Source organism: Seriola dumerili, unplaced genomic scaffold, assembly GCF_002260705.1.
Source record: "Seriola dumerili isolate Sdu_G_001 unplaced genomic scaffold, Sdu_1.0 BDQW01000138.1, whole genome shotgun sequence".
NCBI classification, from domain to species: Eukaryota; Metazoa; Chordata; class Actinopteri; order Carangiformes; family Carangidae; genus Seriola; species Seriola dumerili.
The window spans coordinates 17,925,991-17,997,226 of NW_019174393.1; the positions used below are offsets into that span (position 1 = coordinate 17,925,991).

Genomic DNA, 71,236 nt, shown 5'->3' on the forward strand with positions numbered 1-71,236 from the left:
GTTCCATTTTATCAACTATCAAGAGCCTTTTTGCCCTTTGGCCTAGTTAAATCCTCACTCTGCTTTCAGGAGTCATGTCGTGTCGTTTTCTGGTTTGAGGTGGTTTTTGCTGAGACAGGAATATGGCAGTGAGTCACTGGCTTGAGCAAGAACGTGTCATTACTCTACCTAGCAGAGGAGACAGGGCAGGTACTTGAAGAGAGAGAGAGAGGCCAGCGTCCTTGATAATCCACGGTGCAATTACACTGATCCATGCAAAGTCTCACGCACCTACAGATAACATCAGGCTGAAGAATTCAAATATCAAAAGTAGTGGAAAAGTACGCACTAAGAGGATCACACTGGGATTCCTCTTGTCATTCTTAATTTGCTGTAAATGTATACGGACAGAGAGCAGACTGTGGGTATACATTTTGGTCGCTATAAGCATAAACACCATTTACCTCCAGTGATCACTGTTTTAAACTTGGATTTGTGGGTGGAAACAAACACGGGATACAAGTCACACGTTCCCACCAAGAGAGCATCTGAGACAGCTCATGTTAGGGAAAAGTAGACATGACACTGCAATCACATGTGCACTCAAACAAAGACTGCATGATCTGAGAGTGAACCGCCTGCTCCACATTGCTGCAGCTGTACAGTAATTGACTGTAATAGTGTGGTGTAAATTTAGACTTTCTGTAGGTTAACAGGTTTTCAGGATCCGAAGGAACACTGCATTCTCAGGTCATATATTACAGGCTGCCAAAATAACTGCATTACATAACACATAATAGAGAAGCCATAAGAGAATGTATGCTGAGGGGATATATGGAAGAACATCAAGTTTTTGTGAGGAGCTGTTGGATGGTAGATCCCTCTCCTCTTTATGTATTTATGAGTGTAAAGCATTCACCTTTAAAGAATGAGGCTGACTTTATTCTATACTTTTCCTATTGTCAGCAGATTCCATGAAAAGACCAAAACCAGCAACGTGTTAGTTCATCAATTAATACTCACTGACCTCTGTACACTGTCTGTGGGACACAGCTCATTTGTTCCGACTGAAGACCTCTTTTATTAATCTTTACAAATGGGTCACAAACTGAGTAAATTATTAGTCATTCCTAGCTTAGCATTCCAGTTTCTTGTGTCTTAGAAAAGTAAGGATTACATGATATCCATGTGTGTTCCAGGCAAATGCTTGAGCTACCATGAAGGAACTACTCATTCACAAAAATGTCACTTTACCAAGTAACCATGATCAGTCCCATCATGGATGTGTCTGCCCCTTGACTGCAATATTTTTCATGCTGGCACTTGCACGAGTCCATTAGTCCATTATAGCCACCAATCAATACAGTCAGATGTGGACACCAAATAACTATCATGCAGCTGGCGCACCGATTGGCCAGAAGATACCACCATTCAACACTGATAGTCTACTATCAACGCACTCTGTCACGCACACAAAACATATTCATATTCTCTAACTTACTCTTTGTGGTGCTTGGCCATGTAAATGAATCAAAATGTAGCTGTGTGTTAAGGTTTTATGTTTACATGCAACTAATTGTAAATGTAAATCCACCCAGGATTACACTTTTAAAATTGTGAGGCAATGTTGGTAATTAACATATCTTGCAAGTTGGAAAAAAAACTGAACGTATCAGTAACGACTCATTTAATTCGTTTTTCCGAAATCCAAAATCCACTCATAGACAGCATGCTTGAAGTTTTTTTGGTTATGCCTGGGTTCTCACCATGTTGAGGTTGGGAGAAGATCATGGTCTTGTTTCACGAGCATCTAAATACAATGGAATGAATGTGCATATCTTTGTGAAATATTTAGTTCTAGAAAATGACTATACTTGCAGGGCTAGCAGCAGCTACAACAGCTCTGGGAGATTCTCTCTATTTTCCCTCTACTGGCCTCTTTACTTCTGTTTGATCATCATTACTCAACACTTTGTTCCATAAAAAGTTAATGAATAGGGAAACTAATGGGACAATGAGTTCAGATACTATTCAAAAGACGTACTTGTACCATAGAGGTTACATGAATGTAAGTGGCACAACATAGCTAGCAAGCTATGTTAGCTTCCTCCATTTTGGACTGTCCGGCTCTCTGTTCCCTCAAAGACCATCATTGTCAAGAAAAATATTTCTATTATTTTTTTTATTGTCAACAACTCCCATGAAAAGACCAAAAACATCTACGAAAATCAGTGTTTCTGATAGAAAATGCAGTGCAACTGTCGGCAGCTGTTGCAGCTTCAAGAGCACATTTTGTTATGAGTGAACATAATTCACGGGTTAATTGCAGCATCACATTCCATCAATTAAAACATTTTCTAAGATTGCCACTTGCACATGCATACATTGTGTGCTTGTGTGTCTGATACTGAAAGCTGAGTTAAAAAAAAAATGCAAATCATGTTAGACTCTATTAAAGTACAAGGGTAACTGATGCTAAAGTATCAATGTAATTACCATTTACATTTACATGTTACTGTGGGGCCACTTTTACTGGCTGTCCACATATATGTGCACATGTCCTCCAAATTTGGTTGAAAGTTCACGATGTTCTCAGGAGCTATGCAAATTTATAACAATTAGGACACAGTCACAAGACTTTATTGATCAATAATACATCAAATGCAAAGTAATTACTTAGTTACCTACTGAAGATGTAAATCATGTGATGTCTCTAAACTCCAAAGTTAAGTTACTTTTTGGCAGAGCAGGGGAAACTAATCTGTGGAAAACCCATCAGAGGGGCAGTGATGTCACACGATCTGCAGTCTCCATAAAGCAAAAGTGAACGTGACTGCACACCACGCTCCACACACACACACACACACAGCGTCTGCTCCTCCAGCCCCGTCAGCCAGCTGTGATCAGCGTACGTGCAGTCTTTCACATAGTCTCCTCACAGGGTGAGGCCCTGCTTAACACAAGACCTGGGTGACTTCACTCTCTGCTGGTCTCTACGGTGATGTGTGTAGCGTACATCACTGATGGCCTGGCATCAGTCACAAGCCATTAAGGACATGCAGAGTTACGGACCCACGATTGACACTTTGCGACTCTTCCCACCATCAAACTATCAAATTGATAGGAAACAGAGACAAAGGACCCCTCTTCCACAAACAGACCATGCTTTTAGCATGTCGGAACGACACAGAACCAGACCAAAGGTCAAAGGGTCAGCTCCAGAGGATCAACCAATGGACACCAGGCAACTGGAGAATATAGGCAAAATCTCCAGTTTGTAACAATAAGACTTTGTCTAATGATATTTGATTGTTTCCTGTATAGGACAAGTAACAACAAAAGGACTGATTAACACTAAGGTGTGAATCCTGGCCTGTCTGTGCCAATGCCTGAACACACACACCAACCTCCCTTCCTCTGCCCTCTCTAGATAAGAGTCATAAACTACAACCCACATCCCAGTCCTGGGTAGTGACCAGCAGAACTCTCTTCACAGACACAGATCTGAGGAAGAATGTAAAATTAAATATCTAACTGTCAACTGTCTAACTCATGAGATGTTCCTATGTAATAGTTTAACCCCAAACTTCTATCCCATAGAATGTTTGAAATGTAACATGTAGATTTTAAGACAATGTCCTTCATGAGACCATACTGTCAGCATCCTTCACCTGAGGTACACACACTACATGACATCCAGCATGTCCATATTATTATTATTACAGTCAAAGAACTGCTGTGTAATCCACATGTATAGACTATTAGCTTTGGAAATGTTTATATTATTGTTTGATCAGTTAACCACTTGTATCATGATTAATTCAGGTTTGAAGGAAGTAATATGAAATCAACACTCCTATTACTCCCTCTCTGCCATTATTAGCGCAATAGTTTTATATGTTATTTCACTTAATGTTTTTGTGGTCATGGTGGAAGATGGATGTGCGAGTTTATAAGTAAACTTAGATTAAATTATTCTAAAGTTCAGTGGAAAATTACTCTCTTCTCCAAGTGGAAACACAGGAGATGATATGTGGTGCCCATGAAACATGCGCCAGCCCCCCAGGGGATAAAACAGTCGTGAACAATTCACACATTGCCAAAAGCCAAAAGCCAAAAAAGGCCAAAGCCAATGCCTAAGCCAATGCAAAAGCCTAAACCGGTCAGATGTCAGTAAAGAAAAGTCAGAGAAACCCAGATGACAAGAAGATGCGAGGAGCGAGAAACGATGCAGAAACTAGAAGCTGAGATCTTTGCTCAAAGCTCAGAGTCCCGGCTCAAAGCCCGGCTCTGTAGCCATGTGAACTCTTAGCTCTAAGCTGCTCGCCACAAACTCATGGCTCTTAGTCATTTTTGCACTTTTCGCGTCTTTAATTTTCTTTGCCACAAGCTACAAGTAACATGATTTTTGTCTACATGCGCGATCTTTTATTTTTAATTAATTAATTTAAACTTTTAATCATCAAGTTTTCCTTTTTGAAGATTTTGACAACTTTAGAGTCATCTGGTCAACACCAGTCTCCTCTAAAGTTATCCAGCCAAAGTGAAGAGCATTAGAGTTTATTTCGCATCAACCCGCAAGAGACACCAGCAGATATCACCTCTGCACGACCGCCTGCAGAGAAGCCGAGCAGAACGGCCTCCAGGAGAATCCACCTAGATCCCGCGTCTCCAGGGTTACCACGGCAACCACAGCCACCTGGGTTCCAGCCGAAGGTCTTCAGCTACAGCGCAACTCACAGTAGGCCGGTTTTAACACTCTGCTCATGACTGGGTTGATGTCGAAATATAGCAATATTTAATCATCAAACCTAATTCGTAGATGTAGCATCATTAGCTGTATAGTGTATAGCCATAACATATTCTCTCCCACCATTGCCAACTCATCACACTGCTCATTTCCTTATTATTTTCATCTTTATGATTATTACACCTTGCATTCACTCTGTAGATAGTAGTTTAGTTAAATAAACTCCTTTATTTACACCCAGTTGTTGTCCTGTTGTATTCTTTTGACGTAGAGACTGGAGATCCATTGAATCGAGAAGTCATGGCTTCTGATATGAGATTGATAAATTTGGCAATGAAGTAATTCATTGTTGTCCTCCCAGAGGACTGGTGCCCCATTTCAACGAGAGTAAGTCCTAAAATATGGCGTTAACGCTAATTGTGTAAGATACAAATGTCATGTTATCATCATCAGCTGCACAAGTTCTAAGTACAAAGTTTCCAGAGTTTCATCAGATTCTTTTCTCTCTCTTTCATTTTTGAATTGATGTCGATTTTTTAACATCTAAATTCTCCATTATTCTCAGGGTGTTTTCCACACAACGTGATGTCACTGTTGCGTGTGCTTACAGGCACGGCAGTGCACATGTCTGACTGCGTGGGGTGCATATGATAACATTGAATCATCACATAGATGGAGCACTTTATTAAGCTCAAAGGGAAATTGTAGAATTACAGCAGCCATGTCACACGTGAGAATCTGAAAAGCATATGGATTCAATTATAAAAAAAAACATGACTACCAAACCATATTATATATATGAGCAACAATCATGTGTGCATACGGCTGTGGCAGAAACTCAAACTTCAACTTGATGCTGAAGAGACAAAAGCTCTTTTATTCTGAAAACAGATTTCATTAATTTTATATCTTTTCCAGATAAGTGCAGTGACTTCCTGGAGTTTTGCTTGGCAACATCACAATCGGCACAAGACTCCAGGAAGTCCCTGCACCCGGTCAAGAGACAGCCTGGTACATACCTCTCTGTAAAACCTCAAGTTTCTTTACACTTTTACACACAAGCAAAAATATAATGTGTAAAATAGTGAGCTTCATGGAGCGAGCTGATAGCCAACTGCTTGGGACGCAGTGAGGCCTGGTCTGACTCCCGGCCAGCCAGACTCTTTGCTGCATGTCATTCCCCCTCTCTGTGTCCCTCTGTTTCCTGTCGCTCTTCACTGTCCTGTCAAATAAAGGCATTAAACGCCCCACCCCCCAAAAAAGATTTTTTTTTTTTTGAATAGTGAGATTTAGAAGTGCTGGGAGGTGGATTGTGTCGCCTTTGGAAAGAGCCACACTAGCTGTTTCCCCCTATGCTACTTTATGCTAAGCAAAGCAACCCAGCTGCTGGTTGTAGCCTCATATTCTTCAGACGTGATAGTGGCATCGATCCTCTCATCTGACCCTTGGCAAGAGAACAAATAAGCATTTCCCCGAAAATGTCCAACTATTGCTTTAGAAGCAACGCAGCCTCATGTATTTGCCACAGTGAGCAGATCAGAGAGCGAGTTTTGAAAGCCTGCAGTGTCAGGAGATGGAGAATACAGCAAACATTGAGTCAGTGGTATTGATCAAAAGATGTGCTCAGTTTGAACTTTGAGACAGAAAAAACAACAATTAGCTAAACATCTTTCAGTTCCGGTGCAGATGTTTAGCTCGGTGCCTCATCAGTTTTCAGGCCCTGGCATCCTGCTGAAGTGGCGCGTCAGGGTCCAACAACTCCACAACAACTTGAACTTCACCTCTGACGTCATGATGACGTGAAACAGCAAACACACCTCCACCTCTGATGCACGCCAGCGCTAGCTCCCACTGTCCAGTAACGCTTTAACAGCTTCCAAGAGGAGGAAAGGGGAGTAATGCATAAACACACACACACACACACACACACACACACACACCTGTGACCTTAACCCTAGGTAACCCTTGATGGATGTTCAAAACAACGCTGTGCTTGAATAACATCATTCCTGAAATAAGAGAGGACATCAACTCCCTCAACTAATGAGCAAGTACAACTTTAATGTGTCTGACAAAAGTATTTTCCTCTTAAAATTCACATGTAATTTGTAGCTCCATGCACATGCCCACGTAATTTAGCATCTGTTATTAGGACTTATATTTATTGACAGGAGTTGTTGTCTTCTCAGGCAAGAAAGCAAAACAGTGAAATAAATCCCAGGCTGAGATTTAAGACCATTTAAGACCTGTGACGTCAGAGAGAAAGAATGTCTTTAACTGACAGAAGGTAAGAGGCTGAGACTCCCAGAGTGTTTGTTTGAGTATGAAAGGTATTTCCTTCTAATTAAAATTCAAACTAACTGTATTCAGCCACAGAATATCTCCATACGCCAGCAATAAGGTGTTTCTCTCATAATAAGACACAAGTCAGCAAGAGAAAAGTCCTGGACATGGATCTTATAGACCCCCAGAGTATATTTGATGATTTCCATCAATTCTGTGATTTTATTAAAAAAGAAAAGCAACTAAAAAAAAAAAGATATTACATAGATATTGTTATTTTCATTTTATCTTAAAGCAGCAAATAAAACAAACAGCAACAAAACGTAGAACACACAAAGTTGATTCAGGAGTCAATGTCATTCGATAACACTGAAGAATTGATCTCCATGGAAATGTGTGGACAAAAACAAAGTAAAATAACCAGTAAAATATAGAAATCAACCAATAAATTGTGAAATTATTAACATATATGTTTGTATTCATCCACACTGCATGTTGGTATTTTCATGATGTGTCACATTGCTATTTTTGGCCCCCAGGGAATACAAAATATAATGTGTAGTTTGCAATTATGTATTGGAAAAATCATTGATTGCAAATTAAGTAAAAAGTGAAATTATTTGGAAAGTGAACTGATTTTACAACTCCTGAACAATCAGAGAAGAAACCACAGTGGCTCCATTAAGGATCTTTACTTTTGCTCTGGCGCCTCCCAGTGGAGCTGGGCCAACACTGCACCAACCCTCAGAGAGCACATGTACTCCAGTGAGTCTGTCTAGTGATTCATGCATTTGAAGAGACCTACAGTCTACAAATGTAAAACTAACAAAGATTTAAGGTGAATTGAAGGTGAAGCTCCTGAAATGAAATTTACTGTACCTGAATGGTAAAAATGGCTGTTGCGCTCCAGAAAGTAGTATTGAGATATTTTAGAAACAATAATCAACAGAAGTTCTTAGTCTAATGCACAAGATGGACAGAGTTTTTTTTCCCACTATTAGAACAACGAGTCAATGACAGAATATCTCAGTTTTCAGAGTTTCTCAGTGAAGTCTAAAACACCTTTTTGCTGCTCACCCCGCCCACAGCAGCTCATCACTCCGCTGGTGTTCCGGTGCTCCTGCTGCTTCTCCTACCTGGCAGCGCACTGATCTGAATCCACCGCAGGTAACACTCTGACTCTGCGTGAAATAACCTGAACTATCACTTCAAGACTCCTTCTCTTGGCACCGTGAACGTCTGTAGAAAATGTCTCTGCAATAGACCGAGACCAAAGTTGTGACCAAACGCTGCCATCCAGAGAGCAGAAAAATATCAGTTAAACGCAGGTTTTTAACTTTGACATCTAAAAAGTAGGAAGGCAAAATGCTGTAATCTTATTTAATTCCTGGCACAACAATGTCCAGGAGCCTGTAGTTAGTCATTATAGTGATGTATCAGTAACATATTCTGTTTACCCCAAGATTCCAATGCCATGTCTGAAGTATGAATGAAAATAAAGACCAGAAAATGTGACAAAAAAAGAGTTTTTAAAATGTATTTCAAGTTAGCAAGGAAAGAGATTTTCTGCAGCTTATTACCACATTTTGCAAAGACAAAGATCTTTATTGTCGTTTTCACTTTGAACACATTCCTACTATTGATATTCTAATATGTTTACAGGTATCTGTCAACAACAGATAAGTCACATTTTACTTGCATTTAGCAACACGTAGAGCACCGACACCAACAACACTGCTTCTCATGCAGTGTTCAACCGACAACCTTTCACCCTCAAGAACATTCCTCAGCGTGACATCCCCTGTATGTTTCCTATTACCCCCCCTTCCCCCCAACTGTCTGAGTAAGTCTTCAGCTCTACATGCTGACAGCAGCTGACCTCAGCTTTCGCTATCAGGTCGTACCAAGGAGAATCTTTCGGAGGGGTCCGGGATGAACCACCTCTCCCACAGATCCAGGTGAACAGCAGGATAGTTCCAGGGTTTGAACGGTCCGTTCCAGTGCAGCAGCCGAGCCTCCTGGAGGAAGCTCTCTGAGTAGCGGGCGTCTGGACTCCAGCCTGGGAGAACAGGAGTGCTGTTTGAAATTGACTTGAGGGAAGAGCTACGATATTATAGTTTCCTCTATGTCTGTGTGTATCAGAAATAATGAGTGCGCTTGCCATTGATTGATTAATAAATGATTAATATTATCATTAATAAAGTATCTATCTATCTATCTATCTATCTATCTATCTATGGCACGTTTATATGGTAAATTACCTGCTTCTCTGTTGTAATATTTTGCTATTTATTATTTTTGTTAATCTTGTCTAGAATGTGTATTTATCAGTTTTCCATTGCTCTCCCCCGCAGACTCGACTGTTAGTCCAAGCTGATGCAAAAACAGCCCAAATCCTGGCACAGCGCATAAGTTTAAGGACTCTGCAGACTATTATTTGGGGGCTGACATATCAAATTATAATTGTTCCTGTGGTTTTCACTGTCGTCATATGGTTTTACCAAGGACGTCGAGTTGACAATAGTGCAGTCAGTCACCAGTGAGGGGAGCTCCTCCACTAAAAGCTACTGATTCAGTCTGAGACAACAGCCTGATTCAATACAGTCCACTGACTTTGTTTGATTTGTGTGGAAGATGAAAACAACAAATCAAACAGAAATAAATTTTAATACAATACAATCTTATTTATGTTTACTTCTTATGTAAACATTTGCTGTGTCGTAATTAAATGAAAAACATGTTCAATGACAGCTATTTAGCTTTAGTTTTTAACAATGCGGCCATGCATTATGACCTGTCATTATGAATTATTATTACACTTCTCATGGATGTGCACACTCACTAATACATATTGCATTAATTTACATTCAGTTTACTCTTACTGGTGTAAAATGTTTAGCATGAAGCAAGCTAAGATTCCTTATAAGTATTATAGCATTTTAAAATTAGAGGATATTTTCTTACTTGTTATTGAGAGGCCCATTTGAGGGAGTGTGCAGTAGTTTAGCTGCAGTTAGTTTAGGTCCGTTTTCACTGAGTTAGAGATATACTGACAAAACCTTCAATAAAATAGCACCAAATTCTCATAATAAGTAAATGTACAAAGGAAACACCTGTTTCGTTTTAACTAGTTTGCATCTCAGGTTCCACTGTGCCATTTAGGAACTCACGATGAAATTCATCAGTGTATGAAAAGTGAGGTCCTCACCGAGGTGTCTGACGTGCCACAGCGGGTCCAGCGTTGTGTATTTGTCGTGGAAAACTATCAGCATGGGTGGAGTGGCCACACCTCCTGCCATGGCACTGCTGTATATGTTCTGCCTGGTGGAGAGAGAGAGAGGGGGGGTGGGGGGGGGGGAGGAGGGGTCTGATCACACAGATGCTTCTACTTCTTTAGAAACGTAAGTTCTTAAAAATAAAAGCTGATATTTATACAACAGCTTCGATTCATAAAATGCAGTTGAAAGTGCCGGACATGGAAAACAGCTGGTTATGATAATAACTTTACTTAAACATCTTTGCATTGTTTTCAACAACCAGATGGAGGAAGTCCTGAGACATTCTTATCATCACAGACGCTCCTCGCAAACAGTTTATTGAGTGGTTCTTATTTTAAAACACAATAGGTTCTGGAAATTGTACTTATTTTTCGAATAAGAGTTATATTCCTTTGATATGTCTTTTGTCAAACAAATGACTGTCCAGCAACTAAGGGAGTAATTCTCCAAACCAGATCTTACCTGAAATTCTCTTCCATCCATCTCTCCAGCTGTTTGGTGATCTTCTGTTTCTTCCACTCGCTGAGATCTGCCACAAACACTCCAGGGTTGAAGGAGCAGTCCCTGGGGTTAATTCCCAGGTCTCTAACTTCCTGTTTCCTGTAGTCCAGGAAGCCCATGTAGGTTGTCTAGGGGACGAGCTCAGAGGACAGGACACCACATTTCAGAGTCTACAATCAGAGGTCACCTGAGAAAGGCGGCTCATAATACATTTCTCATGAATCCACTTCAGAGTTGAATGATTAAGTTTAAAGTTTAAAGTGTAATCAAAAAATACTTCACATGCACATGGACTGTACACATCTACTGACACTAGCTTAACGCAACAAGCAAACCAATTCACATTCAACTTCAGGATCCGGTGTTTCCTCCAGGTCTGATTTTCCAGGTTTGACATAATAACACAGAGTGATGCAAGAAATAAAAATCCACCTGCATGCCGATGCTGCGCACCATCTCGTGCGTGGAGGGCAGGTCGCAGTCGGTGGCGAACGCAGCAGCGTGTCCTGGCTTCAGTTTCATGTTGTACAGCTCCTCGATGTCTCCTTGAAAACATGACAACCTTTAGGTGAAGTATACACACATACTCTCCACCTGTCACCACACCATTATCTAACATGACTGACAAACTACACAACATTCACTAATAGTTTGAGAACAGACATTCATCCCTGAGCAATTAGACTGATTATTTTTAATGAATGATAATAATGTTTATGGATGTGGAAGTTCTTACTCCTGAAGTTACTCATAAAGTTGATGTAGGTCAGTGTTTACCGACCTTTTCCAACTCTTGAAAATGTTGGCGGCCCACATCCGGCCCACATCCAAGATTGCCTTTTATCTAGTTTTACGCTACATCCACTTTTCACACCTTGAGCATTTTCAACCACAGGCTATATTTTAACCTGATGAAGGATTTTAGTCATCGGACTATTGGACCTTGAGTTATCAGAGAAAAAAAAAGGCAGGCAAGTGTTAGACAGCTCAGCTCCCAGCAGCTGGAGACGTCCTGTCCTGGTTCAGCTGAAGAGCATCACTGATTTTTTTTAAAAAGTGAAACAGCTTTATTCATTAACGGTTTTAATCCCCTGGTACGTTTGTTATGAAGAGCAGGAGATCACTGGGGATTAATCGGCTACCGGGAAAAACCAGTTGAACGTCTGGTTCATAATTTATTAAAGAATCAAAGGTAAGCAGTCTCAGTTTCCAGGTAATGCTGGACATCATGTGTCCGCCGACAGGCTTCGGTGAATTACTGATTTTTTTTCGCATTTCGCCTTTATTCTGATAGCTACAATGAGAGAGACATGAGAGTCAGGCTGGTCTGAAACCCCGGCAGCTGCAGGTAGGACTAAGCCTTTGTGGTATGCTCTCTACCAGGTGAACAGCTGAGCCGCCAAGGCGCCATGAATCTCTGAGTTTTAAAGGTAAACTGTTTTCTGGGTGTTTGTACTGGTTTTAATCCCCTGGTGTGTTTGTTGTGGAGAGGACGACACCTCTGTGGATAATTCAGCTGCTGGTAAAAACCTGCTGAACGTCTGCTTCATAAGTTATCAGAGAAACAATCAAAGTTACAGAAAAAGTTACATACTGACATCTTTTATATTTTTATAAATTTTTTTTATAATTACATCATTTCACCAAAATTGTACTTGTTTGCAAATGATTGGGCCCCGGCTCACAAGTTGGGAACCACTGATGTAGTGTGTCCTGTTTTCATAATGACCTACAAACCTCTGCATGTATTACTTTCACATCTGGAACTAAATCTGCAGTTATTAGGCATAGTTACAGACAATCCTGAATTTTGCTCATTCAGCTGAACAAAGTAAGTTTATTAGACTTAAACCAGGCACTTTCACACTGTCCCTGTTAACCTGCCATCTATCTATCTATCTATCTATCTATCTATCTATCTATCTATCTATCTATCTATCTATCTATCTACCTCTTCAGATTTAACTAATTTAATCTTCTTTTCTACTGTTCCTAGTCTCAGAGTTACCAAACATGATTTCGTTGTATGTCTATAATGACAAATAAAGTGTCTTGTGTCTGCAATATTTTTGTAAGGGAAATGTTTCCTGTGGAACAATCCTACCAGGTGCAAATTATTATTCCAAACAGTCTCTTTATATGTCTAAAACACACCTGGAGGGGATCATTGACTTTCCTGGATGGTCACATATACGTACCCTGCACGATGACATCATCATCCAAGTATATCACCCTCTTATGGTTGATGTCAAGCAGAGGTATGTAAAAGCGAACAAAGTTGAGCTGCAAAATAAAAGCAAAGTTGGTTCACCTAAACTGAAACTGAAGCTTCATGTCAAACGTTTGTATTGCTGCTTGAACAAAAGCAAACCCAGAACTCACCGGATGTAACAGCTCCGGTCGAGAGGAATCTGGCTTCACTTTCCCTCGTAGAACCATGGGGTTAAACTCCAGGATCTTATACCGGATGCCTCTCAGTTTAGTCTTCTCAATGTACTGCCTGAGAAGAGGCAAAGAGAGTTGGATTAGATAAATAAACTTGATAAGCGATAACACTGTGATGTCGGCTCCCAAGTGACAAACCTTGTCAGTTTCACGGCATCACGAAATGTGACAATATAGAAGAAAACACTGGCGTCTGTGTTGCTATGGATGCTGTTGATGGTCGCCATGGTTCCACCCATACGCTCCTCGGATGCACAGATGATGATGGGGATGACATTATCCACCTCTGACACTCTCACTGCAGGGGCTTGAGGTGCACTGCCAAGGTTCTTCCAGTGATCTGAGAGGAATCGGGGACAGCAGGTTACATGAGGACACTGACATGATGATTAAAATGAAATTAAATGGAGGTCACAAAACAAAAATGCTAGTGACAATCACTGGATTTGCAAGCTACAGGATTTGTTGAAAGATACGACTGGTGTTTTTTTTTTTTTTTTTTTTTTACGGTCCATAAATTCATAAAACACCAATCATGAAAAATAAAAGACATGGATAAAACCCGAGTGGATGTACCTGAGAGTTTGGGCCGAGTGGAGGCTCTGAGCAGTGTGTTGTGAAGGAGCAGGCACAACATCAGCAGCAGCAGCAGCAGGAGGACATGATTAACTGCAACACAGGAAGAGGCAGGAGTCAGTCCTCACTGTGCAATTAGCACAGTGCAATTAGCGCTGACAGTAGTGAGCGATTTCAGAAGCTGTTTTACTCTTTGTTTTTCAAAGAATTTCCTCTCAAACATTCAGTGGTACAACAGATCATGACGGTTTACTTCATCACATAGTCTCTTTTTTAAATTGTTTAATCCAGAAAATGTCAAATAATAATGAAAATTCCCATCGTGAGGTTACAAAGCCTGAGGTCACGTCTTCATATTGCTAGCTAGCATCATAAGTGGCTAGCTTGGTTTGTCCAAGTTTTAAAAATACACCTACCAGCACCTCATTAACATATTGTATTTCAAACAAAGTACAGATTAAACGAATGAAGCAGAATGTGTTAATTAGTGCACTTCCAGTCTTTGAGTGCAAACCTAAGCTAATTGCCTCCAGGCTTTAGCTAGCTCCATACTTAACAGACACAATATTTTTTACAGTAAGAAAAATAATGAGAAACTATAACTTGAAACAATTGAGTCATTATCCAAACTGTTGCTGATTAAGTTTCTGTAGATGAACTGTTCGGTTATTTTAGCACTAAACAAGCTGTGTAAACCAGGCCGCCGTTTTAATGTAATGATTTCCTCACAAAGTCACAGACATACACGCTGTGTTTTAATCTGAGTATGGAGAATTTCCACCAGCTGCCAGGCAGACTAGAGAGAGAGGAGAATCACATACCCATCTGAAACCAGTTACAGGCCACTCCTATCATTTTCAGCTGCTCATCCAGGTGCCATGAATAATTCTGGACAATATGCTACCTGCACAGCGGTTTTAGGCTGAAATACTTTATACTGACACAGATCGAGGACGGCACAGATGTAGTTTTTCTGACGTTTTAGTATCTGATTTTTAAAAACTGAACTTTCTGCCCAATTTTTTTTTAATTTTTCTAGCATAAATGTTTCACCAGCCAAAATATGGCAGATTTTCTCAAGGATCAAGTACCGTCGGGTGAAATTAAACCATGCAAATAAATGTTGTTAATTATCACAAATTTAAAACATAAAATCTTTTTTTGTTGGTAAAGTTTCATTTTGGAGGCAAACGGCTGCAAGCATTTAGCATTGAGTCCAAACTGCTGTTCACACACTGCATGGAGTCATAAAATTTAACTCCTTACACCCTGTCATCTGGTTACCTAATTAAACCCTCCCCCAACAACCATACACATTTAGTGCACATGCATGCAAGCTAAGATGCTTTCCTGTTACTTTCACTACAGAGAAATTAGGGGGTCCTACACTGGCTATGGCTACACCAACTAAACCTCAATTTTAACACAAAACTAAACTCACACTATAGTCCATATGACTTTTAAACTACAAGCAAACATTCGAGTCTGTCTGTTACTGCACAGCTACAGGAAGAGGAGACAGGCATGAACACTTTCCTTTTTTTTTCTCATTTAAATTTTTTTTTCACCTGAGACCATAAATCAGCCATATTACATTTATATCATGCATTATTTTGACTTACTTTTTCTCAGGAGAGCCATATTTCATGTTTGGTTCCAGCAACATCTGCAAACATAAACAGAGAAAGAGAAATGGAGAGATATTAGGTCACTGAAGAGAAGTTCACTTTCAGAGAAACAAAAGATGAAATATTTCTTGGCCTTAATAATAATGTACGCAGCAATGAAGGATTTGGCCGTTCCCTCAGTGGAGTATTAACCTGCCAACACAGCTGAAAGTGACTTAAAAAGATGACATTTTCCTAAACTTCTAAGAATCACACACAGAAATCTCGAAAGTAGCAACTTAAAGCTCCATATTTTCCTTTTCTCCTGTGTTTTATTTGCAGTGCTGATCATAAGAAGATATATTTGTGGTTTTAAGAACCAAAAACCATCTCAATGTAGTTTTACGTCTCCTCTCTCAGGCTTCTCTATGGAGCTCTAGTAACAACAGGTCAGTGATCCAATCAGAAAAGAGAAGGCTCTGAGCCTCTCTTTTGATTGGCTGACTGTTTTATGAGTGGTTGAATAAAAGTATAGCAGATTTCAGGTAAACACTCAGAGAAACCAAATCCTGCAAGGTTGTATCATGGGTCCAGGTGGGCGGGGCTTGGGCGTGGCTGAGGGCAGTGACTGCTTTGTTATGACATCACAAAGTTAAAGAAGTCCTGACGGCTGGTTTTAAGGCTCAGTTTCTGAATACAGGCTGTGTGCATTTCTGTGTGGACAGAGCACTTTGATACTTTCACAGTATAAATATAGAACCTAGACCTGCTTTAAAATCAAACAACACATGGACATCTACTTTTGTACTATATGGACCTTTAAGAGTAAAGAAGTTTGGCTGAATGTGATGAATTAGAATTTATCAAGTAATTTCCTTCTTTAAGAGCAACCCAGGGGATCACATGATAGATCACATGTATACCAAGAGTTGGAATAGCCAAACAGAGATAAAGACTGACCCTATAGCCGCCATTTTGTAAATTATCAGTGGGATGTCATTTTTCAAGACCAAATATATATTTATAATTTATGTTTATATTTATGTTTAATCTTAAACTATCTTCCAGGAATAATTAACATTAACATTAACAACTCATTACATTTATTACTAATGTATAAATATGTAAATAGGGATGAAACAATAGGAAATTGGCTGAAATGGAATCTGCAAAACATTCAGCTGCTGATTTGTGAGAAGAATTATATAAAAAAGAAAGATTTATTGCCACACTGACACTGAAGTGCAGAGAAGAGGCTTGTAAATACTAAAAATCAAATCAATGCCAGATTTATCGTTGTTGTTAAGAGTGGTTATCTGAGTGACCATAGCTCTTCTGGCTGCTTGAACTAGTCTGTCCATTCTCCTCTGACCTCTGACCTCTCTCATCAACACAGAGCTGCTGCTCACTGGATGGTTTTGTTTTTGGCTCCATTCTGAGTAAAATCTTTAGAAAATCCAGGATCCAGGAGATCAGCAGCTTCAGAAACACTCAAACCAGCCACAGTCAAAGTCACTGAGATCACATTTTTCCCTCATTCTGATGTCTGATGTGAACATTAACTGAAGCTGTGTCTGCAGGATTTTATACATTGCCTTGCTGCCACGTGACTGGCTGATTCTATAATTGCATGAATAAACAGGTGTACAGGTGTTCCTAATGAAGTGCTTGCTGAGTGTATCCTGAGGAGGGGTTGGCTGGGATGCCTCCGAAGCAACAAACACTGAAAGACATAAGTTGGACTAGACATACATTGTATGACTGTGACAAACTGCCAGCGTGACCTGACCTGCAGTAAAGTCACTGAGCCCCAAGGCCAGGAGACACTGGAAAACACACATGGCTGCATTTTGTCCGAAACCTTCCACCACTTCCTTCCTTCCTGATGCCAGGGCTTTATTCACGAATCTACTCGCCTGCCAGCTTTTTAAACTTTCATATAACTACACTGATAGAAATGCTTGCACAATAAAATGACCCAACATACTGTACATCCCAACCGTCGCAAACTCTAAACAACTTATCGCCTCATTGTGACCAACATTAATTTAATCGGATCAATGAGTGCGACACCTACTCTGTTTGTTTTCCTTTTTCTGCTTTTCCTCACGAACCTGCAGGCTAAACTGAACTGCAGCAGTTTACTTGTTTGTCCCTGTTTAGAGTAAAACTAGCTGAAACCATCTGGAGCTGATTAGCTTCAGATACACCCCTCGCAGAAGGCAGAGCTGCCTAACATGCTGTCTGTGGCCTGCATTCGAACAATCGATAATCCTGTCAGGACAAATTACTATCAGCTTACTTCATATGTAATATGAGCACCAATCCTAATGTGCATTATCAGTGCTTTGCAGATTTTCCCCACTGAATATGAACTCTCACATTATTTTATGAAATTTCGGTATCTTTTTTTTTTAATTTGTCAAATAAAAGTTACCAGAACAGAAAGTCTTCACTGTGTTTTACATTACTTTAAGTAAATGGCTTTCTCAGGACATCCTTGAGGAACAACGCTACTTTGAATCATTTTTTATTATGTAGCAACCAGCTGCTAGGTAGAAAACTAGTTTTTTGCTCTTCAAAAGAAGTTCCTAAAAGTTGGCAAATAATTGTGTGTCTGAGTTTGTAGTGCTCATAAATCTGTTCACACAGTCACACTGCAGGGACTCGATGTTCTTCTGGGGACAAAAAGAAAGTTCCCATAATGTCAATCATGAAGACTTTGTTTAAAGTTGGGATACGTTCAAGGTTTAAGGTTTAAGTTAATGTTAAGGTTAGAATTAGGCAAGCAGTGATTAGGGTTAGGGTAACTTTCCAGGAAATGAATGTAAGTCAATGTAAGTCATGCAATGTTCACTGAAGTGATGGAAACATAGCTGTGTGTGCGTGTGTGTGTGTGTGTGTGTGTGTGTGTGTGTGTGTTTGTGCATGTGAGTGTGTGGGATGGGGGATGGGGGATGGGGGTCCAAACCAGACCACATAAGTCATCACACTGCAAAAAATACTAACTTCGATAAAGTAGTTCAACACAGAAAAACTATAGAAGAAAATCTCCCAAAGTCTGAAACAAGGTAAGAGCAGGCAGATCACTCCCCTCGTGGGCTGCAGTGTTTAACAAAAACCTAGCACTCATCTCCAGAACAATATGAAATTGTGATGAAAATGAGTGAAACTGTGTCATGCATCATACATTTGCTGAGTTTCCAAAAAGTTAAAAGGTAAATAGACTAACTTTTAAAGATGGATATTTTTTTCAGTGTAGCAGGACAAAAAGTTCTTTTCTTTTTTTTTACAGTACATCAGGGCTACATAATGTAAACACAAAATACAAGAAACATATTTCACAGCACACAATAGACATATAACTGCAAAACAAGTAAATGTGCGTTTTAGGAGACAGAGACATGGGAGGAAGAGTGTGTGACTTGTGACTGTCATGTAGCACCATTTAAAACACATTAAAAGTGTCTGAAATGTACTCACCAGAAAAAGAGGGTGGTGGTTATGGTCAGTCTCATTCCTAGTGTTCATGGTCCATGTTGTAAAATCTCTGAGGACTGAGACTCACCCTCACCCGCAGCCCCACTTTTCTTCTCTCCCATGCACCTTTTTTTTCTCCGTCTTCCCTCCAGATGTGACTCATCCTGTTCACCAGCGCTCTGACATTTAGCCAGAAACTGTATTAGCTCGCCCCACTTCACAGAATAATAGCAGTGACACTGAGAGATTAATTTCTGCTGTGAAAACAGATTTGCTCCTTGTTTGTGACTTGCAACAAAAAAGAATCTATGATGGTCATCACTAAAAATTACACCGATGCTGCCCTATTTCAACCATAACAGCGGGCTGACATCTACTTAAAGCGCCTATTTATTATGTTAATACGAGGTAAATTACTATTAAGAACACATCCTGTGGCAAATAACTGATCAAAAACATTTTTGGCAACCAAAGCACACGTTACCACAAAAACGACATTTCCCATAATGCCAACGGTGTCACTCTTGCTGCAAAGGACAACTAAAGTTTATCCCTAGTTCAAGTTTGGTTCGTCACATTTCTCGGATTAAGTTATATTAGTTTGGTCTTTGTGAATATTTCTGATATTGATCCTGTAATTCATTAATTATTTGCTGATAATTAATAATGATTGAATTTTTCAAAACATTTATCTAATCAATTATTTGTTACACGTAAAGCTTGACTTGAGTAACATGGTATTTTGTTTGAAATGTGTTTTATATTTGAAAAAAAAGTTTATTATCATATTATATCACAGTTATCTAATCATGTTTACATATAAGCTAGATACCCATGTAGTCAAAGGGTTCTTCACCTTGTTCTTCATATTGTTATGATTGCATAATGTTTTTTTTCCCTTTGAGTCTGTATATGAATAAGTTATATGCCTCAATAAATTACTTTTTATACTTCATATGTTCTGTCCTTATAATATACATGTAAATGTGCAATATACAATAATTCATTAACATTTATCATGGTTATTAAGCTTTTTCCATCAAGATAGAAACATTTAATCCAACGAAACTGTATTTATTTTGAATTTACAAACATTTTGTTATTCCGGTATTAATAACACAATATATTTGTCATGTTACAAAAGTAATGATTGAAGAATTAATGAATATTTATGTTTGTGTTATGCATTCTTGTATTGCTTTTATATGTGAAGATAGTACAGGGTAAGGTCATGGTTGGCCATTTAATTTTTTGCAACTCCACGGAAAAAAAACGAAAAACAAATCGGTAAGCACTTGTTTCCAGCAGCATGTCTTCATGCAGTTCAGATTAACTATTTTCTCTAACTGTGGCCGGTTACTCTGTCACTCTGTGCTCCAGAAGCAGCTTTTAACCTCCACCCGGCATGGACGACAGCCATTTAAAACTGCTGGTGAAGCTCACTCAGGACGGACAGTTGAGCTCTCTGGAGGAACAGATAACGTCATGCGGCTCGGCGGCGGCTCAGACCGTCAGCGGCAAACACTTCGGCCGGTCAGGAGACACCTTGCTGCACTACGCTGCCAGACATGGACACCTGGACATTGTGGAGTATCTAATCAAGTGTGTAGGCATGGATGTGGAAGTGTACAACAACGACTACAAGAGGCCGCTGCATGAAGCTGCATCCATGGGTCACCAGGCTTGTGTTAGCTACCTGCTCCGGGAAGGAGCTTCGGTGGACAGCCTGAAGAAGGCTGACTGGTGAGGGTGATTTTAACTTATTATCTGCGTAATTAAAACAAAAATTAAGTCATGGCGCCCTCTTTTGGATTCAAAAACGAATTGTCAAAGCTTGTATTTCAGTTCCCTTCGATAGCTCAGTTGGTAGAGCGGAGGACTGTAGTGGCTGTGCAGCTGAAATCCTTAGGTCGCTGGTTCGAATCCGGCTCGAAGGAGACAATTTTGATCTGTCACAGTTTATTTTACGAAACTTTCACGGAATTATTTTTCAATAGGTAAAACATACAAACGAAACAACCATAAAGAAACAAAGTAAAACAGCTTAAATCGGCTTATCCCTGTAAGCCAAGTTTGTAGTTCTCGTGTTGTAGTTACATTGGAGTCGCAAAACGAAGCGCCTAAATCCGAAGTATCCAGTATAACCACTTGTGACTGTTCCCTGGTCCAAGGTGATTTAAGTGCAATGCCTCATCTCAAATTACCTTAAAATAGATATTAAATAGAATAAAAAAAACTTACATATATCTTAATATATTATTGTTTGGGTACATTATGGTATTGTTAGGATTGATACTGTTTTAAAGGCAAAGGCTGATCACAACAAATGCTGATTTGATTTAGATTTTTTCTGTTTACTGCACTTTGTATTAAGTTGATTGATGAATTGAAACTATTCATGACATTATTATTTTCTAAAGCACCCTAAAACGTTTGCACAGTACTGTATAAATTTCATAAACCATATTTTTCCAAATATATCTTTCAATAAATACTACTACATGTATTTGCTTGTACACTTGTAATGTAACTGCCACCCTTCAGGAGATGCTTCTAGGAGGTGACAGTGTTTTCTCTTGTCTCTCTCAGGACTCCTCTGATGATGGCCTGCACTCGGAGGAACCTTGACGTGATCCAGGAGCTGCTGTGTCACGGCGCCGACCCCACGCTGAGAAACAAGGATGGCTGGAACTCGTTCCACATCGCCTGCAGGGAGGGTGATCCCCTGGTTGTACAGCACCTGCTTCTTGTTACGCAAGATGTCTGGAGGACAGAGAGCAAGACGCGCAGGACGCCGCTGCACACTGCAGGTGAAGCATCCCTGGTTCCATCATATGGTGTGGATATGTGGTTCATCTCCCAAGATCCAATTAGATCTCAGATTTTGAGAGTCCTGATGCGGTGGTTAAATTTTTAAGATTGTGTGATTAGAAGTGTCAGACTATAACTCCAGTTCTCTCTGTTGATCATCCAGCGATGCATGGCTGTGAGGAGGTCGTTAGGATCTTACTGGAGAGGTAGGTAGAAATTTTATATGTGGAATACGTCCCCAAAAACAAATCATATCCAAAGTCAAATTTGAATCAGCTACATCTAGATACATAACATTACATCTGTAACTTGTGTATATGATTTGAAGGCTAAGAACGCCCTAAAATAATAGGAAAGGAATAATAATAATCAGTTGTGACCTAGAGGTCGCCGGTTCGATCCCTGGACTGGCAGGATAAATCTGGGTGGGGAAAGCGAAAGGGCAGCCTTTACTCTTCTCTCATACCCAAAAGCAGAGGTGCCCTTGAGCAAGGTCCTTAACCCCTGACTGCTCCAGTGGAGCTGCTCACATTTGCAGCTTAAAGCTAATTCTGACTGGCCTTCTTCCAGATGTGGCCACACCCCAGACAGCACAGACAGCTGTGGAGTGACTCCTTTGATGGATGCTGTCAGGAATGGACACATCTCTGTGGCAAGGCTGCTTTTAGAAAACCACAAGGTAGAGTACATCATAGAGCACATCACATGGAGTGCATCTCAAATCACTAATGTTTCTGCACCGTTGTAAAGATTCAGATATCTATGTCCTGTCTCGACCTATGTGCCCTGTAGGCGTCTCCGACAGCGGCTGACAAAGTCGGGGCTCAGCTGGTGCACCAGGTCGCTGTCACTGGCCAGGAGGAGGCCCTGCGGTTCCTGGTGCAGGACCTGAGTATAGATGTGAACCAGAGAGCCACTGACATCCAGCTCACTGCCCTGCATTACGCTGCTAAGGTTAGTTAAAAATACAAGTATATATAATGCTCATATCAGCTGTAACGCCTGAACCCCATGTGTTGAGAGTGTGTGAAGACTAGTTAGTGGGTGAGCAGAGAGGTTGAAAGAGTTGGCTAAAAGTGAGAGATAAATGTTTGAAATGGATGGCTAAAAGTAAGGGATACTTAATAGATAGTAAGTTTAAATAGTTAGCTAAACATAATGGATAAATGGTAAAAAATCTAAAAGTAATGGATAAATGGTTGAAATGAATAGTAAAGTTGATGAAGGGTTACTTCAGTTCAAATGACAGTGCTGTGATGTTACAACAAATAAGTTTGGGCACCACCAGGTTAGATCACTCGTTTTTTATAAGGTTCTTCTTTTTCAATTCCCATACATCCTCATAGGTTAATTATTTCTCTCAGATCAAATGAGGCAGTTGCTCATTAAAACTGTATCACATCCTAAACTGATGGTATAATAAACTATTATAGGTAATGCTTGCAACTGCTAGTATGGTTTGTATTGGCTTATTTTTCTGCACAAAGACTAATTATGTCGTCTGATGGTATGTTGTGACACATTTTATATTTATTTTAAAAAAATATACGATTTTGATATTGCACTTGGCCATGTTGCGATTTCGACAATGTTTCGATTAATTGTGCAGCCCTTGTTGTAGAGTCCTCTTTCAGGATGGATGGATATGCCACACTTATACAGTATATATCGAGTAGACAAAAGTAGCTGTAGTAGAATATGAAGCCTATTCTCACACCTACTATCACACCTGTTAAATTACAGAATGCAAATAAACTCTCCTTCCTCATTTTCAGGAGGGCCACACGTCCATTATAAAAACGCTGCTGGAGTTGGGAGCAGATCTTCATGTTCGGGACAAAAAGGGAAGAACTGGTAAGCAATGGAATGTGCCTTGCGCTTCAGCTACACTGGTGAAGTTGTGAAATAGTTTTGTTTTTAACTAACTGAAAGCCCCTGAAAAGTTGGTTCCAAATCAAATTCAAAGTATTTCTCTATAAGCATGGCTAAATAAGGAACAGTAAAGGTTAAAGTTTGGGGGAAAAAAAACACCCAACTGCTAAATGTTTTCTGTGATGTGTTACTTCTCTCAAACACGTTTCAAATCTTTGCAAGTTCATTTTCATATGTGGGGCCGGGGTAAAGATTAGCTATTGCAACGGTGAGAGCAAATAGATATCCACATAAAGTAAAATGATTATTAGTGCAGAATATTATTATTATTGTACAATCACTGGGGTGTTTACCACCTTCTTACTCTTCTCTTCTCCTCTCTTCTCAGCTCTTCATATGGCTTGCATCGGGCAGCATGCCGGAGCAGCCAGGATGCTTCTGCAGCTCGGACTCAAAGATTCAGAGGACGCATCCGGCACAACAGCACGACAGCTCGCCAGGAAACCAGATGTCATACGAGTGTTTGAATTTGGCTTTCCAGACACATCATAAACAATACTATAATGATACACAATACACATATGTGCAATTGGATCAATTAATTTAAGTGAAGAAAACAACCTGAAATATTTAATGTGATTAAGGTCAACTAGTTAAGGTTGTATGGGATACATTAAATCTTTACCAGTATTGTGTTTTGCAGTGTATTCTTACGTGATAGGACTGGGGAATTACTATTAGTCACATGACTTGAATTAAAAGAGCTACATGGAAATTTCTGCTATAGCTACGTAGCCAACGTTAGAATTAACAGCTGTTTACTCACCAGTCTTGAAGAAATGTTGCAAGTTCACCATCAAACTTGCCAAGATTTGTCCTGAGTGGTGGATCACTTATTTTCTTCTACTGAAATTAGCATGCTAACTAGCTGTGTTTTCATTACCCACTGTGGCTTCCAGTCTGCCTTGAAGAAGTAGCACTGCTCAGATGGTGTATTATAACCTCTTGTCTTGTAAATGCAATGACTAAACCTCTTGGCAAGCGACCATCATGATCACCATCATCGTGATGGTCAGCAGCAGAGAAAACTAGAAAAAAAACATATAGTCCCTTTAAAGTCTTGCTTTAGTCTGTTACATTGACTTCGGTGCTGGTGACTTGAGTTCCAAAAATAACTTAAAAAGGCCATGATGGTGTTTTTACCAGAAGGCCAACCACGCTGCTTCATGATATGTGTGGAAAACGCTATGCGGTAAAGTTTAAGCATGACTGGACGCACTTAAGATAAGCGCGCCTGTGTGGGATTCTGTCTGATTATATTTTGATATCATCATAAACCCTCTAGCTTGCCGTGACGCCTGATACTGAACAAAACCTAAGCTTTAAACATCACTTACCACATCTGATGCTTACAGTCTTCTTGGCTGGCTGGTGTGTATTACTGCACATGATAACACTGTGTATGCATGTAAATGTGTATGGAATTAATGTATTGAATGAACATAAAAAAAAAATGTTACAATGAAACTTTTTACAGAGATTTTCTTAATTTTAGGGTTTTTTTTGTCTTATATATTAATGAGTTTTGGCTCCTGAAAATAAGATGTTCGCTTGTTTTTAAATGTCTGTACCACAATTATCATTAGTTTGTTGATTTGATTACCAATCCTATACAGACTGACCTGGGACTTGAGTAAATAATATAGAGGCTGTCATTTGATTTACTAAACAGGTGTGTCCATGCCAGCAACGCAAACAGTGAAGTGAGACTACATTGGTATACATCATTACCTTTCTCTTGTTGGTGGAAATCTTGATATGAGATGATAATGAGTTGCCAAAATAGGTATTTTAAAATAAGTAAAACTTATAAAAATAGTAAAAATATCATAATATCAAATAGCCTCTATTATTGCTTGTGATTAAGAAAAAGAAAGAAACCCTATAACCATTTAAGCTTTATTTTAAGCAAGTGTGAACTATAGGTAGTGTGAGAGCTAAAGAAAATGTTTTAATTTCTAATTGTTGTAACATGTCAGTTAACATTGCATGGTCTCTTGCAGTTATGCAAAAGGAAAGCCATAGTAAAATTACTAGATTAAGTATTGTAATTCATGTACAATCGGACACTTTGCACCGCCTCTCCCAAGTGATTGACAGCTGAGAAGCCCCGCCCCCCGAGGCGCCTGACGCTGAACCGCAGCCCCTTCTCATTTCCACTCCCGCAGGTCTCCATTTTCTTTCCCGATATTCAGGAGCAGAGGAGAAAAGATTTGGAAAAATGAATGAAGAATACGACGTTATCGTTCTGGGCACCGGACTCACGGTGAGAAAGAATCAAACGTTGCGGCCCTCAGCGTTGAAGTGATTTGCAACCTGTTACCAACGCAGTTAGCACTTGACAGTTTGGCTCTGAGCTAACTGGGCCTAATCAGCAGGACTAGCGCTAAGTAGCTAGCTTAGCCGCTAACTCAGAGTGAGCGTTACTTAATGGAAACTGAGCAAAGTAGCGGACGCTAACTGTTAGCATTGTGCTATCTGCAACTGCTATCAATGCCGGAGAAGATTTGCGATACCGACTGTAGACTAACTTAGATTAATAAAAAGTTAAGCTCTCTATCTGTTGCTTTGCTTAGTGAGTACTATATCGACTCTGGATGTAGTAAACCCAGTTACTCAACCGGTTACTTGGAAGTTGAGCGCCAAATCGAGCAGCTTTCCTCTGTCAAGATAAGATTATAACGCGGATGATTAGTCCGCTAACGTTAGCCGACCCAAATTAAGCTAACTAATGAGCCTGCAAACGAACATATAACGACGTGTCACGGCTTCATCGATTAATCTTTCGTACACGGTGCCTGTTAACGTGGGTTGTTCACTGAATTTTAGTCTATATGTATTTTCAGCAAAGGTAACCACTTTTCTGACAAAAGTTTTAAGTTAAAGCAGCTACCTAACTAACCGAAGCTGTCTTAAGTTTACATGCGAGCGCTCAACAGGCTGACGAGTTCGTTCTCAAGCGTAATCAAGCTAACTGTCGCAAAGTTTACGTAGCCTCTGCACTTAAATTACCTAAACTACAAGGTATGTGGGGGAAAGGACGGACTGATTGCTTTCCCTAAGAGCTGAAATACTGTGGACCATGCAACTGGTAGTCAGAAACTTTAGTAATGGATTATTAACCTGCAACTTGAAGTCGAACTACTTCGCGACGTTTGAACTTGCACGCCGAAAAGTCAAGCATAGCTGATGCAGTATAATGTGAGGTGGCAGTGTTTGAGCTATTTATGTGAATGTAAGGTTTGTTTACCCGGAAATTAACTTTGTCAGCATTAACCATGCCTTAGCCTCACGGACAAAATCATACTTCCTGACTGTCAACTCTACATGGCTGAAGCATGTCCTGGAAATCCCGTGATGACTTTACTGCAGTACATAGGCCAGCTTCCTGTCCACTCTGAGGGGCTAAATTCTTTGCAGTTTCTGAACTGTTCTTAGTCCAGAGAACCTCAGTAAACGCTTTTAATGCAAATATTGTCTGCAGCTCAAGCCAGCCTTGTTTGGTTTATGTAAAGTATTATGTTTTAATGGCAGCAAACATTGTTACAAAGTTTTTTGTTCCAGCTCAGAAGCAGGGCCAAAGCTGCTAAGGAGAAAGGGGGTTGGTTAAATTTTGGTGGGCAGTGTGTTGATTTAGCTCACATTTGGGTGTGGTTCCACCAAGACTGAGGAACCGAAAGTACTCTGGACGTACGCTGGAAGCAAGCGAGAGCTAGACTGACTGGCAGCCAGTCTGAAAAGCCCTGCAGATGGAGGCTGAGGCGTTACAGTGAAGCTTCACGTAGTTTTACTTCCCTTATGCAAATCAGTGACTTCACTTCTGTAAGTCTTAAAGCTTCCTCTTCTATGCTTCACAACAGCACTAGCACTGCAATGTTTAGTAACTTAACAGATCACACATAACACCGATAGGCCTATAATTAAAACTCCAAACATTGCTGTTCCAGCTCACTATGTGTACGTGATTTTACTCATGTTAGAACATGCCATGAGGCAGTATCCACTCATTTTGTTTCTTCAAGTGCTTAATAGGAAAGAAAACTTTAATTATGCAGTGCTGCATTTCAGGGGGAACAGACTTAGTGTAGATAAAGATTAGTTACGTCTTACAAATATATGATTCTACATAGACGCTAATCCCTACTATTTATACAGTGTACTAGTTTTATATTCTTAAATGGAAAATTATCTGCCACTAATGACAACTTTTTATGTCATTTTAAAATTGTCAAATTCATGAATCCTACTACTGTACCTTAGAGTGGAGACTATTAGTCCAGCTTTTGTTTGTAAAGCTTCAAGAAGCGAATACGGCAGCGTTTGAGAGGTTGTAGCGTGATGAACATACAGAGACTGCTGTGACAGTTTAACATCAATCTCTACAACAACAAAATGTAGTAGTGGTGTGGGAAAAATTAGTGAAGGAAAAATCTTTTACTTTCACCAGGAAAATTTAAGATTTCTCCATTGAGAACTTCATGTTTCTGGAAATATATCAGTACTTATGTAATAGAGCTGAATCAATTACGCTGTTAATTGATGAGCTGATCTCCAGAAAAATAATTGACAACCATTTTGATAATTGATTAGTCCTGAAATAATTTTTCAAGCAAAAATGTCCGTTCCAGTTCTTTAGTTCCAACTTATTAAACAGGAAAATGTGTCGCTTTTGAGTATCTTTGGGTTTTGGAGCTCTGGTCAGACAAAACAAGACTTATGAACATGTCATGTCGGGCTTTAGGAATTTCTTTTTCCCACCACGATTTTTTCACATTTAATACATCAAATGATTTATCAAGAACATAATAGACTGATTACTTCATCCTGAAAATAATTATTAGTTACAGCCCTAGAGTTAAATATACTGAAGTAGAATTGCTAATAGTTTTCACAGTAATAGATTACAGCTGCTGGCTTTGTGTCTGTAAAAAGGAGGAAATGATGATGAAGGAAATAGATACAATTCTTTCCTTTGCTCACAATATAATGAATAAGAAATGGCAGCATGTTTAGAAGTTTCAGTCACAAAAAACTTACAAAACATGAAGATTTGTATTATTACCTTTATGTCAATCTAATACAGCTATAACCCACATTACAGTCATAAAAATCAATTCCCCTGAGGCCAGGATATTCCTCTTCATTTTGTAAACTTAGTACAGGTTTTCATGTAAATCTTTTATCTGCTGTTTAACTAACAGATGATTGTAATAATTTAAAAGGTGCAACACAGTAAACTACAGTTTAGTTTTATACTGTACAGTATAATTTATAACAAAAGAACATCAGAAAATGAAAATATTTAATCGAAGCATTGCAAGTTCAAAACTGTACTAAGGCACAGTAATTGAGTGAATGTATTTGGTTAGCAATTAGCAGTTATTTTCATTATTGATTTTGAAAATGTTTGATCTATGAATTAGATATTAGATTAATATCGTCACATTAGAGAATCTGGAAACAGACTATTGCATTGATGACTGATTGATTCATTGATTTATCCTCTCAGCTCTGTACTTGTGTTGATTTCAAATAATTTCTTGCTCCAGTGAGTGTGGTGGATTAAAGACCAACAGATTCTTGTGACCTGAAACACTTGAAAGTGTGTTGAAGATTTTCAGTCCAGTAAAATCAAAGCTTGTATCTTCATGCTGTGTGTGTCCTGTCATGTGATTGTAATCGTTTCGAACTGCAGCGACTCATCCAGCTGTTGCTCTCTGTGTTGGACTTTGCTGCCTCTCGCCCGCTCTCAGATTTTTATGGGTCTTATGTGTTAAAAATTGAACAGAGACTTTGCCTCTGCTCCTCATTTGGCTTAATTTTCTGCCTGACTGTATGCTGGATCAGTTTGTTTTCCTCTCTGTCAGCATGGCTACTACCATCTGGCTGAGGTAGTGATGACTAGGCTGCCTCCGGCTCTGTGTCAAAGCCTGTATTTATATAAGCAACAGTCGGTTTCAGTCACATGTCAAACGCAAGGAGTGACAGTGACACATCAGAACAGTTCGGTCTTCCGCAGAGATTCATCTCTAGCCATACTGCGTGTCCTTCATGTCAGTGGTGTTGCAGTGTCATATAGTAGATGAAATGTTTACAGATAGAGGCGATCTGATTTCACTGCAGTGCGTTATTTTGGGAGAGCACCTATGTAGAAGACAGCTCTGAGCTTTACTGGGTCACGTCCTGTGAGCTGTGTTCAGACAATATCGCCACTCGGGTTCACAGGAAAAACAGACGTCAACAGCTAAAAGACAGCTTTGAATTTGGTATTGAAGGCTGGGGACTGGAGGTGTTAAGTGTGGGGGCAGATTTGTTGAGAAAGGTTACAGATTAAGGCACCTATAGACTGTACTGTAACAATAAGTACAAGCTCAACAAGTTTCATATTACACTGCGCAAGATGGGTGAGATGAAGTCTTAGTCACAGTTTATATCAGGCAATTTCATTTTGGAGGCATCGCAGATTGTGCGGTGAACCTCTGGTGATTTGTAGTGCTTTAATGTAAATAGAAAAAGATGCAAGCAGAGACGTCATCAACTTGTATCCACCTCTTAAGAAAATGTAATAGAACCATAAAGAAGCTTCGGCCATAGCACTGAATCTCCAATGCACTGAAAGAGATGAGGAGATACATTGTAAAGCCGGTTTGTGGAAGGGATAAGATGACAATATGACTTTTTTTTGCAAAGTGAATTTTGGGTAACTATGTTTTCAGTGTTCTGGATCCTTTCGCGCCATAATCTGATTAGTTGGTTTGGAAGTGTCAGCCATAGCACGAGTACCATCGTGAGAAATTTCTGACATTTTCAGTTTTGTTGTGGTCACTGAACCTCGAAACTGGCTGTTGGTCTCATAGCACAGTCTACAGCCACCATGTGGTTTCACCATGTTTTTCTTACAATTCTCAACGTAAATGTGGAACAGACCAAAAAAATCGCAGCGTTAATGGCTCTTAAGGTTAAAGCATTGAGGTCCAAACCAATCTCTCTAACGGGTGTCACTTCACTTTTCTCCTCTGTGTGGATGTAGTGTGAAGACTACACATGCTATAAAGATGCATGATGTGTGGTTTAAGTTAAAGAGAGGGCTGTACTGTGTCTGGAAATGTAATGAATACATAAATTGAGAAACACAAGGTTTTTGTGGTAAACAATATTTCCGCTTGGTTGTCACAGCTTTTAACATTATAGTTTTAGCCTCTTAGCTTTAGCATTTCTGTTACTTTACTGATACTCTGTGGTCAGCTCTTTTTTCCGTGTCCAATTTCTCATTTTCTACCGTTAATGTCAATCAGTTTGTGGAAATGATTGATTGATTTAATGAAGTTTTGGTGAAAATGAAAAGTGTACCTTTGAGGATTAAATTGTTTGTAGCGAGACAGCTGCTCTTCGAGCTGACAGTCAGCAGTGAGCCTTCAGGGCTGACACTGAGCCTTCATTCACCATAATGAAATAGGTGCAGAGTGGAAACACACAAATGGTAGGAACCCTGTCACTTCCTGTTAGAACAGACCACAGTCTGTACACTGAGGGAGTGTAGGCGACATCAACCTGTGAATGTTTATTTTGTCATGTGAGAAACAAGTTATACCACATACTGTCAGAGAGTGTTAGCTGTCATTTGGTAGTAAAAGTTTTAAAGTCCACACAGTCATATGATACACACTGTGTTTTCCTGCATCTACAAACTCGCTGCTGTAATCGGATTAAGGCCTTTGGCTGTTGGGAATTCCAGACTCCGGCAAACATGCACATTTTCCCTCATCATTACCAAGCTTTAGAAACTTAAACTTCACTATGAAAGCTGTGGTCATCCTCACAGTTCACAAAAACATGGCAGACATTATGTTGACATGAGGTGTGCCAGAACTCAATTCATAGATCTGCCCGTGTCTTCTTATATTGTTGGTTCTGTTAATGTCTGAGGAGGCGATCACACCTAAGTTTTCAGTTAAAACAACTGAATAACTTGCAGGATTTGTAGTTGTACATTAACTTATATGAGAACATATGTTACTGTCAAGGATAAAATTACCGCAAAATGGCTTAATCACATACAATATGTCCATGTAGTGTTGGGGTGGTGCTAATCCAATGTTAAACTATTAATCAAAACCTACAATGTAGCTGTCTATAGTAGATAATCCCTTGTGCTGAGTATAAATCCAGTTTCTGTGTGGCTCTGGTGGCCAAGAACAGATAACCATGTCTGGTTTTGGTTAATCCAGTGAATGAAATGCTTGACAAAGCAGGGAGCTAAACATCAGAGATACTTATTTTTGTCTTTATTGGACAGTTCAAAGTACAGAAAAGAATGGACACAAGGGGAGAGACTAAGTGTATGACACAACAAAGGTCCCCCATTGGAAGGCATGCTAAGGTTACATGGTATGTGTCTTGACGTCATCTATCAGGATACCCCATTGAAGTCCACTTATTGATTTGCAACATGGTTTTACAGAGGGGTCTCCGAGGTCCGTGGTTAGGTGGGGGGGGGGGGGGGTTCATTATCCCAAATAGGAAACATGCTTGTTCGACTGCAGAATTAGCTGTTGCCTCCGGTGATCTGGTCATAGCTCTTGCTGGAGTTTATAAAGGAGTCAGTAGTTTTACACTGAAACTGCCGACATGAAGGCCAGTTTTAAGGTAAGACAGCTCACACTGATACGGTGTGTTAAAGGCTGTTTAAAGGGATCAGATGAGATTTGCATAAAATGGAAATTTGTCTTTGACAACCTGACAACACAGTAGAAACACAAAAATACATAAAATACACAACATACAGGGGGCATGCGGTTAAGACAAAAGGTATGTAATTTTACAGGTTTACAGCGATCTGCTTTATTTCCAAACACTGAAAATGTCTACATCAAGCTAATATGACACTGTTAATATGTTTTCTATCCCAACGCTGCACGCTCGTTCTCGGTAGTTTGTAAAGAGGAAAGTAGACAATAAACCCTGAGATGATGCTTACTTCAACTCTCAGCTGGGTCGGGATAACAGGAAAAAAAATGCTGTTATGAAATCACAATTTTGTATTTTTGGCTTAATGTAGTAAATGACAATAGAAAAAATATAATAAATACAATAAAAAAAAAAATTACAGAGCCACTGATCAGGTAATTATAAATAGTGGTATAATTTCTCTATGATGGCAGGGATGAGTTGCTGACCAAAACAGTATTGTGTGGCATTCTGACTGTCTGCAGAGGACTTTGCACAACAGTAGTTGTTCCAGTGATCTGTTCCAACTGGACCGGCCCACTGAGGCCAAAACTTTTCAACCATACAGATCAGAGGATTAAAAGCCACAGCCATGCCAGACAGAGTTCACATTTGTCCATTTATTTCAAAGTGGTGGATGATGTGACGACTGGAAAGAGTTTAGTTAGTTTAATCACAGCAACAAAACACAGAATGTTGAGAGAATCTGCCCCATGTTTGATAAAATCAAAGATGACTGGCATGTATGTTGATACAAGCGGGGTGCAGAGTAGGTAGAGACTGGGAAATAGGAGTTTCCCAGTATAGTTCATCTTGGTCTTATTCCCCTTTTTGTTTTCTCCCAACAGGAATGCATTTTATCAGGCATCATGTCAGTGAAGGGGAAGAAGGTTCTGCACATGGACCGCAACTCCTACTATGGAGCCGAGAGCGCATCCATCACACCGCTGGAAGATGTGAGTCGAATTTGTGACACTGGAATTAAAACCATACGAAGAAGCTGCAGACTGTGGCATTGTGATGAATAAACGTCGGCATATTTACTTTGTGGGTTAGGCTGAAGTGTCTTTTTTAACTCGGTGGATTATACTTGATCAACCTTGTTCTGAAAGACCATACATTCACTGGTGCCTGCAGCTTAGTGTGACATTTTTGTGAAATACTATTTCCTGAAAATTTACTGAAGTGAGCCCAACTCTAATAGTTACCTGGCTTTATGTCTCTCTACAGCTCTACAAGCGCTTCAACCTTCCTGGCAGCCCTCCTGAGTCGATGGGAAAGGGCCGGGATTGGAACGTGGACCTCATCCCTAAATTCCTTATGGCCAATGGTATACTTAGATCACTGTGTACCGTCTGCATATCACATGCAGCTTTAGCTTGTGACCTCTTTAGCAGAACAGGGCATGCAAAGTGTGAACCAAATAACTGCAGTTGGATCTTTGTTTCCACACAGGGCTGTGAGTTTTAGCTTAGTTATTACTGAATGTTGACTCCTGTTACTTCCTTACTTTCTGGAAAAGGAGTGTCATAGTTAAAACAAGGTTTAACATTTAAAATGTATTCAAGTATCAGCAGGAATCACAGTTAACACTTAACTGCAGCTAGAAAAGATCAGTAACATGGTAAAAATTATAAGGATGTTGATGTTTGATGAATATTTTCATGAATGAAGTAACGTTTTGTGTTTTTGCGCAAGTAACAGTGATGTTTGCATCTCCTCCTCTCAGGTCAGCTGGTCCGCATGCTGCTGATTACACAGGTGACTCGCTACCTGGATTTCAAAGTGATTGAAGGCAGTTACGTGTACAAGGCCGGCAAAATCTATAAAGTCCCCTCTACTGAGACTGAGGCTCTGGCATCCAGTAAGTTATTAGAAAATGTGGTGAAAAATGACTGAACAGGGATTAGGAAAAAAATATGTGGAAACAATCACAATGTTTTTGATTTATTTTCTGAATTTCAGTCTTTTGACGGATCCACTGGTTTTATGAGTTTTTCAGTAATGTTGTTTGGCTCTAGGCCTTCACACACTCAAAAGTTGTTTGCATGTAGAATTGATACAGTAAAGCTTGCTTTTCTCTCACTCCGTTGCCTTTGACATGGGTCCACTCAAAGTCTAAACTCTCGGTCTCCTAAAGGTCTGATGGGCTTGTTTGAGAAACGGCGCTTCAGAAAGTTTCTGATCTTCATCGCCAACTTCGACGAGAATGACCCCAAAACCATGGAAGGCGTGGACCCCAACAAGACGACGATGAGGGCCATTTTCCAGAAGTTCAGCCTTGGCCAGGAAGTCATAGACTTCACTGGCCACTCCCTCGCCCTCTACCGCACAGACGAGTCAGTGGCTTTTCTTTCATTAGTGTTATTTTTTAACTTAAAGTGCACGTTACTGTGATGCTGTCTCCCCCAGCCTCGATAAATTGAGAGTTTTAAATGGTCTCCATCTCTCTTCACTCAGTTACCTGGATCAACCTTGCGTTGAAACAATAAACAGGATAAAGCTTTACAGTGAGTCTCTGGCCAGATACGGCAAGAGCCCGTACCTCTACCCTCTGTATGGCCTGGGAGAACTGCCACAAGGCTTCGCCAGGTAGGAATGACTGTGTAATATTTGTATCTGTTGTGTCAGTGCACTTTTCCCACAGGGACTTTTAACTGCCTGACGTCATGTCTCAAAGTAACATCACACATGGCTCTTTATGAGCAAAACGTTCCAGTCACTATTGATGCAAAGGAACTGAACAAGGAACTAAAAGTCTCTGTTGCAGACTCCTGTTTGCAGTTCCTCTGCATCATAACTGATTTCATATTAATAAGCAGTAACAGTAAAACATTTATGCTCAACATTAGATAGAGGCAGAACCTTCTCTCCGTACTCTACGTTAATTTCATCTGTGTTTGTGCACATTTTCTGAAAGCTTAGGGAGACAGACGAAATGGTACCGCTGGAAATCGTAGGGCAGTGTAGCCAGTAGTTCAAGTGAGACGTGATCATAGGACATGAAGATTTTTTTTTTTTTTAAAAATAGCGGAACTTTTTGAGGCAAGGTTACAACACTGCCTTCACTGTTGTAATGTTTGTTTTTGTTGTAGAATGTATTAATGTTCACCTCAAGACGGGTCTATACCTGGAGATTGAGCATTGTGAACTGAAGTGCTTCTTAATTGTTGTCATTCATTCAGTCATTTTATTTTGCGATACCTCACATCACCACATATTTCACACAAAACATACACAAACTCGTCATGCTTTCGTCACTGAAAGAAAAGTACTGTAGAACCCCATCATTAAGGAAGTTATTGATTCAGTATTAAACATGTTCCTGTGTGATGTTATTACTACTATTATTAATATAACACTACCATTCATTCAGCTCTTATCTTTTGATAACAGGAAGTAACATTGTGATTCCATTCCAGGCTGAGTGCAATCTACGGTGGGACGTATATGTTGAACAAGCCCATCGAGGAGATCGTGGTGGAGAACGGGAAGGTGGTTGGAGTCAAGTCTGAGGGAGAGGTGAGTGTTTTCTTCTCAACATATTGGATTCCTGTGTTAAACATCTGTCATTTGAGTGACCATCGAGACAGTATTTGACTACACTGGGGTGGTCAAAAAAACATAAGCTTTGTTTTAAAGGCATTGTACTGGTATGGAGGTGATTTTTCTGTTGTACAGCAGTCAGGGTTACTGCAAAATTGAAAAAGTAATGGGAGCATGGATGTCGTCTGCTTTTGTGGTGGCATGTCCCCTAAACGCCTCACATGCATGTTAGCCTGGCAGCTGCACACAGAGAAACCTCTAGTCCTCACTCAGGTAGTGCAGTGCAGTGTACACTATGCAGACAGGTGTGTGGATAAAAATTGGTTATTTTGAAAGAGTTCCAAAGATTTACCTCATTTAAAACCTTGTGATTTCATCTCCCTGTGCCGGTCTTAGGCCGGATTTGGGCAGCCTGCCCAGGGAGATTAAGTATGGGAAACACTGGTAAGGAGGGGTTCTCGCTACCATTAGTTGTCTCTGTGTCATGGGTCCAGTTGTGGTGACGACAAATGATCAGGCGTCAGAAATAACAAGGAGCAGGTGGTGCTATGACCTCACCACTTGGTACATCACCTCATGATTTGAATCACAGCACAGAGATGGAATTAAGTCGCACTTTGGATTTAGCAACAGCTAACAGCTTTTTAGTATCCATTAGAATTTAATAATGAATTATTATTAATCATTAATTCTTTTACTGCTCACCCACACAGATACTGCACCAATCAAATTACCATTATTACCAGTGTGAGACAGAACCACAGATTTCTTCTCTTTGCCTATTACAGTTTTGACCAAATAAGAACACAGGTCAAAATAAATCCCACAGAGACATACAGTCATCGAGCACTTTATTAGGAACACCATGCTAAGGTAGGGAAGGGCCTCAGTTCTTCAGATGTCTGAAACTTTCCTCTGAGACTCTGCTCCATATTGACATGCCTGCATCACATGATTTCTGCAGATCTGTCATTGCATTACTGCCACATGATTGGCTGATGGATGATTGCATGAATACGCAGGTGCACAGGTGTTCCTAATAAAGTGCTCAGTGAGTGTGTACTGATGAAGTTATTAAAGGAAAAAAACATCGCACAATCACATTCTTAAATCCCCTTTACCAGGAATTAAACCACTCTCTCCTCTGACCTTTGACCTCTGCCTGTGTTTACTCACCACAGATCGCCAGGTGCAAGCAGCTGATCTGTGACCCCAGTTATGTCATGGATCGCACCACCAAAGTGGGTCAAGTGATCAGAGTCATCTGCATCTTGAGTCACCCAGTCGGCAACACCGGCGACATCAACTCCTGCCAGATCATCATCCCCCAGAATCAGGTCAACAGGAAGCACGGTGAGGACACAGGGGACACAAACAGACTTCATAGTTCATCGTTTCTGTATTATCTTAAACAGAGAACATAGGAAGAAAAAAGATGATGGCCTGAACATGGCTGATTCCTCCGCAGTCAGATGAAAGCAAAAATGTTGTATTGGAGGTAGGCAGAGGGAAAGGGAAGTTTAGGATTAAGTTAAGAGCTGCACACACAAATGATAAAAATTCTTGAAAAAATAACTTAGATTTTAGAAAACAAAAATGGGGTCTGATGTGTTCTGGTGCACAAAATTATATCCAGTCCACTTATTTAAAACAGCCATAGAAATACATATAAATGTGGCAGCTGCTTAAGTGTATTATCCACTTTTGATGTTATTCTATTCATTGAGGTGGTGGTGGTAAATGTGTGAAATCCTGTGTTGGTATCTCTGGTTTTAACAGACTTTGCTCAAGTTCTACCCAGAGCTATGACAATGAATAGACTACACGGACAGCAAGCTGAGTCAAATTAAATGCACCGATCTTAACTTCTCCACAGTCAAAGCACCAGACACTAACTGTCGCTTTTCCTCTTTCCAGACATCTACGTTTGTATGATATCCTTTGCTCACAACGTGGCAGCACAGGGTAAATACATCGCCATCGTCAGCACTACAGTGGAGACAAACAACCCAGAGAAAGAGATCAAGCCGGCCCTGGACCTCCTGGAGCCCATCGAGCAGAAGTTTGTCAGCATCAGTGACCAGTATGCACCCACTGACAGTGGCACTGACAGCCAGGTACAACCACCGGGATAATATGAAATATACAGGACCTCCCTGCAGTCGTTGCATGTATTAGCCCATGACTGAAAGCTGTCAGCAGGATTCAATATTTGATACCTGCGGCTTTAGGCTACATCCACACTTCTACGTTGAAGTTTTAAAACGCATCTCTTTTGCTCCACACACTAATCCGGAGTGTTTGATGCCTAAAACAGAGGCTCAAAGCAACATGGATAACAAATTACAAGTGTCACTGACCTTGTTGTCTTAGCTAGCAGCTGTTGTTCAGTTAAATTCTGTATTTTCACGCTTTATCTACAACCATCTTTGTTTTTCTTCATTGGTAGTATTTTGTGCAACTAATCAACTGCAGAGTAGACAATCTGCTTCCTGTTTACACTAGCAGGTGCCCAGTGTACGTGAATGGCCATGTGATATGCATTTTCAGGTCTGATAGTTTGGACGGAGACCGTTTTGATTTTAAAAAACTGTTTTAAAATGAAAATGTGTTTGTGTGGACGCAGCCAAATTTTTCAGATTATTTACTGATGGATGAATCGTTCATTTATAAATTCTTTTTACAATTTCTATTTTTAATGTGTATTGAAATATTAAATTATTATACTTTTCCTGTGACATCCCTGGTCCGCCATAAAGTACGGTGTCCCTTTTGAATGTAATGATTAGAATAATGTATAAGTAATTTCAGCTATTCCAGTAACGTAGCTTTTATTACTGAATGTGAAGTTCACACTGATCTGACTTTCAGATATTTGTCTGGCCAGGGACTAGTGCTAGTGCTGCACTACTTTCAGAGTTAAATGATAATAATAAGGGTTAATGATGATGATAATAATGATGATAATAATAATAATAATAATAATAATAATAATAATAATAATAGCATAAAAATGCCCCCCACAAACATAAATAATGTCAGTGACACAGGCCAGGTGAAACGAGATTTTGATCCAGAAATTCAATCTATAAACCTGTGGAAGTCTTCTTAAAAACAGGCTACAATGTAAAGTATAAATGGGCTGAAACATTACCAAAACTAACTAATTGTAATTAACTAATTGTGGGGTTTATTGAAGTAGCTATGCAGGATTGGGTATGTAAAAATAACATTAAATATGCCCCAAAATCCCAAACACTACATTGTAACATAAACCAGATTTTATGCAGATGTATATGTGTATGATCCCTACCCTGACAGTGGTGGAAATTATATTAAGATTTTCTACATTTATTGTTGTCATCATATTGCATAAAGGTGACTCGCTTTGTAACATTTAATGTAACGGATGAATTTCCGATTGTGTGAGAACATGCCATCTTTGCACCACTGTGCTGTTTTGCTGCCATCTTGTGTGTGCCGGTGTCAGCCGGCACAGGAAACGCTGTGTGTTCTGAGGATCTGAAACAAATCACCTTGAATAATTACCGTATGTAAACTTTTTGTATTTTATCTAGATTTTCATCTCCCGTACATACGATGCCACGACTCACTTTGAGACCACCTGTGACGACATCAAGGACATCTATCGGAGGATGACTGGCTCAGACTTTGACTTTGCCGAGATGGAGCGCAGGAAGCAGGACATCTTCGGCGACGCCGCAGAGTAGAGGCGTCCGCATCACTCCTGATCATCAAAGACAACGCTGCCGACAACTGAAATCTTACAAAAAATAGAAAACCTACACAAAAATGTACACACCAATGGGCCGGCCGATTATCCCAGTAAATGGTCTGCCCATTGAGGAAATTCATGATATATAGAGAGATATGATATAGTATTGTTGGATAGGGTTCAGGGAGGGAGCTATGCTTTTTCAAATCACATTCAGATGGATGGTTATGCCTAATACACAGTAATACCCTTCTTTCAACTGCGTCATCATGTCATGATGATGCATAGTCCAAAGATGCCAAATAAAATCATAATTCATAATCAGTAGTATCTGACAGAGAGAGTGTGTGGAGGGGAAACCAATTTTTCTGTCATTGTATAAAAGGTGTTTGGAAGAAATTTAATATCTGCATATAAGTTATTTTTCTCTGCAGGTGTTTTTCCATGTCAGGATGTGAGAGAAGTAGCTTGGTTTTGTGCGTCTGAATAAAATCATGAGCAGTTGAGTGCTCCTCACAGGGTGCAGCAGACAGCTGTGTGAGGTAGCGCCTCAGCTGCCATCTTGAATTGTCAGTTTGTGAATTAAAATGGTTTAGGGGTGTGTGCGCTTGATATTTTTGTGTGTCTTTACCCCCTTTATGTTGTCTAATCTCCAGCACAGCCAGACAGTAAACTGTAAACTTAACCACAAGGTAACTATAGTCCAGCATAAACTACCTGAACCTGTTTTCAACAGTCAGTTAATATAACGCATAAGTGGAGATGTATTAGTTCTTGTATTATGCAAAATGATGGAAAACTCAAGCATTGACAGCAGATTGATGGGAAGTGTGATTTGACTGTAATTGCTTAAGAAGGACCAAATGTGTACTGCAGCAGTATTGAATTGATGAGAGCCCTGTGATATCTTGTTTTCAACAACCGTTCAAAAAACATCTTGGGCTCAAATGATTTCTGTACTGCAAAGTAAAAAAACAACTTTGTCAAAAACAAAAACTGTGTTTGATTCATTCATTCTTTCTTACAACTCTGGAGTGATGAATGACTGATAAATAAACAACAGAAGTGAAAATACATGTATAGATTTCTACAAATGATATCCTTTAGGACAGTTGCAGACTATTTTAATATTACTAACACTTATTGTAAGTCCGGTGTTTTGAAATTATTTATAACAAAGATCTTTTAACTGAGTTACTGCAGCCTCCCAACAGAAGTTAAAGGTGCACCGATATGTCTGGTAGGTGTCAGTTACACCTTTTAATAGATGTTCCTAGGCACAAAGTAAGTGGCAGCATACATAAAAATAAGTTAAAACAGATTAAATATAGTAAAAGTTTGGTCAATACTATCAATGGAGTTCTGATATATTAGATATCTTCAGTGTGACTACGTGATATTCAGTTTTAATGTGTTGGGGGACTTCAGAAATACCACGACAATATTTCCAAGTAGCATCACAGGACACCTGACACCTTTGAAACTACGAGTCCCACAATCCTCTGCTGCCGTTCCACTGGACACTTGTAACATTATATCCTATGGTTATATCTAATGTTTATGGATTTAGTCCTGTGCCTCAGCCGGTGTCTCCCAACACTAACGTGTTATGAGCGGTAAAAACATGGAGGTGACAGCTGCACGCCGCTCGTTTCTTTGTGATATCGGTGAGCAATTATAACAGGTTTACACAGCAGCTAATGTTAGCTTCCTTATGAATGTTGAGACTGTCAGAATCTTGCTCGTACTGTCACTTTTTCTGCCGCACTGTTTTTAAAATTCAGACCACAATAATGTCAACCATGACCGTCACATACAGGCTAATACGTGAGTTATGTGAGGCTAAATGACATTTTAGCTAAATAGTTACTGGACTGCTAGCAGTTAGTGCTATACATTTTTATCGAGTAGTTTCAGTAGTTATGGCTAAGTAGCTTATTAAGATATTAAGCATATCAAGTATATTAAGCAGCAGGCTTCATAAAGATGTTAACTTTAATCACTTTATTTTTTATTTTACTGTAAATAAACAAAAACTCTAGGGGGTTTATATGTGTGAGTGTGTGTGTGTTTGTGTGTGTGTGTGTGTGTGTTTACACGTGTATATGTATGTACAGTCGGGTCCACTGTATAATAATAATAATAATAATGACAAACTTTATTTGTATTGCACCTTTCAGGCAAGAAATGGAGCACAAAGTACTTTAGGACAAAGACATTACATGCACCAAGTGCTTCACATGAAAAGACACAAAATGAAAGTAAAATCACGTTAAAAACATGAATGTCAAATGAGATAGAGGGAATAATAATAAACTAATAACAGAAAAAATTAATAATAAAAATAAATGAAAAATGTATAACACAGAATGCATAAAATCAGTAAGACCTTATACTTTTAACAGCATTTAAAAGAAGAATGTATATATGTATGCATTATTATAATTTTATGTTATATTCATATATATTATTTTTTACAACCAGAAAAAAAAAGTTAAGCTAAGACAAAATATTAAGTTCATAAGTTTATGTTGTTGGTTTTTAAATAGTAAGTAATATTTATAGTTTATTTATTGTAACATTAATAGTGTTTATATAGCGATAAACCTGTGCAATTGATCGATTGACAGAATAACTGAACAAAGCTTGTGTGGTATCATTACATGTGTAACTGTACTGATTCTGTGCTGCTGTGTGTGTTAGGTTTCTGGGCAGACCGGACGGCCCTGCACGAGGCAGCGTTCCACGGCAGGGTGCTGCAGGTGAAACAGCTGATAGAGAGGGGAGCCTCAGTCAACATGGTGACCGTGGACAACATCACTCCGCTCCACGAGTCCTGCATGCAGGCTCATCCAAAGTGTGCCCAGCTGCTGCTGGAGGCTGGAGCCCAGGTGAGATAAACATCTCACACAACACGAACCACCCCCAACCTATGGAGGACCAAACCTGACTCGTGCAGATATGAATAAATAAAATGCTTAAATAAACTGGGACACCTTATCACAAGCAGTGGTGATGCAATCTAATACAGAATAAATACTATCTTTGTGCGGTTTGTGAAGCAAACTACAGGCTCAAATGTTACAATGGATTTGATACTGAAGTTGATACTTTGCCAACTGCGACATGTGCTACTAAAATCTTAACAATCATCTAAAGATGTATAGAAAAAATAAAATGAGATTTTTCTGTGGTCTCTCCAGGTGGATGTTCGGACCATCCATGGCAGCACCCCTCTCTGTAACGCCTGTGGCTCTGGCAGCCTGGAGTGTGCCAAGCTGCTGCTGGAGTATGGAGCCAAAGTGAACCCGTCCCTCACAGCTCTCACTGCCTCGCCGCTCCATGAGGCCTGCATACGAGGTAACACTACAGCAGCAGTAAGAGAGAGTTCAACCAGTCATGTCATCCTTATTCACTGTGAATGAAACTGTACACCCCCTCTCAGGTAGTGTCGACGTTGTGAGGCTGATGATAGCCAGCGGTGCTAAGCTGGAGGCGTATGATGTCCACTTTGGACCTCCACTGCACATCACATGTGCTAAAGGACACGTGAACTGTGTGAAGGAGCTGCTGATTGCAGGTCAGTATTACCAACATTTACCCATTGTCCTGTAATCTGCCTCATTTAATTCTACTTTTATAATGATAATAATAACAATTTCCTACATTTCCCACAATGCTCACAACAACTTGCAGAGAAAAGGCCTCTAAATTAGGCCTGAAGGATATGTAAAACGTCATACTGTGATTATTTTGGCAGATGTTGTAAAATGAGTCACTAGTCATTTTTGTTTTTTAATTTTTCACTGAAAAAAATATAAAAATGATGATGATGTAGTTTTTGTTGTCTTGTACCAAACAAACATCTTCCTTTACATCTGGAGAATATGATTTGTGGGCCAGGGCGTCTCTGGAGTACCACAATGGTTCATTTACGGTTTGTTAACACATGACACATTTTACCTTTATCTAAAAAATTGCAGCTCTGGCAATTTGGATATTGCACTTGGGCATATTGCAATTTTGAAATATTTTGAGTAATTGTTCAGCCGCAGTCAGAATTTCTGTCTGTACAATGACATGACACAAGAACATACAAGTAGTTGAATATACACAAGTAATGAACTAAGGAGCTAAAACAAATGTGCATCGTGTTTCAGTGATATTAGAAGGCTTTTGTCTTTAGCAGACTAAAAGCCAACATTTCTAAACTATATAGTAAATGTTTCCATGGCACAGGCTGATTATCTTTGGTTGCAGTAGAACGGGATGATTTGATTTGTTGCTTCTTCCATTTTGTTCTTTTTGAATAACTGAATATAACATTTTTCCAGTTGAGTATTGATTTGTTGAATTACTCTGTTTCTTAAATCATATGATTTAGCTGTGTGGCTGCATTGCATTCTGGTCTATTCTTCTTTTATCCTGCATTTCTTACTGTATGATAGATGAACATCAGACTGACCTTTGCTCTTTGATCTAAGAGACTAACGGCAAAACTATGACAAAGTCCATGTTTGATAGCTGCATGCTAAAGAAAAACACATCACCAAGCAAACAACATGGGCCCAGGAATGGAGGCTTATTGTCAGCTGTAATAACACTGTATGAGGGTGGATTTTAGCAAATCATTCTGATAATTTCAGCTGTAATGATTCCATAAATGTAAAAAATAAGTTCCTCTTGACTTCCTGCAGGTGCCAAAGTGAATTCAGTGAAGTTCCATGAGACAGCTCTGCACCATGCAGCTCGAGCCCACATGGTGGACATGATTGAGCTGTTGGTGGAGTTCGGAGCCAACGTGTATGCTAGTGACAACCTGGGAAGAAAACCTGTGGACTACACAACACCTGCGTCTCCCTCTCACACCTGCCTGGAGTTTTATGAAAGTAAATTCCTCAACTGTTTCTGAATCACAACCAGAGAAAACAGAAAGCTGTTAGAAGTCATTTCTTAATTTGTGATTCTGTCGGTTTTGCTTTTGAATCTGAAAACCTCTTCTTCTCGTCAGGTAATCCTCTGAGCCTGCAGCAGCTCTGTAGAATCACTGTGAGGATGACGCTTGGCACCAGAGCCTCAGAGGTCATAGGTCAGCTGAACATATCCCCCCGCATCCACAGCTACCTCCAGCACTGTGACCGTCCCCCATCACTGCAGAGGGACACATGAACGGATATATGAGAGACTGCATCATGGACAACATATCTGCTTATAATTTAAAACATATTAGGTTATCCATCATAAATTGATTAATGTAAGTCATGTCCCATACACAGATGTAATATATGTACATATATTGAATTTTCATAAATGAAATATATATACATATAAAATAAAAACATATTTGTAATAATGACATATAAAACCTATTAGAAATTGTAACAGTTTCATATATTGACATATATGTATAGCCCATACGAATATGGTTCCGGGTTCGAGTCCCGGCTCGGACGCGGGATCTTTCTGTGTGGAGTTTGCATGTTCTCCCCGTGCCTGTGTGGGTTCTCTCCGGGTACTCCCGCTTCCTCCCACAGTCCAAAGACATGCAAATGGGGACTAGGCTGATTGGATACTCTAAATTGACCATAGGTGTGGCTGTGAGAGTGAATGGTTGTCTGTCTCTGTGTGTTTGCCCTGCGATGGACTGGTGACCTGTCCAGGGTGTACCTCGCCTCTCGCCCGAAAGGATGCTGGGATAGGCTCTAGCCCCCCCACAACCCTACTAGAGGATAAGCGCTAGGAAATGAATGAATACAAATATGTATGTTTATGCATATGCTTATATAGTACATTACATATATTTAAGTTACATATGTTACATAAATATATATCCATCCGAAAGCCTGTTGATATTATATATTATTTATTATTAGTATATTATTGGATAGAAATCTTAAATTTATGAGAAATGAATACAAAAACATGATAATCATATAGATTTTTTAAATGTATGTTGTTTTAATAGATGCAACATGTCATATATGGTAAAAATTCATCTAATCGATATTTTTAATGTATGTAAATATACAAATTTTACCATGGGTTTTTCATCTATGTTATGAACTTAAATCTTCATATATCCAGAGAATGTGTACATGAAATAATGATAATAATAATAATAATATATCCCCTTATAGTTAACATATATAGCAACTTCACTCTTGATAAAGGGACATATATGTCATATATTACATTTCTGTGTGGGGTGACGGGAATTACGTCGTCATTGCATCATTACGTCTTAAATTATGTCCATGTCGTTGTATTATGATATAATGTCGTGTATTATGTAACATTATTTATATTGAAGAATAAATACTGGTGTTAAAGAAAAATACAATTCCCAGCATGCATTTTGACTCCCGGGTATGCCACTCGTCTGCTGCTGCAGCCGCATGTAAACATTACCCGGATACTGCTGTTTACAAACATCTCGCGTGTCGCTGTTTGTGAGTTAGCATCGCTAATTCCGGGTGGATAAAGAGGAGGAGGATGGAGATTGAAAATACTCAGCCATATTTCTTTGGAGACATCGGTGAGTATGAAATAAAGACAACATGGCCGAGGAGGCTGCCGCTTTCACAGAATTTGACCTAGTTTGACAGCGGGTGAGCTAACGTGCTCTACCCGGCGTGTTGTGTTTACTGTAACGCGCTGTCAACACTGTACTGTGGATAATGTAATCTGCAATTAGCCTTAGCCTCACCTATGAATGTCGCACTGATTGTACTACATTAACAGCTTTTGTAGTAGATGCTAGAAGATAGTATTACGCATATGCGGTGCTTACAATATAGAGTATGAAGAGTAATCCTGTAACTTCAATATGTTTCTGTCATCTTAAAATATGAGTTGAATGCTAACTGTGTGGTAAATACAGGCTATTTTGCTAAAAGATTAAGACTCCTTTCTTTAATTTAAGGACAATTTCTGGAAGTGACAGTTTTAGGCGTTAATATATAGCATTGTCTGTGTTAAAGTTTATACTGTTTACACATTAATTAGCCACCGAGCAACACATAAGCTAATATACAGTGGATATAAAAAGTCTACACACCCCTGTTCAAATGCCAGGTTTTCGTGATGTAAAAAAATGACAGCAAGACAAATAATTTCACAACTTTTTCCACCTTTAATGTGACCTATAACCTGCACAATGCAATTGAAAAACAAACTGAAACCTTTAAAGGGGAAAAATATAAATTAAAAAACTTAAAAGAACGTGGTTGCATAAATATGCACACCCTTAAACTAATACTTTGTTGCAGCACCTTTGGCTTTTATTACAGCACTCAATCTTTTTGGGTAGGAGCCTATCAGTGTGGCACATCTTGATGTGGCAATATTTGCCCACTCTTCTTTGCAAAACCGCTCCAAATCTGACAGATTGCGAGGGCATCACCTGTGCACAGCCCTCTTCAGATCACCCCACAGATGTTCGATGGGATTCAGGTCTGGACTCTGACTGGGCCATTCCAAAGCCTCAATCTTATTCCGGTGAAGCCATTCTTTGGTTGATTTAGATGTGTGCTTTGGGTCATTGTCGTGCTGAAAGATGAAGTTCCTCTTCATCTTCAGCTTTCTAACAGAAGGCCGAAGGTTTTGTGCCAACACTGACTGGTATTTGGAACTGTTCATAATTCCCTCCACCCTGACTAAGGCCCCAGTTCCAGCTGAAGAAAAACAGCCCCAAAGCATGATGCTGCCACCACCATACTTCACTGTAGGTATGGTGTTCTTTTGGTGATGAGCAGTGTTGTTTTTGCGCCAAATATACCTTTTGGAATTACGTCCAAAAAGTTCAACCTTGGTTTCATCAGACCATAACACATTTTCCCACATGCGTTTGGGAGATTTCAGATGTCTTTTTGCAAAATTAAGCCGGGCTTTGATGTTTTTCTTTGTAAGATAAGGCTTCCGTCTTGCCACCCTACCCCATAGCCCAGACATATGAAGAAGACGGGAGATTGTTGTCACATGTACTACACAGCCAGTACTTGCCAGAAATTCCTGCAGCTCCTTCAGTGTTGCTGTTGGCCTCTTGGCAGCCTCCCTGACCAGTTTTCTTCTCGTCTTATCATCAATTTTGGAAGGATGTCCTGTTCTTTGTAATGTCACTGTTGTGCCATATTTTCTCCACTTGATGATGACGGTCTTCACTGTGTTCCATGGTATATTTAATTCCTTGGAAATTCTTTTGTAGCCTTCACCTGACTGATATCTTTGAATAATGAGATCCCTCTGATGCTTTGGAAGCTCTCTGCGGACCATGGCTTGTGCTGGAAGATGTGGCTACAAAAATGTCAGGAAAAGCCTACTAGAACAGCTGAACTTTATTTGGGGTTGATCAGAGGCACTTTATTTGGTGACAGGTGTGTGCTGACTCCAATTTAACATGAGTTTGAATGTAATTGGTTAAATCTGAATTTATTTTTTTACCTTACCCTTACCTTATATTTTTACTTTACCTCCCTGAAAGATTTCTGTTTGTTTTTCAGTTGTGTTGTACAGGTTATAAGTCACACTAAAGGTGGAAAATGTTGTGAAATTATTTATCTTGATGTAATTTTTTTTACATGACAAAGACCTGGCATTTGAACAGGGGTGTGTAGACTTTTTATATCCACTGTATGTACATATATTGAATTTTCATATATGGCCATACATGAAAAATATATATGTAAAAATTATATATAAAATCTAGAGATTGGAATAATTTTCATTTATATGTCTTGCCCATACAAGTTTGTCTGTTTATTTATGTATGCTTATATTGTAGACATATGTTACATAAATATATATCCATCCCAGAGCCTGTCAATATATGTCAATATTATAAACAGTGGGATCCAACAGTAAGAGACCATTTTCCCTGAATGTGAAGATAAATTAATCTATAATAATAATAATTAATAAGATAAACATATATAAGCATATATAAATATTATCTATACTCTATGTTTTTTTAATAAACTTGCATATATGAATTAAATATATATCACAATACATTATAAAATTCATCATATACATATTTTGTACATGTATGTATGTACATGTACAAATATTACTATGGGTATTTCATCTATGTTATAAACTCATATCTTCATAAACTGAGGATGTAGGCCTATATATGTGATAATATCCCTTTATAGGTTACACATATGGCAACATCACTCTTGATATAGGGACATACAGTACATGTCATATGTCATATTTCTGTCATGTTTCTCTCCATATATAGTTCAGACTGTTCAGTTACATTTTTTTTTCTTCAGACTCTGTGCTTCAATAAAATAACAGTCTGGATACTAAATGAAAAGTTTCAACTTTAATTTGAGTAGGTTTATGTCACTATTGAAAAAACTGTGTATCAGATATAACCCAGAGCCCTAATTGCAAGATGGTAATGACAATAGTGAAGACCTGGAAATAATCAGAAAGTTGAGGGTCAGATACATTTATTTAGGTTAATGTAATGTTTCTAGGTCAGCAATCAAATATAAGCTAATTTGAGGCATTGACCAACTTAACTCCTTTGTACAAAATCTCAGATTTCCCTCTCTTGTATCCGCTGAAGCTTGTGTTCAGCTGGATTTGATCCACTACAGAGGCTCATTCAAGTAACTCAACTTGCAGACAGTGTTGGCCTGTTATAAATAAGGCTGTGCCTCAGGTTTCCAGCAGATCAGTGTATGCAAGGAGATGAACAGGAGACTATATATGTTTTGAGGTTTCTGTGCAGTGTCTGACCCTGTTCTCCTGCAGGCTGCTGGTCAGAGAGAACAGAGGTGCACAAGGCGGCGTCCCTCGGCCAGGCCTCCCAGCTACAGCACCTCATTCGGAGCGGAGCTTCAGTCAATGTCGTGGCAGTGGACTCCATCACACCACTGCACGAGGCCTGCCTCCGCGGACAGGCCCAGTGTGTCCAGCTGCTGCTGGAAGCTGGGGCTCAGGTAAAGCATGGAAACTGACAGGTGGACAAAGGAAAGACACAGAGGGGAGTTTTCCAGAGTTATTAGACCAACTGAGTGAATGAGGAGAGGAAATATTATTTTGTGGGAAGAGGTTGCATATACATATACAGTATATATATATATGTCCCATGATGCATCTCAGGTGGATGCGAGGAACGTAGACGGCAGCACCCCGCTGTGTGATGCCTGCTCCGCTGGTAGTTTGGAGTGTGTGAAGCTCTTGCTGGAGCACGGCGCCAAGGCCAACCCCGCCCTCACCTCTCGCACTGCCTCCCCTCTCCATGAGGCCTGTATGGGTGGTGAGTGCCTCAGCGCACTTCACATGCCCTCTAGTGTCTGTGGAATCAAGTTTACCCGGTCTTTAATGGCTGATGTTGGTTTTTATGACACAACACTGTCGTTTGTGTTTCAGGTAACGCCGACTGTGTGAAGCTCATGATTACCATGGGCGCTTGTCTGGAGGCGTACGACCTTTACTACGGGACCCCGCTGCTCGTGGCTTGTGTTAACGGACACATAGACTGTGTCAAAGTGCTGCTCAATGCAGGTGAGTGGAAGCACAAACTGCATGACTTTAAGTTTGTCTCTTGCTTATATGTTAACTGCACTCAGATTTTTTTGAGGTCACATTTTAAATCCAGTCAGATGGAAGATGTATTTGGGGGTTTTGATTCCAATTCTTGTGTAAGTGGAGGACAGATTAGCTGGTCTGTAATAATACCTCCCTCAGCTGACACCAGGGTACCAGGCACCAGGTTAACATGTGGCCATACTGGGTACTTTGCATGTTTCAGTCTGTTTAGTACAAACTGTTTAAACTAGTGGTTCCCAAACAGTGAGCCGGGGGCCCACTGGTGGGCCACAAAGGTATTGCGAGTGGGCCAACAAATCATTCACAAAACAGTACAATTTTGTTGAAAAGATGTAATTATACAAATATATATATATATAAATAATGGACCACATCATACACTTGCATGCTATCTCAGTCTGATTGTGCACTAACAGATTACATCCATGGTAAAAACTGGATTATCAACATCTAAGATGGTTAGCAACAAGAAGAGTTAAAATGAAAGAGAGTCAAGAGACAGATGGTGAATCAAGTGACCAGTGACCCCACCGCCAAACAAGAAAGAAAAATTGAAATTCCTATATGTTTCCCCAGCTTTCAGTTCAGTCCTGAATGTTCGATCGTTTGTTCATTAAGATAAAACGAGCTCTGAGAATGATTTGGTCTCCATTTTGTTAAGGGGTCAGATGTGGGTGAGATTTTGAAGTGGGCTTTGATTTGTAAAAGGTTGGGAATCGCTGGTATAAACTGCCAAGTTTTATTACATTAATTTCCTACCTCACTAGCTTCATTGTTTGAGTGGTCTGTGAGAGTCAGGAAGTTGAATCCTGTATGAGTTAGGTACAGTTTTTTGTTTTGGGCAAAGCCATGTTATAATTGTGTCATAATGCAGTTGCAAACATGGACAACTTGGTAAACTCGTCATAGTCACAGTATTAATATAGAACCTAGACCTGCTTTGTAATCAACGAACACATGGACATCTACCTTTACACTATATGGGACCTTTAATGTCCTTTTCTGTTTAGGTGCTAAAGTGAACGCTACCAGGCTACATGAAACTCCGCTGCACCACGCGGCTAAGAACATGCGGCTGGAGATGATCGAGACGCTGGTGGAGTTCGGGGCCAACATCTACGCCAGAGATCACAACAACAAGAGACCTGTGGACTACACCACGCCGGGCTCTCCCTCTGCAGTCTGCCTACAGTTGTATGAGAGTAGGTTGTTCGCAAAAGTCACTGCGGCATGTAGAAATAATCATTTTGATCAGCCTGTTTGTGTAGCTGCCTTTAAACCAATACAACAGTGCAGTGTCAATGTAGCATCAGTAGATGGCAGGCAAGAATCATTTTTCACCTCCAGGAAGTCTCACATCAATGACACCTGTTGTTTACCATGATGCTCATATGTACAGTTGCTCATATAAAGGTTAGACACTGTAACTGATGCATATGAGAAGGTGATGATTAATACTAACAGAACTTTGTATAGAAAGTGAAGCAAAGGCTTTAAATACAATGAATAATAATGATAAGAATAATAATGATAAACTTTATTAGTACAGCACCTTTCATACAAGACATGCAGCACAATATGCTTTACAACAAAAACATTACATGCACCAAGACTGTAGAAACATGTTAAAAATCTTAATGTAAAATGAGATGGAATAATGTGATAACAACATAATACAAACAGTAAATGAATAAAAAAAGTTGAAATGGATCACATAGAATGACTTATAACAGCATTTCAAAGATGAGCTCCAGTGCACAATTGCAAATTTTCTGAGCTGGTTTGAAGTGAAAAGAGAAGTTTTAATCTTTCTTTCAAAAACACTCAGTGAGCTGCTTCTCCGATATCTACAGGTCGTATGTTCCACAGCTTTGATTGGATCCTGATTTTCTTACAGCTGTTAGCGGAACCTTCAGTAAAGCAGCAGTAGATGATCTCAGTGTTCTTGTTGGTCTATAGTTAACAAGGGAGTTAGCGAAGTAGCTTGGTCCTCGCCCATTAAGGCCTTTGTATACAAGGATTCTAAATGTAACAGGAAGTTAAACTGGACTGATGTGGTCTGTCCTCGTGGTTCTGGTTCACAGCCGAGCCGCAGGGTGTAGAATGAGCTGAAGTCTCTCAGTAAAAAAGTGCATCACGGTGATCGAGGCATGAATCAGTCCTTCAGCACCTTTTTGATTTATAAATGGCTGAAGTTTAACTGTGTTTCTAAGGTGGAAACATGATGTTTTTGTCACCTTGTTGATGTGGGACTGAAGCTCAGATCTGAATCTAAGATAACACCAGGACTTGTAACCTCACATTTAATCCAGGTTATTGAACAGGATTTCAGTTTTGTCCTCATTTAATTTTATTTATTTATTTAAGACAAGCAGACGAAGGTAGAAATACTTCCAAAAATCCCATATTTATTATTGAAAGAATTAATGATATACTTTTCCAAACACCATAGTTACATTTTCCACAGCAATGACACACATCATCCAGTTTTATCATTGTGAAACATTAAGCCACGTCATATTGAAATCAAACATCTAACCCTTGTTTTCTGTCCGCAGCCTCTCCCATGAGTCTGCAGCAGCTCAGCAGGTTGGCGGTGAGGAAGAAGCTAGGCACCAGAGCTCTGAAGGTCATAGGTCAACTGGACATACCCAAACTCATCATCAGCTACCTCTGCTATCAATGAGAGATCACCTGGGAGGAGGAGCTGCGTCGATGCTCATAGAGAGAGAGTGGAAACTCTCACCTCTCTCTGATTTAACAGTAGATGTAAAGGTTAGTGACGAGCACAGCGCTCTCACGTTTTCACGACTCTACTTTCATTTCAAGACTTGAAAGCAAAATGTAAATGTATTTAATGTGTTTACACGCACACTAACAAATTGATTTTATGTATGTTAAAGAATCGCTATCATGCAAACACTTAGATTTTCAATGACCTGAACAGGAACTCTTGTCAGTCTGTGGAATATACAGTATGACTGTAGAATATCACTTCAGCAATAGATAGATGAATAGATAGATAGATACTTTATTTATCCCCTAGGGGAAATTCATGATCAATGCGGTGGTTCCTACACTGGCTTATAGAGGCAGAGGCAACCTTTAGATTAAACGTCCCCTGTGACGTTTTCTTGTAAATAAACAAACAAGCTACTTCTACATTATTCACCTGAGCTCGAACAAAGCCACATTGCATGCTAACATCCATTTTCACTAGCTAGCAGTCTTCCTGTTCCCTGCTCTGCCTGCGACAGGTCAAAAACTGGGATGCAGGTAATAGCCATCAGAATCAATCTTTTTAAAAATCCCGCAGCTGATGACATGACAGCTCACAGTTTTCTGGGTATCGTAGTAATGCTGCCAGCGTTGTGTAGTTGAAGTAGAAATAGTAAAAAAAAATAAATAAATAAAACTTACGAAGCTCTCAACACAATCTGAGAAATTCAAGTATGAGCTGACCTGGAGAATTAAAGTTGGTATAAGCTAATCAGCTTTAAAAGTACGGGGGTGCCACAACAAAACAATTCATATGAACAGATTCTGCTTTAAAAAGTTTTTTGGAGCCGCTGCAGTGATGGGCTGAGCAGAACGATTTGGGGAATTGGGGAACAACCCTTGTGCCACGGCAGAAGACAATTATTGCAGCATGGGGACGCCCAAAGAAACCAGCATGTCAGAGTTTTCTTCTCCTTGCACAAATCACAGCAGGCGATTAATGACTTTAGACACATAATCTGACGCAGCGGCCATCTTGAGAGGCAGATAATGTAGGCTGCTGCAGACGTTAGCAGGAGTTTGTTCTTGGCTGTGATTGTGATTTTTTTTTTTTTGTTCACGCACAAAAATCAACTGAATGCAAAGTGGTTACAACTTGAACTTACATTCTCACTGTCTTATTATAAATAGCACAAATACACTGTTTGTTGTCTGCAGCCACACCGGACTGTAAAACAGTTCATGTTGATATTGGCACAGTCACTTGACAACAAATAAACAAACTGTTACCTAATCTGTTTTATTGATAGTTGGATATGGACACATGTAATCTTAACTATAAATTGCAGCTACACAAGTCTTAAATAGCATTTAATTAGGTTTGTCATTTATACAAACATGAACAGATTACATAATATAATTATTTAACTAGAGATGAAAGTGACTGAGCACAGGGAGAGGGAGAGGAGAAATGGCATTGTTTTTCGCAACAGAAAAGATGAAGATTAGACACCATTGTGATGTCATCATTTAAAAGGGGGAAGTCACAGGAAAATCCCCTGATGGAGTCCAGACCAATGACTGTATAAAAGATGGATGGCGTGTCTCCACTTCCTCCCATTGTGCAAAAATGAAACCACCACCACTACGAGTGCTGCCATCGAGTCTCTGCAGTAATGATAAGAGGGTGGAGCTGCATTATCAAAGCCCCACCCATACACCTGCTCCACCCAATTGCAAATCAATCACAGCTGTCTATCATGATGTTACATTCTGTTTTATTGTATCAAATAACTAATTAAAACGAAACGTAGGAGAAAACTGAACATTTGAACATACATCTGCTAACATGGAGGGGGCGGGGTTTATGGCCTATACTGCAGCCAGCCACCAGGGGACGATGGAGATGTTTTGGCTTCACTTTTAGGGAGCTGCCATGTTACCCATCTTTATGTACAGTCATTGGTCTAGACAGTGGTGGTGAGGGGTTGAAGAGCAGCTGAGGATGTCCATGGATGGGATGTGCAGCAGGACTTCTGCAGAGGTCAGAGGTCGGGCCCATGGACACTGGTTCTGATGAAAACTGGAGGTGAATGCGGAGGAGGAGGATCATCAGGCTTGCATTGAAATGAGAGGTGACAAATGTGATTGGTTGAAGTGAAAAACCAACCCTCAGTCAGCTGAGCTGGAAGTAGGTGGGGGGGGGGGTTCCTGGATTTTCTAGGAAAAAGCCAGCGTGCCTCTGAACTCGCAGGTGGACCGTAAATACAGAGACTAACTGTGCTCGCTGAGCATTCCCTGGATACCTGAAAGTAAAATGTCTTTAGGAATACCAAGCAGCTCTCGGGGTGAAGTTCTCCAGATGCTGTTTCGCTTCATCTCAGATTCCTGTTATTCAAACCCCCAAGCCTGGCGACTGCCTGTGTTTGATACAGACACTGAAGTATCCTGGCTGCCTATTTATAGCTTTGTGTCTGTTGCTGCATTAAATCTGCTCATAGATACAGAGAGCTTAGTCGGGTCTTGGTATTTGTAGAGGGAGGTGCAGGAAGTCGTTTGTGAATTCCACAAAGCGCTTTAGATTGATTTACTGGCTCTGTTCAAAGTCAGCGTGACCCCTTTCAGAAGCTTCATCTTTAATTTATCCATGGAGGTTGAATCAGGCCAAACACACACTTGAAGATAAGTTGAGGATACAGGGTTTGTCTGTGGGTAAATGCTCATGATCCCTGTCTCTGTTTCTCCTCAAACACATTTACAACAGTAAATCAAACTTTGTTGTTTTCTTAGTCTTTTTAGCCTTTTGATCTTAAACAATAATTCATGCTCCCTCTCTTACAGTGAACTGAAATTTCAGGACGCTCAGTCTGCTCTCGTGTTAAAGCTGCATTTGATGTGGAAACTAATATTGTCCCATCAGCCTCAATCACAAAGTGGGTTTTCTTCTGAGGAGCTAACTGAGAAGCTCCAGACTGACGCTGCACAAATAAAGTTTCACCCGCAGGAAATGAAAACTTCAATAATAATTCAAGGACAATAGCTGCGTTTTTGCTGAGACATCTCAAACCAAGGAAAACCACAGCATAGTGCTGTTTATTCAATTTTCATTATTTGAGTCTGACTATGAGATTGAATCGAAACATTAGGAAAGGTACACAGCATCTTCATTTAAATCAGTGTTTTTCAGATTTTTGTTTAAATAAAAATATGTTTTTTTCATCACTGATAGAGAACTACAAGACACAAACAAGAAAGTTGGAGTTGCTACGTGCTCATGTGTTTCCACAAATCGTTTTCTAAGTCGCGGCGTTTTTTTAAGATTATGTCATACTCAATAGGAAGCCGCTGACTCTGATGATTGGCTTTTGGCTGTGTTTTGATGTTGCAAGGGAATCAAAGTGTATTAAGTCTTGTTCCTGCACATCAGAGGAAATCTGCTACATAAAGACTACTGCAGGCTACTTCCTGCAGATCCATTGACCACTGCGAGTGGAAGAAAATCTTTAAGTGAGAAATCGGCAAATATGGAAGAAATCAATAGAGATACTTGGCAATGACATGACAGGAAATGAGGGGTTGAGAGCTCATGGTCAGAGTCTTAAACCTCAGGCCACGGGGGCACCACTGGAAACTGATTTTCATATTGCTCCAGCCAATCTTACAGTGCGTTTTCAACATGTTTGGTAGGAATATAAAGTGGGTGTCATGTGGTAAATGGGGTGAAACATGCAAAAACACTGATATAGTCCTTTTAAAAGCAGATTACAAACAGCAGAATAGAGGTGAACAAGCGCTATAAAAAGCCGAACTCTCTGCTGAACTCTGTCTTTTTCCTCTCTTTTCCCTTTCTTGATCTATAACATTAAACACAGTCCACGTGCCGTTTACTGACGTCAACCTTCAGGATTTTTAGGTGTCTAAGTTCACAATTTTCAAAACCTCTTGCCTCTGTGTGGAGCTGCCAGCGGGCAGTTACCTCGCACGGCTTTAAAGAGCAAGAGGCCGTCTGTCAGCTCTCCTAGACGTCTGCACCTCCGTGTTTATTGTTTAATGACAGATCTTTACAAAGCATTCAAAACTAATACTTCAAGCTTGTGGAGCTGCATCCAAATCTCTCAGTTCACTCCTCTGATTTGGCGCTCTCCCTAAACGTGCCCGAGCTGCACGATGCTGGCCTGAATATGAAGCTTGTGGGCCAAATTGTGGGAGTTCATTTAATCAGAATATAAATTCTAAATTCTAATAAAATAATCTTCCATCCTTAGAAGGTTTTTGGACTAGTTTCCTTTCTTAAAAAAAAAGGCATTATAGTCTTAGCCTGTAAATAATCCCGAAGCACAGATCTCTCCTTCTTCATATGGAGCATTCCTTTTTAGAGCATTATAAAATATTTGACCCCAATACAGATGGAGCTTGTACTCAGGGCTTAAAATAACTACTACAAAACACTTGTAGTCTACAGAAGGGACTGGAAAGAGCAGAGAGGAGGGCAGGTATGCAGCGTATGTCCAGTTATCTAAGATGAAAAACAAAAACTCCAAAATAGGAATGTTGGACTTCAGGTTGAGCAACAGAGCGGTTGGCTTGTTGGGAAACTTTCCTCCCGGTTCGTCATATTAAACGGTGCCGGCTCAGTTTAAGTATTCTTATTAAAGTGAATGAAGGTCAGGTTTAATCTGCTCTGATGTTCAGGACACACTGATTTATCTGTTTAAGGTGCTACAAAAAGCTGTCGAATCATCCCACAAAATGTGTCATAAATATTTGTCTTATTGAACTGTACAGAAATGTTGATTTATTGAATAAATTGTTCCATTGACGTGTTTGTTGTTCTCGTGTTTTTGCATCAACCTGAATTTCATTCCAAGGACATTTACACATTTTTTTTTACATTCTAGCACCTGAACTGTGTTTCCTGTCTGCTAAACACAAACCAAGAGCAGTTCATATTAGATACTTGATGCTGACAACACAGCTCTTCCCTGTAGCTAACTGGTTAGCATTGTGCTACATGCAAGAACAGCTTTTGTTGAAGCAACATTTCCTTGAGCCTCAACTCTTGATCTTATGTCAGGTTCTTTGTTTCAGATTCATGTTGCTCTTTGAGTCGACTTGGTGAATGTGTTAGGAAATGTTTGCACAGTTTAACTATTTAGCTGCTAAATGCTCCACTATGTTCATCAGCTAATTGCTAACTTTGTCTGACTAATGTTTCTGGATGTTAGAGCGGTTCCGCTGTAAACACAGTAAACAGCAGCCTGCTGCGTCTAATGAGAGCAGTGAGACCGTGAGTTGCCATCAAACCAAAACAACGAGCTAAAAGATGCTAAAATGCTCTGCAGAGCTCAGGGGAACTACAGTCATGGTTCATCACTATGAGCAGCTCCTTTCACACTGTATGTAGTCATCTGAGCCATAGTTAATATAATAAATATTCATTAAAGCTGCTTTAAAGTGATAGTGTGTGAGGTGCTGGTCTGAGGTCTGCTAGTTTAGAGAAGCAGCAGGAGCACCGGCACAGAAGCTGAGATGTGCTGCTGTGGACGGGGTCAGCATTAAAATGTATTTTAGCCACATATACACTGACTCACGCTCAAGCCACCTACTGACTCAAACAGCTGATCTGCAGAGTAATACAATGCATGCTGTAGGTGCACTTGTGCATAGGAATACGGTAGTTCCGAAGCAAAGGGCAGTTAAATGGCAGAAAATATTCAAAATAAAGCCTACACTTCAACTGATATTTGTTTTTTTCTGCGTGTGGGTTTTAAGAGTGAAATACTGTTGTCCCCGACCACAGCAGCTCATCACTCAGCTTCTGTATTGGTCCTCCTGCTGCTTCTCTAAACTGACAGTGCACTGATCTGAACCTACTGCAGGTCATACACTGACTATGGATAAGTACCTCATACAACCCCACGTCAAATAACCTGAACTATCACTTTAACACCTTTTACTCCACTGATTAAATGCGATCAGGCAGCCATCCTTTACTGTATCAAACCCATTTTAACGAAAATAAATCTAAAATACACATTATGCTACAAATTTTAGTTTTTCCTTAGTTTTATTTTTAAGCTCGGTCTCTTTACACACTCAAACGTGTCGGTGTAAATCGTGTGATCTTGGCCCAAGCATGCTGCATGCTGATTGGCTCACAGACACTGACAAGATTGACTCATTTACTCCCTAGGGACTTAAATTTGGTATCAAATGACGAGGTGTTTTTCGAAGTTTGATACCCAGTCCTAAGCTTATATGCCTCCTGTGCTCCTGGTGTGTGGTGGATTTGTCTGTAAAGTTTTAGTGCAAGTTTTGAACGTGATCAAATGTAAAGGTCTGCTGATTTTATCATGAAAATTCATTTGTGAAATATTGTTTTTTAGCTGTTAAAGTTCAAATCATAACTGCAGGTCGAGGAAAGTGCATGTGTCCTTCAGTTACTCTCACTTACCACTAGGCTGTGCCACAGATAAAGAAATGATTTGTCAGCCAGATGCTTGTAGTATCAGTGAGCCAACACCAAACTGTGTTTTTTTTTTTCCCCAGTCAGCACCACATGTGTTCAGGCCCAGAGGGCACAGAGAAAACAAGCTCCTGTAATTATGGTCACTCTCCATCTTGTGGCTAACTAATCAGAGCCTGTCAGGAAACACAGCTCCCTCTGTCTCGTGAGAAATCGATCTTCCTCATTACACCATGAACAGACAGGGGATCACTTCCTGGCAGAACAAGAGATGAAGAGGGAAATAAATTAAAAAAAAAACAAAAAAAAACAAGGAGGGTAGATTGTGGATTTGAGGTGCAAAGCAAACAGGAAGTGGGATCAGAGAAAAACAGAGCTGGATGCTGTGATGTTGAAATGCTCCTGTCCCAGTTAGACACTGCAGACTGAAGTGAGCTGCAGATACATGCCTCAAGCTGCACAAAAAGTTCAAATATACTCACTCACACTTACTGTAAAATCATGTGGACATCAAGATGAGTTCAAAGCAGAGAATCCTGAGTGGAAGAAAATGTATGATTAGCTTCCATTAAGGCTAATTACAGTAAATTCCTATGTAAATATACTACGTTACATATATGACAATGGGAAGTGAGCTACAACAGTGTATAAATCTGAAGTGAACAGGGCGGGGTGTTAACATAAGTGTGTGTGTTCGGAATGGGAATGGCTCATAAGTGGGGGGAAGAATGGATCTGATTTAGTGTTGTTAATTAAATATTGAATATATCATCAGATCATGACTCTGTTGACCACAGCTACATGAAAATGTAATGTTAAACTGTTCATAGAGTTCATAGCATTGTTCAGTAGCTAATTGTTGTTGAAACGCAGTGTTAATGAAAAGGAGGCGTGGATGACCCTGGCTTAAAGGCTTGTACACTTATTTACATACTAGACAGAGCCAGAGTGTTTCAGCTGTTTCCCTCTTTTTACAGCTACTGAGGCGAACAGTCACATGGCTCATGCTTAACACACTGACATGACACTGATATCAATCTCCTGATTTCACACTTGGAAAGAAGGAGAAGAAGGGTTATTTCCCCAAATGTCCAAGAATGAGCAATTTCTTTAAAAACACCGGCTGACACTGAAACTCATTAGTTAATTTTAATGTGTCATATGATCTACATACTCATTTTTCTCTGTCATACTAGGGATTTTCTGAGCTTGTCTGCAGGAATGGGATCAGGGTCAATCCAGCCAATCCGTTTTGTTATTGATGGGTATTGGTTGATCTTCCTCACTGAAATCTGTTGAAGTCCAGATCAAACTGCGTACTCCATGAAAGAAAGCTGTGACGCTGGCCATGTCCAACATGTCCAACCCCTTTACTAATTTGAATGAACTCAGTGTAAGGATGTTCTGGAATTTGTTTTTTAAATTAGTATAAATAAATGTTGGGACAAAATATCAGCTTTTAAATCCAAAAATATCATCATCAGTATTAATGGTTTTCTAAACCCTGTACTGGTGAAATCCAAACTTAGATTCAATTAAATGTAACTTTAATTATTACTAATTAATCTACATTTCACTATCACTATACACCCACTGTTTCTTTTACAGATTTGAGATGAAAGGCCACATTCACTGATTGAACTCAACATTGTGGCAGTGGGTTATTCCAGTTTACTTTATTGGTTTGCAAGGCAGTGTGTAATTACAAATCAAAAACAAGGATGTAATTTTATATATATATATTATATATATATATAATATATAATTATACATTATTCTCAGAACATCATTCAACATTTAGCTTCATAATATCTGCAAGATATCATATTACTCTGGGTTCAAAAGTGCTTGTTTGTGCAGTCTTCCTTGTGTTTTACTTGAGATCTTGGATTCCCATGCAAGTTCATTTTTAGTATCATAATGCTATGAGTCAAGTCTGTGTTCCACCCATGACCGCCTGCTGCCTTATCAGGATCTGAGTCTGAGGGAGGACACTTGGTCAGATTAAACCCTGTTTCATCATAAATTCCATAGAAGAAGAAGTCAGAGCACCACCCACATACATGTAAACCCAGAATACACACAGCTTGTAAATTAGAACTTGGAGAGAACACAGCGAAGCGTTTTGGGGAAAACAGATGTAGGTGATTAACACTATGATTATCATACTTTATTGATTCCACCACTAAATGAAAGACTTCTGTACGCGGGGTTCTTGCTGCAGTTAATTGGTTTCAGCAGAAGTCCAGAGGATCCCAGTCAGTCGGAGTCTGGCCTCCGCCCTCGAGTCTGCTCACACACACTCCTCATGAAACAGGCGGCTTTGGTCTGAGAAAATAATATTCACGTGTCTGGAAGTCAACACCCAAGGTTACACACACACACACACACACACACACACTGTACAGGGACACTTCAAGAGCAGCTTGATGATGAAGCCATCTGGATGTATTTTCTGAAGGGAGTCCCCCGTCCCAGAGTTGCCTCAAATATAGAGCCGCTCCAGTGTGAAAGAAGTCAGCAGACCTTTCTGACTTCGTTTCAGCTGCTGTGACGCATGATTTCTAAGCAGTAGCCCACTGGATGGCTCACTCTCTTTCCACAGAAGTTCCAGATGATCTGGACGGTCACAAGGACTGGTCCTCTTTCTGCTTTTTTTTCTGAAATATTATCTTCTTTTTATTTCTTATTTTAATAGGAAAATGCTTGTACCAGTTGTGTGTCATTAATCCAGGAACTGCAGAGTATTTTTAAATCCCAATCCTCAATGGAACTGGGCATATGATATGATATAACATATAATAGTTTTCGTTCTCTAGAGGCCACCAAACCATTCACTTCTGTTGAAGCCCAAATTACAAATTTTAGTGTTGCTGTACTGTATCATTGTGATCTCTAGACACAGGGTCAGTTCACCTTGGTAGACTTGCAATCAGCATTTGTACAGAGCGCAAAGTAAATTGTGCAAATCTTTGATGTTGACTTACAAATGTGCTATACTGACCAATAGCAAACTGCCTGGACAGTGCAAACCAGTGGAAATGAGAGTTCCATGCTCTTCTCGTTTGTCAGAATAAACTGCTCTGCAAAAAAGAGGAATAGCTTGTAGACAAGAGTCCATGGTACAAATACATCTCTTGAGTAGTATCGTGCTGTTAGTGAAAGTGTAAGCTACTGTTAGCCCACCAGCTACATACTGTGCACACCAACAGTCTCTGTAGGCCTATGTAGTCCCTTCCAGAACCACCTGTTGCATGAGGACAGAGATAAAAGTTGCTGTGCTACTAGTCTGACCAGGAACCTCGGTTAGGACTGCTGCTTCCGCACAAAATGGAGCTTGAAACACGCTCACACCAGAGGCAATACTGAGCACCCTGATCACATTTACAGTTACACACATTCACACCTGGAAGCCGCCCAGTACGACCTCAGTCTGACCTGCTGGCCACTTGCTCAAGGGCACGTCAATAGTGGTAATGAAGCTTTAACTTATGAAAGCCTCTTTGTATTTTAAAGAAAGAAGTCTGGATTTATTTAAACATTTTTGAAATCCTATTTAGTTCGAGTTTGGTCTAGTGCTACTTGTGCACACCTTTTAACAGTGATGGTGGCTGCTTGGTCAGTCACTGTGATATTTATTGAAACACACTTTCGATGTTCCATAGCAACTAAAAACACTGCTTTTTAAATGTAGGGTAGATTCACTGATCACAAACGTTCTGCTTCACACCCACATTCTCACTTAAAGCGTCTCACTTCACAGACAGTTTGATCTCTTGACCTCTGTACAGCTCCAAAACTGGAGCAATGCAGGTCAAGCACTTTGCTCAAGGACACTTCAACAGCGGTAATGAAGGTACTGCTCTTTTAATTCTTCCGACCAGATTCACCCTGCTGCTGCTGCTCCTTGTACTGGGCAGATTCTTCATTGAAACGTGTTTGTTGGAGAAATAATGATTAAATGGACTCTAAAACTCAGTGAACTCACAGTCATTCTTCAAAGGATAAACAATCCTGAGAATGAGTTGAGGTATTGTCGAACCTGGAGGAAGCAGCAGCAGGGAACACAGCCTTCTTAAAGATTAGCTGGCTGTCACTCGTCGGTCGTCTGTCTGAATACCTGAAGGTGAAATGTGGGCCTCCTTTAGCATGGAGCACACTCACTCACCCTGAGAAATCAGAGGGGAAGCATCTGAATAGACTGCATAACATCTGCCTGTTTGCACTCAGTGTTCTACTGTGCACCTTGCTCTTGTAGTTCATCAAAACCAAATATTCATGTGGCAGCTGAAGGTGAGGCAAATGGGTTGCGTAACTACCCTGAGAAACTGTTATACAACCTATGGAGTGAAAAAGACAGATCTCTGACAGTCAGAAACTAATCTAACTGAATGTGTTGCAATGTTCCAGTGTAATTGTCTCTTTATTGGCTTTTTTAACCTAACCGTTAAGAGTTAATTTAGGAATAGATATGATCAGACAAAATTTTTTTTAATTCACTATGACCTTTAAGCGGCCATAAACACAGATCTAATCAGTTACAAGCATTTTTTCTCTGATGTACCCCCACAGCCCGGTTAATGAATCAATTAATAAACGTTATGTTTCAAATGAGTTGATCTGAATGGTTTTCTGAGTTGATGCTGTTTAACAATATTTATAATTTGAACTGTCAGTGTTTAGGTCAGCTTGGTTAAGTTTACATTTGTAACACTACCACTTGGTGGCAGTTGAACTATTTACTTTTAGCTAAGCGATCTATTTCAGTCTTACTGTATCTTTTAGTCATTTCAACCATTTATCCACCTAGCTATGTTTATTCATTATTTTAGCTTATGTTGACTATTTCAACTGTTAATCAATTACTTTTAGCTATTTATCCATTGTTTTACTTAACTTAATTATTCATACATTATCTTTTAGCTAACTTAAACCATTTATTTTAGCTAACTTAAACCATCTATCCATTACTTTAAGCTAACAAACCATTTATCCATTATTTTTAGCCAAATATTTGAACTATTTATCCATTACTTTTCTATTATTTAATATATATTTTATATTTATTTATTTTTCTATTTAGACCGCTCCTGCTAGCTTGCTTACTAGCTAGTTTACTAACTCATTGTGAATATAGCCATTAATCAAATCTATATTCTCTGGCGGACTGAACAGTGGTTGGGGGGAATCACCGCAGTACAGTAGTACTGAATTTAATCTAATCACTAATTTTCAGTCATAAATGTTTGGGCAACTTATAACGTCATAACAGCAGCAGCGTTGATCTGTCTGTGCTGGATGAAGGTCGTTCCTCAGCCTGAACAACAGCCGTAAAGTACAGAATGTGCTACAGGTCGAGCTGTGTTTTCAGGCGGCTGCTCTCTCCCTGACAGCTATTAATTAGACCTTTATCACCCCAGTGTAGACATGGTGGGGCTATAGCAGAGACCTATATGTTGTCACACTGCTCTCTATTACAAGAGAGAATTATGTTAGTACTGAGGAAGCCAGAGAGGAGGAGGTTTTAAATCTTCAGGCTTTAAATAGCTTGGCTAAGGCACAACATGGTCATTAACTTGCGTAAGGCCTTGTTTGTTGTTTGTGTCATTGATGGTTTGTTGTATGTTGAGACACTTAATGGGTTCAGTAAATGGTTTCATTCATTTTTCAGTTGTAAATCAGTGGTCGTTATTTGAATAACTCCATGTCATAGTATTAAATAAACATGTGACGTCACCCCTGAATAAAAATAAATCTCTCTCGCTTCCTTCTTTCGAATAACATTTAAATGTCCAAAAAGTTGAATTAATTTCCATCCCTGATAGTAATGTCAGTACATAGCTGGGCAATGTCTGACCCACGTCCTTCTGAAGAAGCAGAAATCTAAGAGACAGTCTCAGAACCAAAATTATCTGCATGGATCGATATCATTAAAGGAAAGTGGAAGATATATGTAATGTACGGTCTGAGAAACGACCCTTTAAAAAACACAAACTTATCTGTGTTTTCTTGATTTCTACTGCTAGGTCCAGTTTTGAGGAAAGCAACATGTTGAATCATGTTGGTGAGAAACAGTACTGGATTCCATCACCACAGCTGATGAATTATGGGATCTGAAGCAATTAAAACTACAACAACTCTTGCAGCATAAAGAGCAGCTTTACCTTGAGACTAATGCATTTCCAGCTATGGCTGCAGGCAAGTTTAAGTGTGGAGCCTGTACTGATTGTTGGTAGAACAAAAACACTCTTTTAAGTAGGAAACCACAGAACATAGTAGGCTAGCTCTATTAAGAGGAATGATGTACACTAACTAGTCATGTTCCAGGCTGGTTGATTTATAGACACAGAAGTGATTAAGTGCAGCCAAAATAAGTGGTGATGTCAATTTTCTCAGAAAAAAACAGAGAGACACTTACAATGAATATACTATATATACAGCACTTTATAAAGTGTTTTTAAAAACGTATGAGACCCTTTTTGTATAAAAATCTCCTCTAAACAAGTCTGGTTATCTCTCATATAACTTACTGATATATATATATACTTCTTCTTATTTTTCTTTTTATCTTATTTAAATGCTCTCTGTAATGTATTGGAGAAGGCCACATCCCAAAACTTGTTGGTCTCATGGAGCAATTTTTTATACCATGTGTCTTGCTGGAGTTTTGACCTCTTCACACTTTTCCCCTTCTCCTTGCACTTTTAAGTTGTTTTAGAAAACTACTCTGAATCTCTGAACGTGTGTTATTTTGTAAAGTAAAAAGATATAGCACTCCATATGCTAATTGTGTCTTCTGTTTTGTATGACCTGCTCCAAAAACCAGAGTATCAGTGCAGCAGAAAGTGAGTCAAGATGAGTAATGTGAATGAACATGCATTCAGAGCATTGCTATAGATGATAAACATGTCAGAGAGAAATAATGTAGTGCAGCAGTGGCAGATTGAACACACATGCGTGTCTGCATTTACTGAAAAACTGTGACACGCAAGCTTCACGGAACTCTTGCTTCATTTACTGTAGGTGTGTGTGTGTGTGTGTGTGTGTGTGTGTGTGTGTGTGTGTGTGTGTGTGTGGATCCATCACGTGGCGACAGCAATAAAAACAAAGATTCACAATTAATTCAACAAAGCATTTTTCTGTGGCACTAAATCACTGCTGCTCTTTAAACTGTAATAATAGTTGATAGGAAGATGAGATTAGCCTGAACACAGCAGCCTGGCGCCTGTGGGCCACACAGCCCTCACGTGCCTCAACCTCTTTATTTTGGGTTGGCAGGTGAGACTGCTTATTTCACTGTCATGTGTGTTTATCAGCTGGTGATAAGGTGAATCTGGGTGATGAACATTCCTGGAGGTACTGAGGCAGAGAGGCTCTCACAGCCCGTCTTCAGCTCATTGAGTGAAGCTAACAGCAAAGTGTTACACAAACTGTGTGTGTTCACGTTACAGCTGATAGTTAAGGTTAGTCTGTCTAAACAATGTGAGGCGAAACTTCTTACTTTCTATAGAACTCATCTTGTCCTATTTATTTTCAACTTCCAAAGACCTGCATAGGGTTACTTGTTTACAACCAACCAAGGATGAGGATGCAGCCGTGGGGTAGAAAACAGGTTTCAACAATATCATCCCTTATATATGGACATTTTCACTATGATATAAAGAAGCTTTCAGGAAATGTTAAAATTACTGTTTAAAGTCCTTTGTTGGACATCTGTGTACTAGCAGCGAAGATGACACAGTGAGAAATGACAGCTAATGGCAATGCTAATGCTAAACTAGGCTATACATAAAGTTAGCTGAACTAGAAGAGAGAAACAACTGACAACAATTAATGCTAGCAAGGGGCTATTTGTAAGTTTTCTCTGCCCCTGAACGTGTTGCTGGGTGATGGTGATTGTCGCTTGACAAGAACTTCAGCCATTGTTGCGTTTACAAGACAAGAGGTTATAACACACCGTCTGAGCAGCAGTACATTTTCAGGCAGATTCAGGCAGGAGCTAAGTCACTAGCTGTTTAACATGTTAACTTCAGTAGAAGAAAAGACATGATAGATACAAAAATTAAAATTGGTGTTGCTCTCCACAGCTGGAGGAATTAAGTTTGATGCTGAACTCACAATGTTTCCTCTTGACTGGTTATTAAACAGATGTTAATGATAATATTAGCTATGTAGCAATAGCAAAACTTACAAATAGCTCCTTTAATTACAAAAAGAAAAAAGGTTTGGCATTCTGTTTGCCTGCTGCACAAGTAAAGTATACTGATGTGCTCATTCTGGTCATTATATTTGTAACATTAGCATGTATCCAAAACTTGCTCTTTCCTCAAAATATAAAAGATGTCTTTTACATTGAAGGTTCATCTTAAAGCCACTATGTGCAGAATTTGGTGGTAGTAGAATAAAGAGCTGAGAGCGACACAGACTGCGCCAGTTTTTGCAGCGGTTGTCTCATTTATCTGCAAACAAAAGCTAATTTAAAATATATAAAAAAAATAATAATTTGAAAGATGCTATATTAACAACAACGTGTGCTTGCATGTGTTTTGCTCCTGCTTTTATCTTATGTCCGCACAATATCCAAGTGTGCATACCCATGTGTGCTAATTGTGTCTTTGAGTTATAAGCTGATGCCTCACTCCCACTAATGGCTCCATAAATATCTGTTTTATAGTGCAGGCCTTGTGCAGTGTCCTCAAAATGTTGACCTTTGACCCTGAGCTGAAGAGAGCTTGACCTGCCACAGGCCTCCCACCATCCATCTTCCTCTGCCCCTCTCCACTAATACTCTGAGGAAAGTTAAATTCAGATCTGTCATCACACAGTTGACACAGCGTTTTTCTTTTCCCTCTGTCCTACTGTTTCTCATCCGTCTGTTAACAGTAGCGCGGCTGTAGATTCAAAATTACTATCCAAAATACTGTTTTCCACAGGAAACGCTTACTCACACTTTCCAGGCTGGCTGTGTAAAACTGGAAAATCAGCGAAGGATAAGAGGGCAGGGAAGGGGACAAGTGTGATTCCTGGAAACTGTCCACACCACCAACACCACCACCACCACCACCGCCACCCATCACTAATCCAGTTCTAGTACGACTCTGACCCCGAGGTATGTGAGGTTAGTAGTGTGAGGTGGAGAGAGTAAGAGGGTGAGCCAGCTGGTCCAGACATTAGCTGAGCTGGAGGGGGGTTATCTGCTCTTTATCTTACATCTTATTACACACACACACACACACACACCATACAACACATACATATAGTATGTGGCTGTGACTTTTTCCAAACATTTTTAGAATTATTTGATAGTGTGATTTTTTCCATTCTGTTCTGCACTTTCTCCTTCTTGCTTGAAAGAAAATTAAACCATAAATGCTTTTATATTTAATTAATTATTAATTATTATTTTTAATTACTGCATATCTTGACCATGAAACTTGATTGACAGTGATTCTTCGTCACATCACAGTACACCATCTCACACATACTACTAAGAAAGCCCCTCATATTTACAGGCATTTCCTCCGTTTGGACAATTTTCCATTTTGAAAAATTAGTTGACATCACTTTGAAAAAAAGTATTTTCCTGTTGTTGAAGCATATTTAATGGAATTTTTTTGGCTACCTTGGGGCAGCAGAAGAAAAGATAAACACATCATTGTCATATTATCACCTTATAAAGTTGAAAGGACTAATAATTTTGCTAACAACTGCTTTTTTACACATCCAGTGGTTGGCAATTTAAGTTGAGTTGTGTTTGAATCCATCTGATGAATTTAAGTCCTATATTCTCCTTTTAGCTCTGTTTTGGCCTCCACCAACTCCCACATAAACCTCTGGCTCTTTAGCTGCTAAATGCTCAACTGTGTTTACAGGTGAGCTGCTACCTGTCTGTTTGGTGCAGGGCAGCTCGTGTACAGTGGGTCTATCACTTTGGATGAACCGTAGCTACTTTGTCTGACAACAGAAACAGAAAAACATGTGAATGAAAACAGCTTTATTGTGAATTCAGCGGTATTAAAATACTGTATATGTGAGCACAGAGAGGAAAGAAGCAAACAGATAAAGAGCCCAAGAGCTTAATCATACATTGATCCTAGAGAATTGAATCAAATTTGCCAATTTTCTACCGGTCATTTTTTATGTGGAAAATTAAAGGACTCTCTCTGTTTTGAAAATTCACTCTCTTGTTTTTGGCTGAAGATACTCTGGTGCTTTGAAAACTAAATTCAAACCACAAAATAAGTTCCAGACGCGCACTGAACGTCATGAACTGAACAGAAGAGAACAGAGTAAATGTCCTCTGGTGAGTTTTTCCCTTTAAGTCATTCCTACAGTGTCATTCATATCTGTCCTAATAAATCTCCCCTCGGACTTTAAACCGCAGACCTGTCGACCAGTCGTACGGTGTATTAGCATGTGTGTAAATGAGCAGCATGTATCCCCCCGGACCCTCTCAGGATATTGGGTAATGTCTGGATTGTGCATTGTGGCCATGCAAAGTGGTGCTGGCTGTCTGCTAAGGCAATTGTCGTGGTGGTGAAAGAGACTGGGGTCGTTGCAGCCAAAATCTGAACTAACGATGTGAATGGACTGCAGTTTTCCATCGGAGGCGTTCAGAACGTCTGCAGCGAAGGGGCTCGGAAAGCAGATCCATGTAATAAGAGATGGAGTGTGTATGTGTGTGTGTCTGTCTGAACTCGCAAATGAAAACACAGAGTGAACAATTTGGGTGTTTAGTATGAAGGAGAGAGGTTTGATGACCGTTGAGTGTGTTAATGAGTGTGTGTGTGTGTGTGTGTGTGTGTGTGTGTGTGTGTGTGCGTGCGTGCTTGCGTGCGTGTGTGTGTGAGTAAGCACAAAAGATCATGACTCAGTCCCATCTTAGTACAACAACATTTGTGTGATGGTGCGTCATGAACACAACAAGTCCTCCAACCTGAGCAACCATGAAATGGCACCCCTGTGGGGCAATCTTTGTTGTCATGGTTACAATAATAACAACATGGTTAACTTTGTCGAACAGTCATGGGTAATAGAAACAACATAAACAGCTGGTTTCACATGGGAATCAAACACCGCTCTCCTGTGTCATATTCATCCATCCACCACAACCTCCTCCTGACGTGGCCTCTATCTCTCTTCATACTACATCACTGCACTTTTCCCTTTGCTCCTGTCATCATTACTACAACGTTTTTCTGTTGTGTTGTGAGTATTTGCAGCACAGGTGTTAAAGCGATGAAGCTGTTTTCTGAGTTAGTTTGTGTTTCGTCTGTTTGCATGTGTTTTCTGAAGATGCAGTGTGTTGAGCTCTCAGGGCCACCGTGAGCAGCTGGTAACTTAAATTCCAAGTTAGGCTTTTTGTCTGAATGTATTTCCTTCCACCTGTTTTTATATGGATTTGCAATTTGCACATAAAAAACTGACTGTAAACACCAGAAATTTGAAAAAAAAAAGCTGAACTATCACAAAAAAAAGTGTAAGAGAGAGAGAGAGAGAGAGAGAGAGAGAGAGAGAGAGAGCTGAATATGGAAAGAGAAGCATAGAGAGGACATTTTGTCAGCTGGCAGCATTAAACGTCGCTGCAAGTTTATTGGTGAGTGTCAGCTTTCTGAAGGAAAACCCTCTATGAATATTTTACAAGACAATTAAAATTCTTCAGGGTCTGTCAAGCAGATCAGTTTCAGGGAAATTCATTTGCACGCCATGAAACCGTTGACAGAGATATTTTGGCGGCGGTGCGAGTGTGTCTCCCAAATGGAGGTGTGTGTCACGGGTGGCGGGCAGGTCTGCTGTACTCAGGCCCTGCAACAAAAGGTCAGAAGTCGAATTCTT

At 39.8% G+C, this 71,236-nt stretch overlaps 5 protein-coding genes, 1 long non-coding RNA gene and 1 other non-coding gene across 7 annotated transcripts; 6 read left to right on the forward strand and 1 right to left on the reverse strand.

Moving 5' to 3' along the window:
- The first annotated feature begins 6,926 nt into the window (after positions 1-6,926).
- LOC111224988 lies at positions 6,927-8,988 on the forward strand. The gene is made up of 3 exons (XR_002665252.1): positions 6,927-7,016; positions 8,101-8,179; positions 8,910-8,988. It is a non-coding gene; the product is annotated as an uncharacterized LOC111224988 (long non-coding RNA).
- glt8d2 (glycosyltransferase 8 domain containing 2) lies at positions 8,868-15,453 on the reverse strand. The gene is made up of 9 exons (XM_022749702.1): positions 15,435-15,453; positions 13,813-13,905; positions 13,375-13,576; positions 13,174-13,291; positions 12,990-13,074; positions 11,224-11,336; positions 10,753-10,919; positions 10,221-10,333; positions 8,868-9,071 (listed from the first exon to the last, which is right to left on the reverse strand). Exons 1-9 carry the CDS (start codon positions 15,451-15,453, stop codon positions 8,893-8,895), a joined length of 1,089 nt encoding a protein of 362 aa, XP_022605423.1. The 3' UTR covers positions 8,868-8,892.
- Positions 15,454-20,080: 4,627 nt separating this feature from the next.
- On the forward strand, positions 20,081-25,079 carry ankrd16 (ankyrin repeat domain 16). Its single transcript, XM_022749551.1, has 7 exons — positions 20,081-20,642; positions 21,489-21,709; positions 21,874-21,916; positions 22,281-22,389; positions 22,503-22,664; positions 23,486-23,564; positions 23,971-25,079. Exons 1-7 carry the CDS (start codon positions 20,305-20,307, stop codon positions 24,132-24,134), a joined length of 1,116 nt encoding a protein of 371 aa, XP_022605272.1. The 5' UTR covers positions 20,081-20,304; the 3' UTR covers positions 24,135-25,079.
- On the forward strand, positions 20,748-20,836 carry trnay-gua. Its single transcript is given in 2 exon segments — positions 20,748-20,784; positions 20,801-20,836. It is a non-coding gene; the product is annotated as a tRNA-Tyr (tRNA).
- Positions 25,080-25,758: 679 nt separating the features above from the next.
- On the forward strand, positions 25,759-40,647 carry LOC111224806 (rab GDP dissociation inhibitor beta-like). The gene is made up of 10 exons (XM_022749464.1): positions 25,759-25,908; positions 33,218-33,325; positions 33,600-33,699; positions 34,099-34,233; positions 34,510-34,708; positions 34,830-34,961; positions 35,792-35,891; positions 37,097-37,268; positions 37,833-38,032; positions 39,494-40,647. Exons 1-10 carry the CDS (start codon positions 25,864-25,866, stop codon positions 39,644-39,646), a joined length of 1,344 nt encoding a protein of 447 aa, XP_022605185.1. The 5' UTR covers positions 25,759-25,863; the 3' UTR covers positions 39,647-40,647.
- A 526-nt stretch (positions 40,648-41,173) lies between these two features.
- LOC111224911 (ankyrin repeat and SOCS box protein 13-like) lies at positions 41,174-44,979 on the forward strand. Its single transcript, XM_022749608.1, has 6 exons — positions 41,174-41,318; positions 42,355-42,542; positions 42,855-43,011; positions 43,097-43,231; positions 44,349-44,540; positions 44,663-44,979. Exons 1-6 carry the CDS (start codon positions 41,261-41,263, stop codon positions 44,818-44,820), a joined length of 888 nt encoding a protein of 295 aa, XP_022605329.1. The 5' UTR covers positions 41,174-41,260; the 3' UTR covers positions 44,821-44,979.
- A 1,164-nt stretch (positions 44,980-46,143) lies between these two features.
- LOC111224620 (ankyrin repeat and SOCS box protein 13-like) lies at positions 46,144-53,296 on the forward strand. Its single transcript, XM_022749170.1, has 6 exons — positions 46,144-46,186; positions 49,417-49,604; positions 49,768-49,924; positions 50,038-50,172; positions 51,228-51,419; positions 52,776-53,296. The coding sequence occupies exons 1-6, from the start codon at positions 46,144-46,146 to the stop codon at positions 52,901-52,903; spliced, it is 843 nt and encodes a 280-aa protein (XP_022604891.1). The 3' UTR covers positions 52,904-53,296.
- The last annotated feature ends 17,940 nt before the right edge of the window (positions 53,297-71,236 follow it).

Bases quoted from the DNA above. Each gene is read 5' to 3' on its own strand.
- LOC111224620 (XM_022749170.1), top strand. From the start codon at position 46,144: ATGGAGATTGAAAATACTCAGCCATATTTCTTTGGAGACATCG. The intron at 49,605-49,767 runs GTAAAGCATGGA...GATGCATCTCAG, and splicing joins TGCTGGAAGCTGGGGCTCAG to GTGGATGCGAGGAACGTAGA. The intron at 51,420-52,775 runs GTAGGTTGTTCG...TTCTGTCCGCAG, and splicing joins CTGCCTACAGTTGTATGAGA to CCTCTCCCATGAGTCTGCAG.
- LOC111224911 (XM_022749608.1), top strand. From the start codon at position 41,261: ATGAGCGGTAAAAACATGGAGGTGACAGCTGCACGCCGCTCGTTTCTT. The intron at 41,319-42,354 runs GTGAGCAATTAT...TGTGTGTGTTAG, and splicing joins CTCGTTTCTTTGTGATATCG to GTTTCTGGGCAGACCGGACG. The intron at 42,543-42,854 runs GTGAGATAAACA...TGGTCTCTCCAG, and splicing joins TGCTGGAGGCTGGAGCCCAG to GTGGATGTTCGGACCATCCA.
- glt8d2 (XM_022749702.1), bottom strand. The intron at 13,292-13,374 runs GTTTGTCACTTG...GCCTCTTCTCAG, and splicing joins GATGCCGTGAAACTGACAAG to GCAGTACATTGAGAAGACTA. The intron at 10,920-11,223 runs GTGGATTTTTAT...CTCGTCCCCTAG, and splicing joins TGCGCAGCATCGGCATGCAG to ACAACCTACATGGGCTTCCT.
- ankrd16 (XM_022749551.1), top strand. From the start codon at position 20,305: ATGGACGACAGCCATTTAAAACTGCTGGTGAAGCTCACTCAGGACGGA. The intron at 22,665-23,485 runs GTTAGTTAAAAA...CCTCATTTTCAG, and splicing joins CCCTGCATTACGCTGCTAAG to GAGGGCCACACGTCCATTAT. The intron at 23,565-23,970 runs GTAAGCAATGGA...CTCTCTTCTCAG, and splicing joins GGACAAAAAGGGAAGAACTG to CTCTTCATATGGCTTGCATC.
- LOC111224806 (XM_022749464.1), top strand. From the start codon at position 25,864: ATGAATGAAGAATACGACGTTATCGTTCTGGGCACCGGACTCACG. The intron at 34,234-34,509 runs GTAAGTTATTAG...GGTCTCCTAAAG, and splicing joins GACTGAGGCTCTGGCATCCA to GTCTGATGGGCTTGTTTGAG. The intron at 34,962-35,791 runs GTAGGAATGACT...ATTCCATTCCAG, and splicing joins CTGCCACAAGGCTTCGCCAG to GCTGAGTGCAATCTACGGTG.